Source organism: Pistacia vera, unplaced genomic scaffold (genome assembly GCF_008641045.1).
Source record: "Pistacia vera cultivar Batoury unplaced genomic scaffold, PisVer_v2 Contig638, whole genome shotgun sequence".
Taxonomy (NCBI): Eukaryota; Viridiplantae; Streptophyta; class Magnoliopsida; order Sapindales; family Anacardiaceae; genus Pistacia; species Pistacia vera.
The window spans coordinates 22,647-94,735 of NW_022196488.1; the positions used below are offsets into that span (position 1 = coordinate 22,647).

Here is a 72,089-nt window from a genome sequence, read left to right on the forward strand (position 1 = left end):
ATTTATCCAGAATAGTTAATACCAATGCGTTCAATGGAGTGACGAAATTCTTGTCGTGATTGCGACAAGGGACTTGGGCATAATATTTCTTGGGCTCAAACCGCTATTTCTTTCCCTTTCTTTGATCGTCATTAGCCCATTTGTGATAATGTCTTCTACTACTTACTCCTTGGTTTTCCTCCCTCCGATTGGGAGCCCTAGTTGAAGGATCGGGGTCGTGGTGATTCTAAGTAGCCATAGAATTTTCAATTTTGAGATATTTCTTAGTGAGGTTGTAAAAGCGAGTGACCGAAATATCGTCCTTAGGCTGTAGTTTCTTCCACAAGTCGATTTATGGGCAAACTCCTACAATAATAAAAGTTTGAACTGAATCTTCGGGTGTATTAGCCACCTTATTCAGCTCCATGTGGAACCTATCAATATAGGACTAGAGATTCCTCTCTTGCCGTATGTTGTTGAGATTGTTCAACAACATTAAGAACTTCCAATTAGCCTAGAAGTGTCTAAAAAATAACGGACTCATTTGCTGCTATGAGTTGATAGATCCTAGTGGAAGTGATCTAAACTAGCGCTTAGCATAGGTAGTCAGAGTCACAGCTAAACAGCGACATTTTGCCAAGTTGGAAACTTGGTGAAGCTCTATGAGGTCATTAAACTTATAGAGATGATCATGCGGATCAGAATTCCCATCGAATGCTCGCATATCTAGCATTCTAAATCTTAACAGGAGAGAAGCAACCAAAACAATTGGAGAAAAAGGAGACGCCTCAGCGACTTGCCCTCGCTCATTTTGCTGTGCTTTAAGCTGATCTAGAGCTTGCTGTAACTCCTTAATTTGAGGAAGCGAAGCCACCTGGGGATCACTTTCTACAATGTGGGTTTGCTCCCCACGATTGCGATTAAGGAAAGACCGTAGATTGGACTTTCCATGTCTCAGTCGGGGTCTTCAGCATACCTTGGCACATGTTGGCTGGAGCCATGTGAAGGCACTGAATGGCTTGGGGAGTTACCCTGACCTTTGCAGTGGTCAGAACCGACCTGCGAATGGTAGGTATTTCCTTCGCGGTGATGGTCAAAACCATCATTTCGTCGATAATGGGAATCTCCATGCTGAGCACTCTTGTAGGGGTGCCCTTGTGATGTGGCACGAGACAACTCATGATGTGACATACCGCCAAGTCATAAAGCTACCAATATTCTACCTGTTTCACGACCGTTATTCACTAGCCCCTTTGAGCCTTTTATTCCATTGTCAACCACCAGCTTTCCCTTATTTTTATGCGTTGTAGTGCGCATGGTATGAGCTTTCACCCGTTTCCACGCTTTAGCTTGACCTACAGGTTTTTTTTGGAGGTGGCACTGCCTTGTTAGAAATGGGCGGTATGACTTGATCCAAACGATCTAACCTTTGGTTAACCATTTGGAGAGTATTATTAAACCTCTCCTGGTAGTTCATTACAGCCGGATCAAGCTGAGAGGTTTAGGGGATGTTCGCCGCGGTACCTTGAGGAATTGGAGGTACTTCGGGAGATGTAACATCTTGTACCCCGGGGATCTCCTCATTGTTGGTGCTAGTACACTCGGTTTCCAGACCACAAGCCATTTGTTCGCAAGTAGAACTAGCTGATTAGCAATTTTGAATGAAGAGCGAATATAGAATCTGGTCGGAATTCTAGCACCAAACTGTTGATGCGTGATTTTGACACCAATGCCCTGCACGTGCAAAGTGCTAAGCTGTTCTTAGAAATTACACATGATATGATTGATTCAAGAGTTAATCAGTATAATCGAATACAAAGACTAAATAATAAATGAGAGAGATGATTTTTAAAATGGTTCGGATGCTTAAAGTGATTCCTACATCCATTATTTCTTTTATATATGAGAGTTTACAAGAGGTCGCGTCTAGCGAACAACAAGCAGAGGTACAATAACTAAGTATTCAGAGAGAATATCAAGTCAATCTCTTTCTTGTAGGTTATCTTTGCTCTGAAAATAAAAATTACAATTAGAATCAGAATCCCAAAATTGAGAGGGGGAGTCCTTTATCTATAGTAGCTGAATTCAAGGTAATGATTACAAATCTGCAAGTGGGTAGGTGTCGTGCAAGTCATTCCCTGCCTCCCATTGGCTGATAACTTAGGAAATATCCTCAAATTATCTGGGGCTTGGATAGGTGTACGGTCCTCAGTCACTTATAGACAAAACCTGAATCTGCTAAGTTGATGACAATCGTATTCTTTCTATCATGGGGTGATGTGGCAGCTCCTAGACGGCGCAAAACCTTTATGAACTCTAATTGATGTTTGTTGATGTAAGCTTACGTCAACCCTGATTTTTTATGCATAACAAAACATATTCAAGATTAAGAGTGTATATTAGTCTTTTTAGAATAGTATAAAATATTAGTTAACTATTGAAATGCTTTTATTTTTAAATTTCGAAGAAATATTAATAATGTGTGTGCTGCTCAAATAGTTTTAAGGGATTTTTTCTTTTAAAAACTGGCCATTTTCCGATTTAATCAAATATTAATACTACCGTGTTGTTGTATATTGTTATATAACATGCACTAAACCACACGATAACAAGCCTATGCTATACATAATGAAAGCAATCACTTTCAATAATATTTATAGGTACAATACACACATTGCGCTCATTGTGAAAGGAAGACAATATAATAAAATATAATAAATATATTATGACATGTTGTCATATCCCCATTTCCTTATAGAGTTGGTTTGAGAATTTTTTTTTTTAAATACTTTTAAAATAATGCTATACTTACAAAGACTTTATACAAAATATTTCATACAAATCGATAAATCAAAATATGATTGGATGAATTAATATAAAAATCCTGACAACAAACTTTTCACCAAAGTTCTAAACAAGGGTGATGTGTTCATCTTCTTCTTAGTATTGTTCCTCATTTGCCTCCGGTTCTGATCCTAGTCCTTTTCAAGACTTCTGTGTAGCCATTGACAACCCAAAGAACAGTGGTATGCATTCAGTGAATTTTCATTAATTCTTAAAACTATACTATCAAATTATTATTATAATTTGATTCTTTGTTGCAGTGTTTTTTAATTTATTCGTCTAATATGTATGTTGAGCATTCACCTACTAGCTTAAGCTTTTAAGTGAGATGACAACTTAACATGGTATCAGAACCAAAGGTCTCAAGTTCGAATCCCTACATACAAACTAGATAAAGAAAATGAAAAAAAAATCCAAGCTTGATGTGAAAGGGCCTATTGGTCTAATATATGTTGAACCCTCACCTATTAGCTTAAGCTTATAGGTGAGATAGCAACTTAGCATAATGATAAGTTTTAAAAGGACCCAAAACTTGCCAAAGCAGAAGATTTCTTCTTTTCAGTTAGAAAGTCTGCAAACACAAATAATCCAGTTGGTTCAAACGTCACTGTTGTAAGCGTACAACAAATTTCAAGACTCAATACTGTTGGCATATCAGCAGTCCGAATTGACTATGCCTCATATGGCCAAAACACACCCCATATTCACCCTCATGCCTCTGAGATTCTTGCCAATCCTGGGGTGTACTCTTCTTGTTGGTTTCGTCACATACAATCCTAATAACACACTTATTAGCAAAGTTCTTAAAAAGGGCGATGTGTTGTGTTCCCCATTGGTCTCATTCACTTTCAATTCAATATCGAAAAAACAAATGCATTTGCCATTGCCGCTTTGAGTAGCCAGAACCATGGTGTTATTACCATTGCAAATGCAGTGTTTGGATCAGAACCTGCAATAAATCCAAATTTTCTGGCTAAGGCCTTCCAGTTGGATGTAAATGTGGTGAAATCTCTTCAGGCAAAGTTCTGGATGGATGGCAATTAGAGGAATTTCGCTCCATGAATTGAAGTTGGTGCTTGTTTTATTTTATTTGTAGTGATATTTACATATTTCTTGAGAAATGATGTAATAAAAAGGTTGCATATAAATGTACCCTGTGCCATTTGTGTGTTTGATTTTAGTTAATGATGTATGTTGCAGTAAATGATATTATTTACTGGGTATAAATTATGTTATCATTTTCAAAGAAATTCATTACTCATTATTTGTTGTTGGATATAAATTAATTGTTTTCTCTTGGTTAATAATATTATTGGTAAAACGGTGGTTTAGTATTACTTAAATATGAGTTTACTTTTTTTTTTTAAATCTTATTTTATATAATAATGTAGAAATATCTCTTCCCTTGTAGCCCGGTAGCGAGCCCTTTAGCCACTAGGGTTAGCTATACCCAGAGATCTTGTGTTCGAGTCACAGAAGAGACACTTATTACATTTGTGCAATTACCTTGGTCTATTAGGCTTGTAGGATGTTTCATGCCCCTAAGATTAGGCGGTAATGTAATATCCTTATGCATGATAATAATCATTTCAGTTGTCTGTAGTTGTGGTTGGAATCTATTATGGATTTCTAACCACATTCTTCATAAGAACTTCTTTTCTTTTCCTTCTCTAAGCTTGTGTTATGAGAGAAGGAGAAGAAGGAAGGTATCAACAATAACTGGTTTTACTGCAGGATAGCTCAAGGGCTTGGTAATTTGATTTGCAATTCATATATTGACTCTTAATGTTTACTTATTCATTTATTTTTTGAAAATGAAAGGTGTAAGTGCAATTTTAAGAAAATAAATTTGTTGGAAAAAATTGAGAATTATATAGTTTCTTATGCAATTTGAAAATTTAACTTTTGATATTTAAGTAAACAATAAACTAATGTTCTTTTTTTTATTTTTAATTTCAATGAGCTGTGTAGACCTTACATAAAGTAAAATTACAGAAGTCCTCTGAAAAGATAAAACTGCATGATGAAGTAATATTAGAAAGAAACCCTTAAAATTTATCCCACTATCTCAAATAGAATTTCGAAAAGACCCTCAATACTTTGATGTTCAGGCTTTCAATTTTCAAACGCAGCCTTGGGCCTGACCTGGGCAAGCCTAGCCCATGCCCGAGTTATTTACATCCTACTGAAAAGCCGAAGTATAGAAAAGCGGCATTATGTACATTCTCAAGCACTAGTAAAGATGTTCGTAAGAGAAACAACTAATTAATTAACACTTTATGATACAAAAACGTCTGCCTTTACCAAGTCCAAGAACAAAGTCAATAAAATCTCATTGCGTGTTCTCATTAGCAAATTCTATCCACCAAGTAATAGCTACCTAATCCAACTCTTTTACATTTTCAAATCAAGCTTATACCCACATGCAATTGATCATTTCATCAAACGACTTATACCAATTTTCTGCACTTCTAGGAGTATCGACTCCTTAATCATACCAAGTCAAAATCTACAGTGAAATTCACATTTGAACATTTCTATTCATAGTCCAAAACTCCACATACATTGCTAATTCATTATCATTATGATTTGAAACAAACATGTATGTGAGCTTGTTAGAACTCAAACCCAAAGGAGAGTCTAACCCAAAGGAGAGTCCAACCCAAAAGACCGGTCTGATAGGTGGGAGAACCTCTAGGCTTAAGTACTACACTTGGTGGGTGGGAGAACCTCTAGGCTTAAGTACTACACTTGGTGGGTGTGAGATCCCGATGTGGAATCTTAACATTGCACTGCCCCTTCTAGAGCCGACGTCCATGGTGGCTTTCACTTTATAACTCGACGGTAGCCCTTTCCTCTTTTGGGCGGCTTCACTCACTTATCAGTTATTGATGCAGCACCCTCTCCCAAGGAGAGCACACTGCACCTTAATCTAGCCTATAGGTAGCCATTTCCGCAGCTCAACTCTTAACGAAAAGCACCAATGTTAAAACTCAAACCTAAGGGGGATCCCAACCCAAAAGACCGGTCTGACAAGTAGGAGAGTCCCTAGGCTTAAGTACCACACTTGGTCGGTGTGAGATCCCAATGTAGGATCCTAACAGAGCTTGTACAACTAATTAAAGAGTTAACTACATTTACCCCTCTTTAGGTTTAATATGCTATGATATATTCTCTAATTATAATAGACATTAAAGAAAAGAGGTAGAATGAGAGCTTTTAAAACTGAGATAATATCAAAATGAGAGATATTTTGGTTTTTAAACAAAAAAAATCATCCCAATTAACTGATTATGTAAACATTTTTTTAGTTCAAGGGAGATAAATCCTAGTATTTTAAAACGCAAAACCTAGAACATAGTTGACCAGAACATCAAGGTGGATAAAACATTTATATCCTAATTAAGATGTCATTCATGTAACCTTCAAGTGGTCAATTAATCAGAAAAATTATTTTTCATGTCTAACGTTTTCAAAACATGATTAACCAATGGATTCATACAAGATTTCATTATAATGAAGAAGATAATTAAAAAAGATGATTTGACTCGGAAAGGAAAAACAAAGTCGAGGCATAACGGAGTAGGTGTAATTTATTATATTTATGTGTGTGTTGTGCTAATTTTGACTATAACTTTTTTTTTTTTAAACAAATATTGTTAGTGTAGAATATTTTTGTCAAACTTATGTTGTGTATGTAAGTAATTGATGTACCATATGCAACGGAAAACAAAAATTCAATTGGTAAATCAATTACCTTTCTTTGCATAGATCCGAGTATATATAGATTATACTGTTTGCATGTTTATAAACAAAAATCTGTATAAAGTAAATCCATTCAAGGACTAGAATACTTACATCATTTGGAGGCTCTTTCAAATAACTCTGATCTCAGACAGGAACACTGTTCATGGTTACTGTTTGCAGTCTACTGTTCATCATCTACTGTTCACGTGATTTTTCGTCAATCGATCCAAAGTAGGATCGCACTCATGGAAGTCCACATGAAGATAATTTGCAAAACCCTTGATTATTTTGCTAGAACAATCAAGGGCTTCAAGAATCAAGAAAGAAGAATAAGAAAAGTTTTCTTCTTGAGAGAGAGAGGGAGATAGGGTGGCTAGGGCTTTAATTGAATGAATAATTCTCTAATGTTTTAATTTTAAGTTGCATTTATATAGTACAACAATTAAAACCCTATTCCACTTAGAAATAGCCATGGGCTCCAACCCTAGTTCACCCTTGCAACCAAACACAATCTTTATGGTATTTTAATTAATTAATTATTATTATAATTAAAATCAATTAATATATAATAATATATTAACATTTAATTAATAATAATAATTCATTTAAATATATACATAGATATATATTTAAATATAATCTCACTAATTTAATTTTAATATTAAAATTAAATACAGGCAACAACCTTAGCAAATTTAATTGCACTGTGAGATTACCAAAATACTCTTTCGTCCTAAAAGACGAAAATACATTTCTCACAAATTGATTATTAAATTATCTTCTAAGTGTGTGACCTGTAGGCTTCTTATCATATTAGCAGTGAGTAGTATCGTGATTAACACCAATTAATCGTCTCATTACACACATACCAAGATTGGCCCCTAGCAAGGCATCATAGCCACTCGATAGATTCGAATTCAGCAAAACCGTAGCCTGTCAACTGTATGGTTACCATGCAATCAAATCATTTCATCAACTGTTATCTCATCGAGACTGAGGTATAGAAATAGTGTCAACCTCAGATATCATTGACATGTTTGGATTTAGTTACTAGACCAATGATAGGAATATTAAATTGGATTGAGCATCAACTCAATCCCACTGTGGCCATAGATTTAGTGTCATTGCCATTTACTGAATTACCCTGTGAGATAACTTCTTTCGTATCCAGGAGTGATGAATCCTTTGCCGATCCACTATAGTCTCAATACACTTCTTAATGTAGCCAATCACTACCGTATTGATATAGCTTTGAATAAAACTATGTTGGGCTAGTGTCAAACTACACCAATTGGGGCACAAGGCGTTTCGGTGATCTCAAGTCTATGGATCACATGCACCACCATCCGTTGGAGGATTTATTCCATAGACACTGGGGTTACCATCCATATGGAATCCTCTAGCAGGTCTGTCCAATGAACTTGCCTCTAGCAAGCACCCATGCGTTGGACTAGGTTGTCGGCAAGCAACCTTCACAAGTGAGATCGGTCACTGCTTTTCGACAGGGTCGTTCAACACTATGATAGCCTTATCGTATTATCTGTGTCCTTGATCAGAATAATATTGGGGCTATGAACGTTTCTAGAATGGTCACCATATATGATCATAGGGTTCTCACTATCAAGATTTGAAATACTTGATACCATCGTTACGGTTCTACTATCCTAAGGACATATATCATTACATACACAATATAGAAGAATATGCCTTTTATTGATAAAATAAACATTTATTACAGAATCAATTTTACAATAATTGATTGACTCTAAGGCACCTACTCTAACAGTGTGTGTGTGTACAGGTTTGCCAAACTTACGTTTTTGGCTTGTTCGTCTTTATAAAGGCTATTTAGAGTGAAAATTTAGTAATCTAAAAATGCAGAGTAAGGATTGAAAAACTAAAAGAAAACAAAGCAGAAATGGCAATTGTTTCTCATTAATTTTTCCAAGTATAAGGGACGTTCTTTTATATTGCAAATGCTTGAACAAAAATGGAAGAGAATCTTAACCTTTGAACTGTTAAAAAAAAAATAGAGAGGTCTTGACTGCAGTTGATTTTGCTGGGAGGAGATCAACTTGTTCAGCAAGTTGACCAACTTGCTTAACAACTTCCAATAGCTTGATCAACTTGCCTAACTACCTGTACCACTTGGCTTGCACCTTGACTTTAGGCGGGAAGCATAACTGAATTTTGCAGTTTCAGTTCATTGGAGAGTAGCAGTTACTAGCAGTCCAGAATCCAATATTTGTTTTTTTTTTTTTTTTTTAGTGCAGCTTGCATTCTTAATATCGTCCCTCAGGCCAGCTCAAACAAAAAAATAATGGAGTTTTAGATTTTCACCATTACCTTGTTAATGGACTGCAGCCAACCTATATTTATGACATCGTTCCTTAACCATTTAAAAAATACAAGCAAACGTTGATGTGAGCTAAAAACACAAAGGTTGATCTAAACTGAAAACATTGAACTAAACTATATCGTTGCTTTGATCTGAGCAACACTGCAACACTAAAATGTATGGAATCAAGTTTCTTTGCTACTAACATCAACGTGCTGCGATTCAAGTTTTGGATGACTATCCCTATTGTACCTCAGATAAAACTTAGATTGAATAGTAGAGGAAATGGGGAGAACAGCGAGTTTCTCACGAAACAAATGAAATCTGGGACCCGAGAGTGGCTTGGTGAGAATATCATTTGTTTGAAATTCAGAGGAGACGTATTGAATAGCCAATTGTTTTGAGGTGACCATTTCACACACAAAGTGTACATTGATTTCGATGTTTTTGTGTGAGCATGAAACATCGGATTGGAAGCTAGGGTAATGGCACTATGTTGTCACATCAGAGGATTGGTGATGAAAATAAGGGAATGCACAGCTCCTGAAAAAGATTTTGCATCCATCCATTTCAGTGGAGGCTTGAGCAAGAGCACAATACTTAGCCTCAGTGGAAGACAAGATAACAACATGTTGCTTCTTGGAGCTCCATTGGACTAGATTTGGTCCACTGGTGGAGCGACGATCAGAGAGGTTACTTGCCCAGTCAGCATCAACATAGCCTTAAAGTTTCAAATTGCCATCAAAATGCAAGTGTAAACCATAGTTAGATAGAAAGAGCCTTGAGAAACTGACTGAGCTTATTTACAGCAAAAGATGGATCGGGTCTGGTCAAGGTAAGTTACTAAAGAGCACCAATTATGCTTTAATATATAGAAGGCTGATCAAACAGAGGGCTATCATCTATACTCAGCTTGGAGCCGACAACTAAGGGAGTAACACATGGATTGCAATTTTGCATATGGGTTTCTAACAACAAATCATGGACATACTTCTGCTAATTGAGTTGTAAGCCATGGTTTGTATGAATAATTTCAATGCCTAAGAAGAAGTGCAAATCACCAAGATCCTTTACGGCAAAAGTATGGTTTAAATTAGTGATCAGATGTTGAATCAAAAGATTGTCAGGTCTAATGATGACTATGTCATCAACATACACTAACATGTAAAGTGGTGTTGTCCCATGAGTATAATAAAAGAGGCTCGTGTCAAAGGTGGAATTCTTGAATCCCCAGCCTATAAAATCTCTTTTTAGTTTGTCAAACCAGTCCCTATGAGTCTTTTTCAGGCCATAGAGGGCCTTGTTGAGTTTGTAGACATGTTTAGGAAACTCATAATTGATTAATCCTTTAGGCTGAATCATGTAGACATTCTCGTTTAGATCTCTATTTAAATAAGCATTATTGACATCAATTTGTTTGATTTTCCAGCCATGAGTAACTGTTAAGGATAGAATAATGCGGATGGTAGAGGCTTTAATAACAAGAGAGAAATTCTCTAAATAATCCAACCCGGGTGTTTGATGAAATCCTTTAGCCACAAGTCTGGCTTTGTACCTTTGTAGACTCCCATCAGCATTATATTTTACTTGAAAGACCTAGTTATTTCTAACAATGTTCATATCATCTGAGTATGGAACTAGAGACCATGTGTTGTTGTTTAAGAGAGCCTTGTATTCGTCAATCATTGCTTGGTGCCAATTAGAATCTTGTAGGGCTACTGAAGCTAAGCATGTTCTGGAGTGGAGGAAGATGGAGAAGAAGCTGTTAACATAGCGGCTTTTGCCCGAGTAAACATAGGATGATGATTCTGAATTGGAGGTTTAGCAACTTTAGTAGGAATCTGCAAGTCTACATATAAGGGAATGCCGGGATAAGATGTGCTAGAGGAAATAGTTTGAGGGGACTGAATACTATCAAAGGATTGTTGGGACTGAGGCATGACATAGTAGGAAAGAGTGGTGATCTTGGAGTAATCATGACTGATGGTGCAGAGGAGTTGTCTGATGCACTGTTCTGAGCATCAGGAAGGGATGATGGAATGGTCCAAGAGGGGAGTTGTGCTGGTTGCTGGGATGAGAGGTGAGAGAAAAGCCATTTGCAAAAGGAAAGGTGTCTTCATCAAATTTGACTGTTTGGGCTATGTAAGCCTTGCTAGATTTTTTCAAACAAATATACCCTTTATGATAAGAGCTATAGCCAAGGAACACACATTGCTCACTATGAAATGAAAATTTGTGTTTTTGATAAGGCCTTATAAAGGGATAGCATAAACATCTGAAGGTGCGTAATGACTCATAGCTGGGCAATTTATGAAACAGTCTCTCAAAAGGTGACTGATGATTTATCACAGCTGATGGCAGTCTATTGATGAGATACACAGCCTTATGAAATGCAAACAGAAATGCAAACCACTAGAAGGAGAGTGGCATAGAGGCCCGGGCAAGAAGAGCCAAACCTATCTCGATGACATATCTATGTTTGTGCTCTACCTTGCCATTTTGTTGATGTACATGGGGACATGGATGTCTGAAGTGAATTCCATGAGAGGCAAAGTAAGAGAGCAATGGTCGAAATTCTCCACCCCAATCAGATTGAAAGCTTCTGATTTTGGTGTCAAATTGTTGCTCAACAAGCTGATGAAATTGTTGAACAGCTAAACTTACCTCTGATTTGTATTTTAATGGATAAATTCATGAATATCTAATGAAGTCATCCACTAGCAATAGATAATACTTGAATTCTATAGAGGAAACTATAGGTGCAGGCCCCCATACATCGGCAAAGATTACTTCAAAAGGCGCTAAAGAAGCAGTTGTGGAAGAGGGAAAAGATCTTTGAGTTAGTTTGCCAAAGATACAAACTTCACAAAGATCTCTTTTATTACTTTCAGAGATAGGTGCATGTAAGTAATTCATAACGGACTTCAACACAGCTACATTAGAATGGCCCAAATGCCAATGCCATAACAGCATAGTTTTATTTGATGCTGACTTATTATGAACATCTATAGAACTATTACAAGTAGACTGCTCATTATTCATTATTGATTCTTCAGATGACACTAGGAAGGACTTCACTGGAGAGCTTTGAGACTTTCTTCTGGGATTAGCGAGTATAGATGATGATGTGTGGATAGGAATGGCTAGCTTATAGAGACCATTTTGAAGAAATCCATGTAGAAGAATTTCTTGAGAAACCTGATCCCTTACAACACAAACATCATCTAAGAATTCTACCAAGACATTATTATCTCTAGTAATCTTAGAGATGCTAAGCAGATTCTTTGTCACATAAGGTACACAGAGAATATTTTTGAGATATAAAGATCTATTTCTTAATGTAGAAGGTAGAGTAATCAAACTTGTATGTGATATAGACAGATTTTGCCCATTGTCGACTTGTAGTTTTTCTGCTCTAGAGTAATTAGTCTTGAATGAGAGATTTTATGGATCAGTAGTGATATGATGTGTGACTCCAAAATCAATGTACCAGCTAGGATCTGTCACAGTGGCTGCAACTGAGATGATGATCCAGATGGATATTGTCCCACATTTTGGAAGGTTTCAGGTTGTTGAGAGGCAACATTCAAGCCTTGTGCTGATTATGGTAAGGTGATTAGGTGATTATTGCCATTGAACTGCTGGTGACTATTAGGATTCCAATTGTGAAACCTTGGTTGAACATATCCAAAATGCACTGATTTATCAACCTGTGTTGGATTTCCTGAAGCATTCATGTTTGAGGCAGTGAAGTAAGCTTGATGAGCTTACTAAATATTCTGCAGCAAAATTTTAGTTCTAGGAGGTGAAAATGTTCCATGATTCTGTCCTCCCTAGAATGAAGTGTCAAATCTGTGATAGAATTGTAACGCTATACGTTCAGATTTTCCACATACTTGGCAGATGACTCTTTGTTTGAAAATGTTTTTGCCACAACCTCTGCCTCTGCCAACATTCAGATTAAAGTTGTGATCATATGTGTTTCTGAATTTTGGATTGTAATTGCTTCGATTGAACTGAGTATTGTATGAATTTGGTGCAGGTACATTAGGCAGAAGTGGTATATAATTTTGAAAGGTTTGGTGAGTATTTGGTTGACTGTGAGTAACTGGGGAGGATTGGTTTGTCGGCGGGTGTTTAGCAGACAGAAAAGTTGATGCCTTATGGAATCCAATGTATGCAGATTGCTATCTTTCTAACCTTATTTGGTGTGTATGGAGCAGGAACTGAGCTTCTTAAAGAGAGATTTCACTGCTTCTTGAAGTGTGATTTGCAACAATTGCATCAAATTCAGGTCCTAGACCATCTAGAATGTAGAGTAGTAATTCCTCATCTCCGATCAGAACTTCACTTGCAGTTAGGGCTCCATCAAATTCTTTCATTTTCAATATGTATTCATTGATGCTCAAGTTATCCTTCTTGGTGGTTTGAAGCATGTTTCTCAAGTACAAAGTTCTAGCTTCTAAATCGGTAACAAAATGCATTTCCAATGTATGCCAAATATCAAAAGCAGTACTACAATGAGCTATGTGTCTAAACATTGTTTTAGAGATTGAGGATGTAAGCCAACTGACCAAAAATTGATCTAGTTACTTCCACATATTATACTCATTGTTAATTAGATTGCTTTCTTGTTCTTGTTCATTTGATTTCTTTAAATGATAGTATTGAGGACAAGATTTTTCACCAGTTACAAATCCATCCAATTCATAAGCAACAAGGGCAGGAAAACCTGTGATTTCCAATAGACATAGTTGTTCTTTCCTAGTTTGACGGTAATAGTTGGAAGTGACGCCATGACTAAAGAAGCTAAGCTCGAGAGCTGATTGCTGTTGTTGCTTTTGACGACTGGAGTTGACTGATCAAGATTTGCCATATTAGACGTTAGTCTTCTATAGCTCTGATACCATGTAAAGGCTGTTTAGAGTGAAAATTTAGTAATCTAAAAATGCAGAGTAAGGATTGAAGAACTAAAAGAAAACAAAGCAAAAATGGCAATTGTTTCTCTTTAATTTTTCCAAGTACAGGGGACGTTCTTTTATACTGCAAATGCTTGAATAAAAATGGAAAAGAATCTCAACCATTGAACTGTAACAAAAAAACAAAGAGGTCTTGATTGCTGTTGATTTTGTTGGGGAGGAGATCAACTTGTTCAACAAGTTGACCAACTTGCTTAACAACTTCCAGCAACTTGATCAACTTGCCTAACTACCTATACCACTTGACTTGCAACTTGACTTTGGGCGGGAAGCATAACTGAATTTTGCAGTTTCAGTTCGTTGGAGAGTAGTAGTCACTAGCAGTCCAAAATCCAGTATTTGTTTGTTGTTTGAGTGTAGCTTGCATTCTTAATAGTCTCGAGTGTGTGCACAACAATTCTGTGCTCACACACTCGCATCAGATATTCTCAACTTTGCATAAATTGCGTTTTTGTCTAAAGCAGCAAAGATATTTATTCCTATTTTTTGAGCTATCTTAAGGACTACATACAGATGTCACAATACCCACTTGTGGTCCAAGGGAAAAACCATTCTTTTTCCCGATTTGCTTTTGGTCCAAAATTAAAGTTGGAATCTTTTCCTCGTTTGGACAAACATGAGTCAACCCTTGTTTGTTGACTTGACACAAATTATTGAGCAAGAAAACTCTTCTTTATATTCTTCATTCTTGCGTATTTGTGAACTAACCCTTTAATATTTCATTTGCTTGTGCTCTGAAATTTTCAGAGAGTTTTATTCCTCGAAGGTTCACCTTATGTTATTGTGCCAAACCTTCATCATCTCATATCCTTGTTGAATGGCGGCTAGAACTTGGTTCCATTGTTGATGCTAGAGCGTGGCTTTGGCGTGTGAAGCTTGGGTGCAGCTCAAGTGTTCTTCGGGTGTGTTCCCGATGTGAAGAGGTCCTTGGAGCAACAAGACACTACTAGAGATTCAAAAGGTGGTGTTTAGTGTAACTAGAACATGGAGTTCTCTTTGCTATAACTAAAATCAACTTTTAAACTATATCTTGTAATGTTTTTTGTTTAGTGGATTTGCTTCGATCTGGACAAGGTCCCATGGATGTAGGCTAAAGAGTGGTTTTAGCCGAACCATGTATATGCTGGTGTGATTTACATTTGCTATTTATGGATGTTGATTTAAGCTTAACCTAATAATCATTAATCAACTTGGTAAAAACTTCCGTTGCACTTTAAAAAATAGGTACCTAAACGTTAACTAGAGTTCACCAACTCTAACAGTTAGTTTCTTCATGGTTATTGTTTTCGTTTACTCAATTTCTTATGGTTACTAGTTATATTCTTATGCGTATATAGGACAAACGCTAGAAACTTATATTGGATCAACTACCAACGATTCTCAAATATTATTGATGTTGTTTTCATCCATCAATTGTTAACCTCTGTTTGTTCTTTAAAAAGTAAGATTTATAGACTCTGAATTATAAGCAACTTGGAGCTAAAGCAATCTGAGCAAGAGAATAATACGTATCAGTCATTAGTTAAATGAACTGTATACAGGTCAAGAAATTATAAGTGATATCTTTTCTTGAAAACTCCATCATTCACATAGACTTTTTTGGTTTTAAAAAACTAGTTTTTTTAATTAATTATTTATGACAATTTTATTGAGGATTAATTTCTGAAACCAGCATACTGTTATATCTAACAAGAGCTTATTATAAATCCATCTCATTAAGAGACAAAATGAAGCGTCAGTTTTTAATGAAAGAAAATGGGTACCTTGAACAGCAAATGAAAATTTAAGATGAATATAATAGCTGCCAAAACATGAAAGAGGACCATTTCTATGTAAAAAATGTGTTGATGTAATCAACGAAGAAATTAAAAATTATACTTAACTAACATGTACAAACTAAGAAAAGAGAAAAAGAAAGTGATAGCCAATCAAGACTTGGGAAATGGAACCACTCTTTGTCATCTACTTCAAGCAGGGGAAAACCATCGAGACTGGTTCAACAAATTTCACCTATAAATACAGTAGCTAGCCTTGCCGTATTTCTCACCCCTCACCAAGCAATATTAATACTTAAAGAATAGAGCGAGCGCATAATCAAATGAAAAAGTTTCGTTCAAGCTTTTGTCCTACTGGCCTTGGCTTCCTCATTTGCCTCCGCTTTTGACCCCAGTCCTCTTCAGGACTTCTGTGTAGCCATCGACGAGCCCAAGAACGCTGGTATTTCTCACTTCTCTTTATGTATATTTCATATATCTAGCTAACTCTTCTCCTATGTGTAGCTAGGCATTAATATTATCCTTACTGATTTGATTGTTTGATGCAGTGTGTTGTGAATGGGAAGTTCTGCAAGGACCCCAAGCTCGCAAAGCAGAGGATTTCTCCTTTTCAGTTCTAAGGCCTGGAGACACAAACAATCCAGTTGGTTCAAAGTCACCACTGTGAATGTAGATCAAATTCCAGGACTTAAAACATCTTGGCATTTCAGCAGTCCGTATTGACTATGCACCTTTGGCCAAAACCCACCTCACACTCACCCTCGTGCCACTGAGATTCTTGTTGTCCTAGAGGGTACTCTACTTGTCGGTTTCGTCACTTCCAATCCTAAAAACACACTTATCAGCAAAGTTTCACAAGGGTGACATTTTTGTGTTTCCCATTGGTCTCATTCATTCCAATTCAATATCGGAAAGACAAATGCTGCCTTTGCTGGTTTGAGCAGCCAGAACCCTGGAGTCATTACAATTGCCAACGCAGGATTTGGATCAAATCCTCCGATTAATTCAGATTTTCTAGCCAGGGCATTCATGTGGACGTAAATGTGGTGAAAAATCTCCAGAAGAGTTCTAGATAGATAACAAATAGAGAGATTTTTTCAAATGCTTGGTAATATGCTTGCCTTTGAATTTGATGAGTTGTGACATGATGTAATAAAGGGGTTACATTTATTATTTATATGTACCTCCAGTTGCTTTCTATGTTTTTGTTACTGATATAATTAATTTGATTGCAGTTTGTTGTCTATTTTTTCACTTCTACTTCTCTCTCTATTAGTTACATTTTTTTTTTTTTTTTTTTTTTTTTTTTGCGGTAAATAAGTATTCATAAGAAAAGAAAAGAAAAGAATTTTCCAGGCCATAAGAAAGGGCCAACCTACCATAGGATAGCCCTAGATTAGGCTCAAAAAAATCAAGTGATCACTAAGACTATAACAAAAAACTAAAGTAGGCCCCTAAAGCCAAAGCAAAACCAACACCAACATAAACCCAACAATGAAAGCACACCTTAACCAAGGCTGTCCATCAACAGTCACTCCTCTGTTTTACAATCTCAGGATATGCCCTAGTTAGGAACAATGCTAGCAAAACAAAAGAAGACACAAGGAAACTCAAAAGAAGAACCCAACAAATTAATCTTCATCCTAGGCATCAATCGAGCAGAGCGGGAACAAACGAAGAGGACTTGAAGACAGCCCTAGGGAGGCCCCATGAGTCTGCCAAAGTCCTATTAGTAAGGAGGCCTTGAAGTTTTTAAAGTCAATAGCTCTTTCTGTCACAATGCATTTGATCGAATCAAATTGTTTCGGATGTTCACTTTGTACAAGTGTGATGAAGAAGAGCAGAAAATCTGCAGTTTGGAGAAGCTTATAAAAAGAGGAAAACGGAAGGCCATGTTCCGTTAAAAAGAATGCTAAGAGAGTTAACGGAGTTGCAAAGTCGCCAAGGTCCGTTCAAAACAGAGCACAAGAGCTACTGGTTGAGAACTTGAGAGTCTATGTAAACATTTGTACTATGCATTTGTTAACGCCAGAAAACTCAGTTTCAATATTTTAGCAATTAAGTGTTTAAAAGTTGACTTTGGACATCAATTAATGAGACTCCTTTAATTGAATTTCAATAAGTTAATAACTAATTAATTAAACAAACAACATTAAATGATAGAGTAAACGACCTTTTCCCACCCAAGGTTTGCCTTAAGAACATTTTCCCACCCAAAAAGTTTTGAAATACCAATTTTCCACCCAAAGTAATATTTGTTACTACCCAAAGCGATAACAGTAGCTAAAATTCCCTGTCACCACCATTTGAACCTTCGGTCTCGCTATACAAAACCCTCTCATCCAATCCTAATTTTCACTGATTGCCGGCCACCGCAAAGCTAAAGTTTATGTTCTTAACTTATTTCTAATTTATTCGATGACGAATATTCAATCGGTCATCATCATTCGATCAATCACCACTATTTAATCCACCAGCTTTTACTCTACAAAATTTCTTTACACTGACTCCTGGTAAACTCGTTGAATACTGGTTGAGAAAGTAAAGTGTATTTAGATATTAATGGAATATAAACTTTGGGTAGAAATTTGTATTTTAAAACTTTTTTGTGGGAAAATGTTATTGAGGGAAACTTGGGTGAGAAAAGGGGTTTACTCTTTAATGATAATTAATTTATGACTATATTGGTTTGGCCCATTGTCAACTTTTTGACCAAAGTGCGGCTAGCTATAAATTTTAGATATTGTTCTTAATTTAATGAAAGGCAAGGAGAATAAACGAAGGAATCGTTCCTTTCGTGGGTCAAACATTAGAAACACAAAGTGGTTCAACAACATTAACGAATATTTGATACTATTTTCACCAGTCAAATATTCTTAACATCTTATTCTTTTAACCAGCTCCTTTAAAATTAAATTTTAAAACCCTGATTTCTTGCTTAAAAAGCTGTAAGTTCTCAGAAAATCCACTCAAGCATTACTTTCTAATCTATTTGTTAAGAATTACTTTCAATAACATCTTGAAGTTTTCAATTAAAATCCATGAATGGCACATTGGCTTGATTAAAGTGAGTGGTTATTTTTCTTTTTTTTGCTTGTTACATAACGTTCGATATAAATATCAAAATATCATTAGACAAATCATGTGTATATCGAAACAAAGATTAGCAAAATCAAATATATCAAATTAGTAAAGCTAAGTTTGTGAAAAAGTCCATCCCTGTTCAGTCTCCAACCATACATAGAAAATTGGAAACAATTAGTCCGATAGTTATTTCTCTAACAATTTCAATACCAAATTTGCTTCGCAAAGCCGGCTTTGAAATTGAAACCTGTAGACCCTGCAATTTTTAGGAAGTGGGTAACAATTTCAATACCTGATTTCATATCATTTTTGCTCACTTTCAAACCTTGAAACAAAGATATCCATTGTTAGATTAGGAGGCTTTTCCTAATAGGATATTAACTTCTAATAGGATATAAATCCTTATTTCTTAAGATTCTTTCCATGAAGATTAGGATAAATATTATCATATTTACATTAGATTTATCTCTTTTATTTAGAATTCCTATTGGTGAGGACTTTGGGTTCCTAAAATCTTAGATTAAAGTACTATAAATAAGTGATGTATTGGGTCTTTTGTAACATTTCATTAAAAGATGTAAGTAGTTCCTAGATAGAGAGAGAGATTCATGTACTAGTGAAAGTAAATATTTTGTGTTACAACTCTGTTTTAGGCATATTGCCAAATCAAGTAAACTGTGTCTCTCTTTTGTTCTTTGTTTACTTCCTTGTGAGTGTTCGAATTAAATCTATTGGTTGTATGTTTGACCAATAATCACATGAATTCGACCTAGTAATTTTGCATTTATGAATTTTAATAACTCCTAGACTCAAAGTACTTACCTTTTCGTGACATTAAGCGCATAACTTCAAGGAATGGCTTTACCAAGTCAATAATTAAAAGCCTAATCCAAACTCTTTCAACATTTGAAAAAACTTTATAGTTAAATTAATACTAAAGGGTTATCTAACATTAGTAGAAAGTGATGGTCAACATTTATTGCAGAGACGATTTTAAGACTCAAATGTATATTTTCCTCCAATTATTTCTGCAGAAACACTGGTCCACATGTACATATGGCTTTATATATGCTAAATAATCGATTATAAAATTTTAGGTGCTAATAAAATTAATTATCATCTTTTCCTATATAGGAAAAATATAATAATTTATCAAAAAAAACTATCTTTTACATTATTTCTTCTCAATCATTAATTTAATTGATTTTATGACTATTTAATTGATTTTCTATCATTGATTTTATGATTCATAAATTAATCATTAATAATTTAACAAATACGATTGATTTAATTTTAAACATTATCTCCCTTAAAATTTGACACTTTCAGTAAGGGGATTAATTTCTGAATAAGAACTTGTTATATATGTCATAAAAAAATGATGGTTTCAGATTTATCTTTCGAAAACTGAGAATCATCTCGCTTGGTGTTCGAGTCTGACATGTGAAAACATTGTCTTATTCGAACGACCTCCTCAGATTTATCTGTTACATTTGATAGTTATCTTGGTCAATAAAATAAGCTTTATCTAACAGGCGTGTCTCTACGCAATAAGTGTCAGCCATGAGCATTAAATGCAAGCCATGCTGAAATGACATTCCCTTTTGAAGCATTAAATGTGAATAAGGGCGCATTTAATGTGGAGGAGATAATCACGCCGGCGATTGGCAATTTCAATAAAGAGAAGCGTCGGTTGATCTTCATGAGGCTGGAAGCATGATAAGAGCTTGAAAATACATATTTAGTTAGCGGTTTTTGGGGGATTAATTGTGGGAAATTAGGCTTAATTTGGTAAAGTTGCTTAATATTTTCATAATTGCCTTTTACGGGATCACGGGTGTTTTTGAGTGTTTTTCAGGTCACTAGTGCTTAAATGTTATGCTCGGATGAAGAATCATGTTTGCAACGGAATGAGTGATGAGTGGAAACAAACGGATCAAGAATCGGAGTTGAATTGAAGAAGTTATGGAAGTTGAAGTAAAAAGAAGATTCTAGATTACGTTCTAGTTTGCGCATGCCTTGGTATTTTGACAATATCTTGAGCTGTAGAACTCTAACTAAGACTATTCTTAGACCGTTCAAAGCTGATTCAAAAGGCTACATTTCATATGTTTACAACTTTTTCAAATTCTATCGTTATTGAGTTCAAAAATCAACATCTTTGAAGAACAGTTGAATGATGCGAGAAAAGGGCAGCAGCTACTGTGCCGCGGCACACTTTTTCTAGTAGCTACTGTGCTGCAGCACAGTGCCGTGGCACAGTCACGTAAGTCACTAATTTGTTGTCTATTTTTAGCCAGGAGAATAGGGTTAAGGGTTCCAAATCAAATAGAATTAAGGAAAAACAAACCCTAACCCTTGTGGGATATAAATAGAAGTCTTTTAGTATTATTTTAGGGATTCTTTGGTGAGAAGAAAGGGAGAAAAATCTGGAGAGAAGAGAAGTAACAGAAATTCTGGAGCTTTGATTCACAATATAGAGAAGTTTTCCTTATTCTTTTCTTGTAAACTCATGATGAATGTTTACAAGAAAGAGAATCGAAACCGTCTGGTTCTGGTTCCTAAAAGTCTCGAATCGGAACCTCAAACGTAGGTTTCAATTCCGGATACCCGAGAAAATTATGATTACCCTTACTATTCACAAAAATGGCAAATACATCCCAAAAAATTAAAAATACATTTCCAAAAGTTTACAAAAATTACAGTTCAATCCCAACTCCTACCCGAATACCTAGGTCTCGGTTCCGGTTCTGGTTCTTGTAGTGATGGAATCAGAACCAAAACTGCACAGTATCGATTCTAATTTTTTAGAACTGGAACCCCAAGTACCTACCGGTTCCAGTTCTACTCTATTTGTTTGCCCACCCCTACTTTCATCTATGATTAGCTTACGTAATTTATCCCAAGGGAACACAATCGGTTTACTTTTTATTTTATAATAAATTACCGCTTTTCGATTTGTAAATTAAAACAGGATAGAATGATAAATTTTTTGATATATTAGCACTATAGAAAAAATAAAAAGTCTTTTTACTACGTCTGACACCTGCAAAGCACAACTAATGGATACATAACCAAAGACTTCTGTCTGACTTAATTTCTAAGTAATTTATAACTGTATATGGGAATGGGCTACCGTCAACTTTCATTTTGAACCACCTTGTCGGCTATAACATATGGCTATTCTATTTATTTCATTGCGTGTCTCAGATTTTATTATTAATATAAGGAAAAGGAATAAAGGGTGTCTTACTTTTTGAAGCTTTATATTTAACGTGTGGGACAAGGACAAACAATACAAACTCAAAGCGGTTCAACTACATTGACGAAATTTTATGTTATTTATTTTCACTTGTCAATCTTTAACTACTCTCAACAATTTAATTAACTTTAAGATGACTTGCTTTTTATGATCCTAATAAGCAATTGATAGTAATAAATCGAAATAAAAAATAATCATAAAACTATATCTTCATTATACAACATAAATTGGTCTCCATCAAAATTTTTGGTATTCTTTAGTTTTTATTATATTGGTAAGAACGTTGAATTTTATATCGAAAGCGTTTATTCTTAGTTACAAATATGTGGTATTAATTTTACCGAATATTACCTGTCAAGATATAAGCTTAAGAGCAGTCTGAGTTAAAATGTAATTTTGGAGAGTAGTAGGACTACCTTGTAATTTGACTGGGTTAAAAATGTCAGAAGTCAAAGTTTGTAAGAAACGCAATGTTTTCTATCAAGGGCTTTATAAAGATCTGTGCGCACGTTGTTTCAGATTAGTGCTTACTCCAGTTTGCTAATGAAAAATTCAAAGAATTTCTTCTAATTGATTCTAGAAAATCTTCACTTTTCCAAATAAGCAACATGCTTTAGTGTCTATTGGTTTCATAAGGCACTTATTGTAATTTATATGAAGATTTTGGTTTCATAAGCAACATGTCCCATTCATTGATTAAGGCACTTCACCAACCTTAATCAATGAATGGGACATGGCTTGTGTTATGCCTCAAAAGTCACGTTTGTGTCAGCCTAATAAATGTGCTATCAAGCTCATATCTCCTCAAAGATATTCATAGTAACCATATCTCATTTCAAGATATAAATGGACGAGAGTCTTCCATGTGTCAAGATAACATGTAAAATACTCATTACATTGAGTGTTTAGGTGTATAAATTAGCACTCCTCTTCCCGAAGAGGGGGGCTGGGCATATGAGAGCTAACCATAGATAAGAGTTCAATTCTTTCTCTCTGTAAACACTGTATTTCTTCATCTTTGTATGCCTTACAGGCAAAATCATAGAAATAGTCAGAGATCAATAAAATAACAGTGGATGTAGGAGTCACTTGTTGAGCATCCGAACCACTATAAAAAACCTCTCTTGTCAGCCTATTATTTATGTTTTCTGCAACATATATAATCTCATGGATCCATTCACGTCTCTCCTAAGTCAGCTCAGCGTTTCTCACGTGCGAGTCGTTGACATCCAAAATTAAGCGTCAATAGCTTGAAATAAAGTAAATGGTTCTTTTTTTGTTTCCCCTGGTTCCATAACTAACGGTGTAATAAAATCAAACTCATTATTAGATAAAGCATATATATCTAACTTTATATCAACAACCAAAAGATTATCAAAATTAAAATACCATTAGAAAGTCCATCTATACATTATGCATAAAATATATAGGAAACAATTACAAACAATAAGGTTCGTTTCAGTCCCATGAAAATAGTTAAACAATTTTTTCTTTCCGTAACAATTTCTATACCTAACTCCGTTTAATTTTTGCCCGCTTGCAAACCTTGAAACAAAAGATTTGTTATATGAATCACATATGATTGCTTTTTTTTTTTTTTTTTTTTTGATAACTAAGGTGTCTAGGTCAGTTTGTGCGCACCTCAACTAGTTTCTGTAGTCTATTGAATACCTTACAAGCCCGAATGACTAGATAAACCATTATGTTATTGTGATAATTGACCCCAAGGTTTGAACCTAGGAACTCAAAGAAGAGAGTAAACCTTATTGACCATCAGATCAACCTTGGGGTTCACATATGAATTTTAATAACAACAAGACCTTAGGGAGGGAGAAAAAAAAGGGGTTTCTCTTCTCTTCTAAGCCATGGCTTTATAAAGTAAATGGAACCAGGTCAATAAAGTTTAATTGTTTGTCTTCATCACCAAATTATAATTCGCAAGAAAAAACCTAATCCAACACTATCAACATTTGAAAAAGTCTATGTAGTTAACGGAAAGCGATGGTCAACATTTAGAGTCATAGTGGATACCTAAAGAGACGATTTTAAGACCCAAATATATATATTTTTTCTCCAATTATTTCTCTATAATACTTGGTCCACATGTATCATGGCGTTTAATTGTCAAATGATTGATTAATTAATCCCCAAACTTATAACGTCATCATGTATCTAAGCTCTAACCTAAATTTTGTGCCTCTAATACTAATACTGTTCTTTTAACTAGAATGAGACTAAATCTCACGGACAGAGTCAACTAATAAATGTCTAATACGATTTTTTTCTTTGTCAGTAGATCGATAGATATTATTTCTGCTATCGAATGAAGTCCTTAGCAGCATCATTCATCAATGCTTTCTAGGGATGGATTTACAAATTCAAATTGGATTGCCAACAGTACTTAAGTTCATGTAAAGTCTAGGCTGAATAAAAAGGATTAAAAACAAAACAATTATAATATAAGACATTTTAACAATAAATACTATTCTGTTTAAAAATTGAGGAGTAAAAAATAAAATAAAGAACAACACATATGCAACGAACAATATTTTACATGGTTCAACATAACTTGCCTATATACACAGATGAGAAAGATTTAGTATAATTTTAAGAATACGATACTCATGATACCCTTACATCAAAAACCTTGTGTCTTTACATTCTCTCTTCTTTTTATTCTCTCTCTCATAACTTTAAATTAGTTTTATCCCCTCTATTTATACATAGAATAAGACATTTTTTTCTATTAGGATTCATATTTCAAATTAGAACTCTTCTAATTTAATTTATTCTCATATTTTAACCTTAAATAAAATCTTAAACCAATTCTTCTTTTCCAATACAACTCAAAGTAAGAAAAATAAATATTCTCAATTACAAATTTCTAAAATAAAAATTTACCTAAAACTTAAATTCCTCTTGCTTGCCTTTTATTCATTAATTACCAAAAAAATGTTCATACTCCAACATATCCAAACAATAGATAAACTTCCTTAGACAGTACCATTTTTCATTATTTACATTTCAAAGCATAATAAATCAATTTTTTGTGCAACCAAATCCAAAATAGTAATATTGAAGTACATAACAGATTATAAGACTTAGCTGAAGGAACAAAAGTCGTCAGTCTTAATTAATTTATGTGGTCCAGGTCCAGACTTGGGAGTGGTTGTGACTTATTAGAGTAGGTTTTAATTTATATTAGTCGATTGTCAACTTTCATTGTGGAAATCACTACGCACTTCTAGATATATTTTATCATCCATTATTTCTTGGTTAGATTTTATATAACGAGCAAAGAGAAGAAAAATAATTATTCTTGTGAGCTGTTAAGCTCTGGAACAGAGAAAAACAGAGAGAAAACGTAAAAGAGGAAGAAAGAGTTCTTTACTGATTTTTCTTAAAACAAAAAGGTACAGTAAATATCACTTTTATAGTGCTGATATAACAGTAACTAACTGTTAAAACAAATTGATATTAAACAGAAAGTAAACGGCAGATTGGCTAACTCATTTCACCGTACATCTTTACTAACAATTCTTAACTTGATGCTCTGTATTCGTTTCATAAGAATAAGGTATAATATTTAAACATCCAGTGGATCAACAACTGCCTACGATTAATAATCAGATTCGGTGTTGTTTTCACCTATGAATCTTTAACAACTGTGTCATTCTTTCGATGCAAGTAATACTTTAACAGACTAATTTTCCACTAAACTATATTTTACTTAAAGGTATTATGTTTATATTAACGTCAATTTTTGAGACATGCATATCTCTCCATGGACAAACGTTCCAATTTATGAATATTTCCAAGATTTTTCTGCTTGACGGCTATTATTTTTTATAAGTTTTGTTCTAAGCATGATTAATATTAGTATATTATTGTATATTGTTGTTCTTAGTCTTGTTTAGGTTTTTTTGAATCCTATTGAGGACATATCCTATGGTAAGATGTCTTTGTCTTTGCGTTCCTTTACTTGCTCTGCTCCTTTTGTCTCACATTCTTCACATGTTTAAGAGAGACAAACAAGAAAAGATTAGGTTCCCAGTCTATCGGACTTGTGTTTGTATTTCTTTCCCAAGCTTGTCCTAAGGTAGGATGGTCGATTTTTTTTATGATTTCTTTGTATATCCTTTCTCTCTTTTAACGATATTACTTACTTACCAAATATATATATATTAAGGGTGCGTTCGTTACCACCAACTACAATTCACTCTCAAGTGTGAATGCTCACCTCAATTAGATCGCTTGAATCACAATCCAACAGACTACAAACTGAGAAAGAGAAGAAATTTTTTTCGAGGTAATTTATTAGTAGATACAAAGATTTTAAAAATGGGTTAGGTATGTATGGAAATTAAAGGGCAGGCAGGCGCATAGAATAAGCGCTGAAAGCCACCAATATCAGAGTTTTATGAGATTTGAAAAATCATGATTTTGAATCGATCCTTTGATTATGTGAAGCTAACGCCTAACAGTATCGTGTTCAAGGTACTAAATCTATCTTACTAGAGATAATTAACAAATATTAAACATAATTACTTGTACATTATGCACATTAGGGATTAAGCATGACCTCAGCAGCATGCTTTTCATCGGTTTTCATGTCATATGCTTGTATGTTAAGGATGATAAAAAACTCAGGTTAGGTTAGGAGAGCATCCTGATCCATGAAAGTAAGGAAAAGTTGTGTGCTGAAAGAAAAGTGAAAGTTTTGAGATAGGGGGAAGGTATGTGACAAATAACATGGAGCCTAACAACCGGAAATTTGCCACTAGTTGGCCCAAGATCGATTGAATACTTGTTTCCATATATAATTTTAGAGAAAAAAATAATTGTCAGCCAAGTGAGATATGAATTTTCAAAGAGGACCAATTCCAAACATTAAAAAATGTTTTTGATGTATGCAAAATGAAGAAAAAGTTATTACTTTAGTTAACCCACTAATTTAATAATTGTATTAGGTTGTAAAGAATGACTCAATGAAGTAGACATTAAAATCACTAACCAATAAGTACTTGCAAGTCTTCACAAGTCTTAATCATCTGCTTCGAGTAGTCGAAGACCTGTTCAACCGGATTTCATCTATAAATAGAGCAGCTTCTCATGCAGCATTTCTCATCCCTCACCAATCAATAATATTTGAAGAATATAGAGAGAGAGAGCCTACTTATCAAAATGAAAGGTTTCCTTCAAGCTTTTGTTCTCTTAGCTTTGGCTTCCTCATTTGCCTCTGCTTTTGACCCCAGTCCTCTTCAGGACTTCTGTGTTGCCATCGATGATCCCTTGAAGGGTGGTATGTCCCTCAATGCTCTTTCTATACATTATTATTTAAGATTCTTTCAACAATTTTACTTTTGTTTTCATGAATGCTCATTGGTATAACTTACAACCAACATTAATTAATTTGATTGTTTGATGCAGTGTTTGTTATGGGAAGTTTGCAAGACCCCAACTCGCCAAAGCAGAGGATTTCTCCTTTTCAGTTTTAAAGCCTGGAGACACAAACAACCCAGTTGGTTCAAATGTCACCACTGTGAACGTAGATCAAATTCCAGGACTAACACTCTTGGCTTTCAGCATCCGTATTGACTATGCACCTTATGGCCAAAACGCCCCTCACACTCACCCTCGTGCCACTGAGATTCTTGTTGTCCTAGAGGGTACTCTACTTGTTGGTTTCGTCACTTCCAATCCAAATAACACACTTATCAGCAAAGTTCTTAACAAGGGTGACATTTTTGTGTTTCCCATTGGTCTCATTCATTTCCATCAATATCGGAAAAACAAATGCTCTTGCTTTTCTGGTTTGCAGCCCAGAACCCTGGTGTCATTACTATTGCCAACGCGTATTTGGATCAAATCCCCCATTGAACCAAATTTTCTGGCTAGGGCCTTCAGTTAGACGTAAACGTGGTGAAAGATCTTCAGAAAGTTCTAGGTTGCCAATTTGAAAGAGTTTTACCAATGCAGTGAAACAATTGAGTTAATTTGAATAATTAGTATTTGCCTATCCGATTTTCATATATGTCTGTCTGAAATGCTTCATGTAATAAATTGAGGTTGCATATTTTCATGTATGTACCTCCAGCACCATGTCTGTTTCTACTTATGGATATAATATGCAGTTTGTTTTCTATTTTCTCTTCTTTCCACGGACACCTATAAAACAAAAATATTTTTCATTTCTAAATTTTCAACGTTGAAAATTTTCTAACATATAGTAAATATGTTGATTAATAATTACCTCAGAATCTGCTTATTTTTGTGTAAAACTTTTCTGAAACTGTATCGATCCAGATATTGTATGCTGTTATTTATCATCAACATGAGTACAATATGATACAAATTTTATACAATCTCTTACATAACCAATATATTAAACTGTTTTTTATCACGTGCTCTTTATTTATTAAGTTGATTATATTTTAGTTTCACTCTTTAATTTGTTAATTTTTTTGGACATATAAATTTATAGAGTAAACGACTTCTTCCACCCAAGGTTTGCCTAATGACACTTTTCCGCCAAAATTTTCAAAATACCACTTTTCCTCCCAACATTTATATCTGTTAATATTTAAAATATACTTTACTTTCTCAGCTAGTGTTTGACAAGTTACCAAGAGCCAGGAAGGGTTTTTGTAGATGGATGCCAATGGATCAAATGGTGGTAACCGATTGAATATTTTTTCTTGAAATCAGCCAAAAATCAGTTAAGAAAGGAAACTCTAACTTGGCAGTGGCTAAAAATCAGTGAGAAATTATGTCATAGTGAAAAGGGTTTTGTAGAGAGGAGACCAGAGGTTCTGGTGGTTGGACAAAGAGAATTTTCGGCTTCGAAATCGGCTAGAATCGACTTTGGATAGTAATAGAATATTAACTTTGGGTGAGAAAGTCGTATTTTGAAAGTTTTTGGTGGGAAAATGTCATTAAGGCAAACTTGGGTGGGTAAAAGGTGTTTACTCAAATTTAGTATAAAACTTTATAAATATTTCCTAATATTATCAATAATGTTATATACATGTCTGAATGTGTCGCTATCATTGTTTTCTTCTTATTATTTATTAATTGCATATTACAGTAGTTAGTTTTATGGTTTATTAATTAATTTCACCTAAAATGAGGGCAAAGGTTATATGTTTGATATATATGTTAGACATTAACATTAGATATACTTAGAGTGGATCAACCACATTAATATTGATTTAAGGACTTCTTCAACAAACCATTGTTCTCATTTGAAAGGATTTTTGTTAAAATATTTAAGGACTTCTTGATTACTTTTAAAGTTTCAGTTTTCGCCTGAGTGCATTAGTTTCGAAAACATATTTGATAAGGCAAGATTAAGTAGAATTGTCTCGAAAGGCGTTTTAAGTGAATCTAAACCCACGTTGCTTTTCTTTTTTTTTTTTTTTTTTTTTTTTGTTGGTAATGTAATTAACTTGATCAATGATTTTTTTTTCTTTTTTATATTAGGCAAAATTTCTCAACAAAATCTAATATATGGCGATATTATGTTAAAACTCTGCTAGTCCTTAATTTTCATTTTATTGCATATTTAGGAGAGAGAAGAAGAAACACTTTAAAAAGCAACAAAAATTAGGTAAAAATTAGATATCTTAATTTATTTATTGAATGAAATTAACTATATAGGATGACCAGAAATGACCGTCGACTAAAGTTTAATCTTGATTAAACATACTAACCCCTTTTCTTAAATATATATCCAAAGAAATCTCAGTTGACGAAGACTCGGAATTTTATGTTAAATTTGTGAACAATGACATCAATTCATTCGTTAAGTTTTAACTAAATTAAATGATGATAACCATGTTTCAACAAAACTGCTATATGTCTCTCTCAATTAACAAATATTCAGGAATTGTATTTGCATTTACACATTGTGGGTTAGTTCACTCTAAGATTAATAAATTAAAGTTGATCACTTCAGTTGCTAAAAATAGACCCCATAGAAATAAAATAAATAAAAAAGGAAAAGCAAAATAAAACAAAATAATCTGTCAGTTGTAGATTTGTGTAAAATGACATCAAATCAAACATATATCCCAAGGTGGAAGCTTCTGCTAATATAATTTAGAAGGCGTGGGACATTCATGGCTTGAAAATGGAAGTTTTTATTTATATTTTTTTTGGTAACCGAGGTGTTTTTGCTAGTTTGTGTGTATCTTAATTTATCTTCGAAGTCCATTTAACATCTTACAAACTTAGATGACTAGGTAATCCACAATGTTATTTTGATAGATGACTCCAATTTTTTAACCCATAAATTCAAAGAAGGGTGTAAACCTTTTTGATTGTCTGACTAATTCCTTAGGGTTTGAAAATAGAAGTTTCTGTTAATATTTTTTTTGGTATAGTATGTCAACATTATTCATGGATGTTGGTTGACTATATATAGTGCGTAGAAATATATGCGTGACAAGTGGATTGTGTTGATAGTTTGATATACTATATTTTAATTAATCAATTATGTCTTGATTTAATTTAAAATTTGATTAGTTATGTAACGAGGAGAAGAAAAAAAGGAACCTTATCCGAATCAAGCCAAGTAAAATATATTAATATTGTTAAACAATCCAAAGAAATAATAAAAAGAGGAGGCTAGGGTTTCATTGATACTGCACAATGCAATTGAATACAAAAAGTATGATTTAACATAAATACAAAGATATATATTGGCTAAACAAAGGAAATAATGAAAAGACAGACCTACCCTTAATAAACAATAAAACAAAATAACCCATATTTCTTAACATCTCCCCTCAAACTCACGATGCTGCTTCTACAAGCATTTATAGTTTGCCAACTAGAAAACGAAAACGGGAAATAGAATGCGACTTGGTAAAGAAATCTGCAATCTGCAAAGAAGAAGAAACAAAAGGCAAGGTAATGGTGCCATGCTTGAGGTGATGACGAGTAAGGTGGCAATCGATCTCAATGTGCTTAGTTTGTTCATGAAAAACCGAGTTGTGAGCAATCTGAATAGAAATCTGGTTGTCACAATACATAGGAGTGGGATGAGAAAGAGAAACTCCCATATCTGCAAGTAACCAACTTAACCAAACAATCTCTTTGGTAGTAGATGCCACAGCATGATATTCTGCTTAATTTGGTTGAAGATTGAGAAACAATGGATTATTTCTTGCTCTTCCAAGAAATAAGAGAATCACCCAAAAAGATACAGAAACCAGTAACAGACTTGCGATTCGTGGGATCATTGCCATGATCAGCATCAGAGTATGCACGCAGCTCCAAGGAAGAGGTGGATGGAAGTAAAAGACTTTGAAAGACTGTACCCTGAAGATACCACAAAATACAAAGAACAGCTGCCCAATGATCTGTAGTAGGAGAAGCAACAAACTGACTAACAACATGAACAACATATGCAATATCTGGACGAGTAATAGTGAGATATACCAAACTCCCAACAATAGTATGGTATAAAGTAGGATCTGACAAAGGTAAACCATTAGAAGAAGAATACTTTGCGTTTACCTCAATCGGAGTATCTACAGTCTTATTATCAGTAAGTCTAGCCCGCTCAAGAATATCTGCAACATATTTCGACTGAGAAAGAAGATAACCTCTAGGTGAGTAGGCTACCTCAATACCTAAGAAATATCGTAGAGAACCCAAATCCTTCATTTCAAGCTGTTGAGCTAACTCTGTCTTCAAAATTGAAATACCATCAATATCATCACCAGTAATAATCATGTCATCAACATATAAAGACAGAATGATACGACCTGCATCAGTGCACTTAACAAAAAGAGTAGAATCATGACTACTAGAAGCAAATCCAAGGGAAGAGATCACAATAGAAAATTTCTCAAACCAAGCACGAGGTGCTTGTTTAAGACCATATAACGCTTTCTTCAGCTTGCAAACATACCCAGAATCATGTGAAACACCAGGAGGGGGCGCCATATAAACTTCTTCTTGAAGATCTCTATTCAAGAAGGCATTTTTAACATCAAGTTGAGAGATATGCCACTGACGAACCGAAGCTACTGCAATAAGAGTACGAATAGTAGTCATTTTTGCAACAGGAGCAAATGTCTCCTCATAATCCATACCATACTGTTGAGAGTACCCTTTTGCAACCAACCTAGCTTTGTATCGCTCAATAGATCCATCAGAATTAGTCTTGATCTTATACACCCAACGACAACCAACAACAGTCTTACTAGGAGGTAGAGGAACCAAATCCCAAGTACCTGTCTTATGCAAAGCAGAAAGTTCCTCATCCATAGCTTGCTGCCAAAGAGGATCAAGAATTGCCTCTTTATAGGAAGAGGGCTCAGAGAGACAATGAATAGAAGCTAAAAAAGAAGCAAAAGATGAAGAATAACAAGAATAAGCAAAATCTGGTAACTTTGTGGACTTACGAATGCGTATGGATTGACGTAGAGGTGGATCCATAATCTCAGACGGAGCTTGAGGGACCATAGGAGAAAAGGGAGCTTCAGGTATGCTGGAGAGTAAAATGTCAGTACATGCAGAATGATCAGTACTAGGAACCTGAGATGATAAACTATCAGAATCCTCAGAAAAAGGATCTATACGAATTAGATCAGATCTAGTCAAGGTATAAGTAGTGGATGGAATAGAAAAGAAAGGTATATGCTCAAGAAAAACAACATGACGAGATACATAAAGTTTCTGAGTTATTGGATCAAAATAACGATACCCCTTTTTACCTTCACCATAACCAAGAAAGACACAAATAGTAGATCTAGAGGATAACTTGCTGCGTTCTACATGAGGACGAAGAACAAAACAAGTACAACCAAAAACTTTAAAGGAAGAATAATCAAGGGCATACCCATACAACTTTTCGAAAGGAGAAAAACCTGAAATATGAGAAGATGGAATTGTATTAATCAAACCTACAGCAATAAGAACAACTTCACCCCAACACACACTAGGAACAGAAGCAGACAATAAGAGAGAACGAGCAGTTTCAACAATGTGCTTGTGTTTTCTTTCAGCAACACCATTTTACTCAGTAGTATTTGTACACGAGGTTTGGTGAACAGTTCCATCTAATACAAGCAACTCACAAAATTTATTAGAAGTGTATTCCCTACCCAAATCACACCTAAAACATTTGATAACAACAGAATGTTGAGTTTTTACAAGAGCTCGAAAGGCTGTATATATCTCAAAGAATTCAGAACGATGTTTCATTAAATAAACCCAACAATAACGAGTATGATCATCAATAAAAGAAACATAATATCGAGACCCTCCTTTTGTGGCAACAGGAGAAGGTCCCCATACATCAAAATGAATCAAATCAAATGGAGAAGAAGAAACAGAAATACTTCGATTAAAAGGTAAAGCCGAAAATTTTTCTAGTTTACATCCACTACAATCAGAAATATCACAAGTTTGCAAATTTCCTAAAGCCCTTGTGGATGCCAAAACTCTTAAACGAGAAGACGAAACATAACCTAAACGAGAATGCCATAAATAAAAACTAGAAGAAGAAGTACTCAAACGAAAAGAAGACAAATCAACACCAGTAGCGGCAGCATTAGCACTAGTAGTGGCAGCATCAGCACTAGTAGTAGCAGCAACTGACACTTTTAACTCATCCAAAATATATAGTCCCCCCTTCCTATGGCCTGTCCCAATCAGCTTCCGAGACTGTAGATCCTGCACATAATAAAAAGAAGAGGAAAAGGTGACTAAATTACCAGAATCACATAACTGACCAACAGAAGCAAGATTTAATGTAAGTTTTGGAATATGATAAACATTAGAAAGAGACAAGTGAGGTGTGACAACAGAACCAACACCTGCTAAAGGCATAGGAGTGCCATCAGCAGTCATGACAGGAATAGAAGACGAATGAGACACAGAAGCAAAAGATTAAGAATCTGGAGACATATGATATGAAGCACTAGAATCCAAAACCCATATAGAATGTGACATACCTAAAGAACTATGACGAAACTGACCTTCGGAAGAAGAAGCAGACATAGCTTGTGGTTGTAAGGAGAGAAACTTCTGAAATTGCTTAGCCAGAGTAGTAGGATCAGTGAAAGGACCTGATGAAACTACTGCTACAGTATTAGACTGTGGTGGTTTGTAACCCTGAGGTGGTCTATGAGCATTAGATTGTGACTGGTTGCCAGGCTTCCAAGCTTGAGATTGTTGCTGCGATTGATTCTACTACCTCAACTTAGGACACTGAGCCTTCCAATGACCTTTTTGCTTATAGAAACTGCATTCATTGAAGGAAACCCTTGTGTAAGGCTTATTTTGATTATTAAAGACTGGCTTTGAAGGTACTGCTAACACAGAAGGATTAGAAGTAGAAATAATTCCCTTTTCAGAATGAGACTTAAGACGTATTTCTTCAGCCAATAACTCACTAACAACTGAGTCAACAGAGGGAAGTGGAGAACGATGCAAAATTGAACCTCTAAGTCCTTCAAAATCACTACGAAGTGCCGTTAAAAACTGTACCAACCGTTGTTGCTCCCTACCAGCAATATAGGCACCACATGCCTTTAATTTTGCAGATTCTGTAAGAGCCAATTGATCTCAAAGATTTGTCGTAGCAGAATAAAACTCATGAACACTCATATTCTTCTACTGAAGAGCTCGTATGTCATTCTCTAATTGATACTACTTTGCAAAATTTGACTGAGTAAATAACCTTTGCAAATGATCCCAAACCTCCTTTGCTGTCTCATACTTCGCTAACTGTGTACCTATGGAATGCCCAACAGAATTGTTAATCCAAGTAATAATTTTTGCATTGTTTGCTTCCCAGGCATCTATCAAAGCATTATATCCCTCTTTAGTATTCTTAGGTTTCATAGAAGTTCCACTAACATATCCCCACATCTTTTTACCCTTAAGAAAATTTCTCATGACATAACTCCAATACGAATAATTCTTGTCATCTAACCTCACACTCACAAACTGAAGTGAATCGTCTCTTTCAGTAGCCATATTCAAAAAACAAAGAAGACCAGAATGCAAAAGAAAGGAAAACGAAATACCAGATTGCAGAAACTGAACGAATACCAACGAAATACCAGATTGCAGAAACTGAACGAACACCCTCTCCAAAACTTTGCTCTGATACCATGTTAAACAATCCAAATAAATAATAAAAAGAGGAGGCTAGGGTTTCATTGATACTACACAATGCAATTGAATACAAAAAGTATGATTTAACCTAAATACAAAGATATATATAGGCTAAACAAAGGAAATAATGAAAAGATAGATCTACCCTTAATAAACAATAAAACAAAATAACAAATATTTCTTAACAAATATAACTGTTGTACGGGAAATCTGGATCTGGTTGGTGCAAGTTTATGTATTAAGATTTTGGTGCTAAAAGGAGGGCTTGAACATTTTGAGCTCTCTCTATTTTCTAGCAGTTTCTTTTCCATCTTCCAACAGCAAAAAAATCAGCCATGGCTACAATCCATGTCACAAAATCAAACTCTGAAATCGAAGCCACTAACAGATAAGGAGTATTGAGCATTATAAAGTATGAGTTTGGCAAAGTGGTAAACATAAGAGTTGTAGATCTTCGAGTAAGCTTTCCAACGGTTCAAGAATCATCTAAATCCGAGTTTGCAGCTCAAGTTATTGTCAAGATATTGAAGCCTATTTTAGATCGTGCGGCTAGATCTCTTAGATCGAGCACCCAAATCTTCAGCTTCAGATTGCGCACCTAACTCTCCATGCTTTCTAATTGAGCTATTCTCTCAAATCAAGCTTTCCATGCTTTCTAATTGAGCTATGCTCTCAGATCAAGCTCTCCATGTTTTCTGATCAAGCTATGCTCTCACATGAAGGTCTCCATGCTTTCTAATTGAACTCTGCTCTTAGATCAAGCTCTTCATGCTTTTTGATCAAGCTATGCTCTCATATCAAGCTTTCCATGCTTTTTGACTAAGCTACACTCTCATATCAAGGTCTCCATGCTTTCTAATCGAGCTACGCTCTCAAATCAAGCTCTCCATGCTTTCTGATCTAGTTATGCTCTCAGATCAAGCTCTCCATGCTTTCTGACCGAGCTATGCTCTCAGATGAAGCTTTTCATGCTTTCTGATCTAGCTATGCTCTCAGATCAAGCTCTCCATGCTTTCTAATCGAGCTATGCTCTCAGATCAAGCTCTCCCTGCTTTTTGATCGAGCTATGCTCTCAAATCAAGCTCTCCATGCTTTATAATCGAGCTATGCTCTCATATCAAGCTCTCCATGCTTTATGATAAAGTTATGCTCTCAGATAAAGCTATGCTCTCAGATGAAGCTCTCCAAGCTTTATGATCGAGCCATTCTCTCAAATGAAGCTCTTCATGCTTTCTGATCCAGCTATGCTCTCAAATCAAGCTTTCCATGCTTTCTGATCGAGCTATGCTCTCAGATCAAGCTTTCCATGCTTTCTGATTGAGCTATGCTCTCATATCAAGCTCTCCATGCTTTTTGATCAAGCTATGATCTCAAATGAAGCTCTCCATGCTTTTTGATCGAGCCATGCTCTCATATCAAGCTCTCCATGCTTTCTGATCGAGCTATTCTCTTAGATCAATCTCTCCATGCTTTCTGGTCGAGCTATGCTCTCAGTTCAAGCTCTTCATGCTTTCTGATCGAGCTATACTCTCAAGTCAAACTCTTCATGCTTTTTGGCTATGTTGTCAAATCAAGCTCTCCATGCTCTTTGATCGAGTTGTGCTCTCAGATCAAGCTCTCTGCACTTTCTAATCGAACTCCTCACGCTCTTAGATCAAACTCTTTATGCTCTCTGATTGAACTCTTTATGTTCTCAGATCAAGCACTTTATGCTCTCTAATTGAGCTCAAAAGCTCGCTCATTCGCTTGAGATTACGTGTTCATGATCTCTCAGATTGCGCCAAGCATAATTCAAGCTCTTCAGTTTGAGACTACAACCTATAGTGTGACAGCCATCTAGATCAAAGACATGAGTTTTTGAAGCGCGATTACGCACTCCAAAAATTGGGGGGCTATTATTGTGTGGGAAATCCATAGAGGATAATTCCTTATTAGGAGAGAATATATTTAGATTGGCTCAATTTGGAGGAAAGATATTCATATTGACTTAGATTCCAACTAAGGTAGCCGAAGATTGTGCAACTTCCTAATCCTATGTATTTGAATCTTTCCTCAACTCTAACGTGTAAATAGGTGCTATATAAACCCATCATAACTTGTTTTCAAGGGAGCTGGGCAATTGTTCTAATTAAATTTTTCTATGAATTATATTGTTCTTTGTAAGCTCTCAAAAGTAATAAAATAGCAGTGGACATAGGCTCAAGTTCTAACTTGTTGAATCACTTTAAAAATTGTCTTGTTTTTTTATTTATGACTCTTTCTTTTTTATTCATTGCTGATTTTCATTAAATCACGTGCACATCCATTCCGGTTCCAGCAGGGTCAATCAGAATTCTCTGGTTGGTGCAGATTTCTATATCAATAATAACTTTGGATTGTACTGACGCCTTGCTTGACTCTAGCTACTTAGGGTTTCTTCCAAGCAATTGAGTTTACCAAGTTCAGGAACCAAGTCAATAAAATATCTCTAACAAGTAAGAACCTATTCCAACTCTTTCACATCTAAAAAGCCTTCGTAATTTAAAAGCTCCGATGACTTTATCTGAGATAGAAACTGATCAATGGTCATTTTTATTTATAGTTATAATTAAAGCACTGCTTTAAGATCAACCCAATTTTTTTGTTTCTTTGAATGGAAACATAGACTCATTATTTGACATTAACAACTAATGGGACCCCACAAGATATGGTAAACTCTTCATGTCACCCAGTTATTTCCTACATTGTGCTATCCTACAAACTCAATAAAATAAACGGAGTTGTTACAATAGGAGTAGCTATGCTCCGTTTGGTACACTTTTGGAATAATATTCTATTATGAATATGATATGATATGAGTTAATCAACTAGGATAGGATTCTGAGAATGTGTTTGGCACATTTTTAACCCCCTACATTTGTTAATTTAGCTAAACACCCCCACAATATAAGTTTATAAATTAACAAAAACACCCCCACCCACCCAACTGATTGTCAGGAGCTGACCACCACCATTGCAGGAAGTTGTCGGAATGGCAAATGACCAGTTGGATCTGGTTGGTCGTGCATTGATCTAGCCGTTTGTGGCCAAATCTACGACCAAACGACGACCAAAATATGGTTGTCGTTGACTGCTAGATTTGAAGCCAAAATATGGCCGGTCATCAACAACCATATCTTTTGCTGTAGATCTAGCCGAAAACAGATAGATTGGTACACGATCGACTAGATCCGGCTAATCGTGTGTTGTTCTAGCGCCAGTGACCAGCGGTTGACAATGGTTGTTGGCGATCGGCGACAGTTACTTAGGTGGGTGGAGGTGTTTTTGTTAATTTATACTTTTATTGAGAAAGGTAATTGTTAAATGTTTTGAGTTGAATAGAATATGATTTGATTTTAAGCAATATTAAAACAAACACGTTTTTTTCATTTTTTAGGATAGGATAGTAGAATAGAATATGGTTGAAAAGTTAAACAAAGGCGGGTTAGGTGATTATTATATTCTGAATCAATAAATAAAGTGAAAGTTTTATCACTTTACAAGTTGATTAAACTTAAGCGGAATGAGTTAACTTGTTCATTTTGTGCTTATGTGTTGGCTTGATCATCATCAACATAAACAAATCAACAATGGCAAAAAGTAAAGCACACAACACATTTCCACATGGTTCGGGAACTTGCCTACATCCATGGGACCAAGTCCAAATGAAGCTAATCCACTATGATAAACTTTTAGTGTTCAAATACAAAGCTAAAGATAAGCACAAGTTGCAAAACACTCCCTGTTTATGACAACACTTCAATCTTCACTCTTTGGTTGAACCTCAAGCCACCACAGCTAGGTTCACACATGAGACCACCTGGTCAGCCTTGAGCTCCTCTCAAGGTTCAACACTGAAGATGCACTTCGGCTCCAAAAGCTTGAAACTCCATCAAGCATCAACATGGAACGACATTCCAGCCATGAACAAAACAAGCATTAACAAAGGTATTAGTAAGCCTACACGAGCATATGAAACCCGAATGAAAACAAAGGAAACCTCAAGGAATATGCAGATTATCAAAGGAATATTTAGGCTTAAAATGAAATGCACTGGTAAAGAGAATATATAGAAAACTTGCGCACCAATGCAAGGGGACAATCAACCAACATGCTGCTTTTGTGTTTTGCCATTTTAGGAAAGTTTTCACGAAACTTTCTTGGGGCCACACACAAAGCAAAACAAATTTTCCAGTACACCAAATGGGCTAAAGTCAAGTGTACACAGACCACTTACACATATCTTAGATAAAGATAATATCCTAGAAACTAATGGGGACGCAACATGTGTACATAAATATCTAGCTGGGCTTGTGTCATCACATGGACAATGAATGTGGTGACACTAGAAAAACATAAAACGATTGTGCATTAACAAAGAGATGTCGCAGCATAAAAAATCAGTGTTGCCACACTGAATTTATAATTTGACAAAAATACTTACATAAATATATTAATGAAAAAATTTATAATTAAATTTTTATCTTTTATTGTTAATTATAAAGTAAACAAATTTTTCTCACCCAAGGTTTGCCTTAATGACACTTTCACACCCAAAAAGTTTCAAAATACAACTTTCCCATCCAACGTTTATTCTGTTAATGCCCAAAATACACTTCACTTTCTCAGCCGACGTGCTTTTGTAGAATGGAGGCTAGTGGATCGAATGGTGGTAACTGATTGAATATTTGCTAGCAGAATCAGACGGAAATTAGATAAGAACAAGAAGCCCTATTTTTGTGATGGCCGACAATTGACGAAAATCAGGTGTCTGAGTAAGATGAATTTCATAGAGAGGAGACCAATGGCTCAAATGGTGATGATGAAGAGAATTTTTGTTGTTAGAATCGGCTTTAGGTAGTAATGGAATATTAACTTTGGGTAAGAAAGTGATATTTTGAAACATTTTGGGTAGAAAGTATAATTAAGGCAAATCTTGCATCGGAAAAAGTGTTTACTCTTAATTATACTAGGGTAACAAATGGTTTACTAGTTACTACAGTAAAAAACGAGGCTGTATTTTTAATTTTTAATTGGGACATCCACACGTGAAATTGATTATATATAAATATATATATGCTTAACAAGAAAATTTCAAATATTTTTCCAACAAATCTAGCTTCAAAAAGAATTTATCTTATTCTTAACCATTTAGCCTCCTTAATCAATTATAAAAACGAACAAACCATTAACTTAATTTAGGACATACATTAATTAATACATACAACATTGATGCAAAAGTCTAGAAGTTCCTGGGTTGAAATAACAATTTATTTATAATTTAGCTTGGCCATAGTGTAAGTGATCAACAACATATATGCAGCAGTTTTGCCCTTTTTTTTCAGTGGCTTCCAAATTTTTACTTACCCAAAAAAAAAAAAAAAAAAAAAAAAACATATATGCAGCAGAAATATTTGTATGTTTAGTCAATTTTAGTGGTCAACATGGAGTAATCTCTGGAACTCTCTTTGTATAAATACTGAAACACAATTGCATGTGTGCCTTTGAGCTACATTTTCCAAAATCCTCTTCTTATTGTCTTATATTAATGTTTATATATGTTTATATATTTTATATAGAGCTTTTTTGAAAGGTTTAAGGCTTACTGATATTTTGTACGTTCAATACGATTAAAATTAAGTTTGACTTTGGATCCAACAGAAAATCTTGAGCCTTCGGGTGTCTGACAGAGAAATTAAGGAAAAGAGCCACATGAAATTAACAGCCACTTTATATAATTAACCAAAAACATTCATAGACGGATTGAGGTATACATATCATGTATGCTACCTTTTTATTTCATAATTTTAGTGCGTATTATAAATGTCATCAAAAGACAGGACACATTATTCAAATAAGTTGCTTCACTTCATTGGACGATTTCCCTAATTGCCATCCATCCCGAACTTTGCCTGGAGATCTTTCACCATATCAACGTCCAACTGGAAGGCTCTTGCTAGGAAATTTGGTTCAATGGGAGGATCTGATCCAAATACTGCATTGGCTATAGTAATAACACCAGGATTCTGACTGCTTAAACCAGCAAAGGCGATCGCATTTGTTTTTCCGACATTGAATTGGAAGTGAATGAGACTAATGGGGAAAACGAACACATCGCCCTTGTTTAGAACTTTTGTGATAAGTGTGTTGTTGGGATTGGAAGTGACGAAACCAACAAGAAGAGTACCCTCCAGGACAACAAGAATCTCAGTGGCTCGAGGGTGAGTGTGAGGTGGATTTTGGCCATAAGGTGCAAAGTCAATACGGGCAGCTGATATGCCAAGAGTGTTAAGTCCTCGAATTTCATCTACATTCACAGCTGTGACATATGAACCAACTGGGTTGTTTGTGTCTCCAGGCAATTTAACTGAAGAGGAGAAATCGTCTGCTTCGGCGAGATTGGGGTCCTTGCAGAACTTCCCATTCACAAATACTACATCATACAACCAATTTAATGTCTACGGATGTAATTTGTAATTAAAACATGCTACATAAAAATAAGAATTAATTCCTAAATACAGAAAGGGGAATTGAGTAGTGAGTACATACCACCATTCAAGGGTTCATCAACCGCAACACAGAAGTCCTGAAGAGGACTGGGGTTAAAAGCGGAGGCAAAAGAGGAAGTCAAAGCCAAGAGGACAAAAGCCAAAAGGAAACCTTTCATTATGATTATTAGACTCTAATCTGTATTCTTCAATTAGTATCTTCTTGCTGAGGCACGAGAAAGGTTGTAAGACAGGCTAACCTATTTATACGTGCAATCCATTGAACTAGTCTTGAGAGTTTTCCCAACTCAAAAATGATAACGGACACTTGGCAAGTCTTCAGTGGCTATCTTTTTTAAAATTTGCACTATATGAGTCATTCTTTAACTACCAAATGTGATTGCCAATTAAGTGAAATTTTTTCTTCATTGCTTACATAAAAACATTTTAATGTATGGTGGTGGTCTCCTCTTTAATATCCACTATATCAGCCAGCTAATGTATTATTAACCATTTTCTTGTTTTAAATATCATTTGACTAAAGCATCATGACCTAGAGTAGTGAGTTAAGTTCACAGTGCTGACCTTTGTTGATAATAGAAAACCTCTACACTTCATACTCTCTCTTTATTGGATATATAACATGTTCATAGATTAATCTTTGCATAGAGTTGTTATTATTTGAAGAAATTTAAGAGTTTTTCTTGTGATTTTTTATTTTTATTTAGGTGAATATTTGCTTGAATGGTATTTGGCTACATGGCACCCTATTGAATAATATATTTACTTTCTATTTTTAAACCAAGGACAAAGGTAGAGCGTTGTCATGCTAGTTGTTTGCTTGATCGACCATTCAGAAAAAAAATATTATATGCATAAAAATTTTTTTCTAACCCAATTCGTCTTTTTAATAACCAATAAAAGATTCAGAATTTATATGTTGCATGTGGTTGTGGTGTAGATCATAAACAAAATGACACAATAACCAGTAACATAGCGACGTGTTTCTTGACAATTCGCCCAATCAAAATCACAAGATCCATTTAGTTGAACCTTGTTGTTTTAGGAAAATAAAATGCTTTGACCAGGTGATTGTTTGATATATCTATGAGTAGGAGATGAGGTTGTCTTTGAAAGGAAAACAAAATAGGGTGCAAAAACAGAGAGTATCAAAGAGGAAGAAGAGAATGTGTTTACTGTATTAATCCTTAATCAGTAAAGTAGAGATTACAGCTTTTATATTAAGCTGTTGTACTAACTGATTTAACAGTAATTAGTTATACAAGAAGCGGCAGCGTATTAGGCAATATAAGATTTTGACTTCTACTTTATAGTCAACATACTCCCTCAAACGTGACTGGATAAAATTTCAACACTGCATAAAACTTCAACAGCTTTTCTTCAACAACTTTTCTTCCACACTTCAGCAGCTTTTCTTCCATCCTTCTTGTACTTCAATATGCTCCCTCAAACATAACTGCAGAAAACCTTCAACTGCACTGCATAAAGCTTCAACAACACAACTGCCGAAAACCTTCAACTGCACTGTATAAAGCTTCAACAACACAACTGCAGAAAACCTTCAACAGCACTGCATAAAGCTACAACAGCACAGCACTGCATAAGATTTACAATAGCACAACACTGCATAACACTTCAACATCACAACACTGCATAAGATTTACATCAACACAACACTGCATAAGATTTACATCAACACAAAACTGCATAAAACTTCAACAGCACAACACTGCATAAACTTTTCTTCCATCCTTCTTGTACTTCAATATGCTCCCTCAATCGTAACTGCATAAAAAAAAAAAAAAAAAAAAAAAAAGGTTCTTCCCAGCTGCAGTCTTTACCAAGTATAGTGACATTCAACTTTCCCCTTAGATCAGTGAATTGACCAATTGATAAAGCCTTTGTAAGAACATCAGCTATTTGTAACATAGAAGGAACATATTGAATGACCACCTTTTTGGCTAAAACTTGCTCCCTAATGTAATGAGCATCAATTTCAATGTGTTTAGTCCTGACATAAAACATAGGATTAGATGCAAGAGCTCTAACACTAACAATTGACCAACTGATTAAGCCTTTGTGAGAACATCAGCTATTTGTAACTTAGAAGGAACATATTGAATGGCCACCTTTTTGGCTAAAACTTGCTTCGTAATGTAATGAGCATCAATTTCAATGTGTTTAGTCCTGGCATGAAACACAAGATTAGATGCAAGAGCTCCAGCACTAACATTATCGCACCAAATGACTGGAGTAGTGTGAAAAACCAAGCCTAATTTAGTAAACAAACTCTCCAACCAAGCTACCTCTGTTGCCATATCAGTGGAGGAAAGAGCAACAACTTTCTGTTTTCTAGAACTCCATTGAATCAAATTTGGTCCTAGATAAACACAATAACCACTGGTTGATCTCCGATATTCATGATTTCCACCCCAATCAGCATCAGCATAGCATTCAATATGTAATGCCTTTGCTGGTTTGAAAAATAAGCCACAGTGGATAGTAGCTTTAATATACCGTATCACCCTCTTGCAAGCTTGCCAGTGGAGTTCAGTGGGGGCTTGTAAAAATTTGACTCAGCTTATTCATAGCGAAAATTAGATCAGGTCTTGCAAGGGTCAAATATTGTAATGCACCAATCGCACTCCTGTATAAACTAGGAATCTGAAATAGTTCACTATCGGTTGAACTCAATTTTATCCGAACATTCATGGGAATAGAGCAAGCATGTGCTTCCATCATCTTGGTTTTAATAAGAAGATCAGCAGCATATTTGGACTGCTTCAGATGAAGACCAGTAGATGTCTTAGTGCTTCCAAACCAAGAAAGTATTTGAGTGACCCAAGGGTCTTTGAAGCAAAGTCATTGTTGAGATCTTTCATCAACTGAGTGATAAAGATTGCATCTAAACCAATGATTAGTATGTCGTCAACATACACAAGTACATAGGTAGAACCTGAAGTTTGCTGAAGAGTGAAGGGACTTGAGTCTGAAACAGAGTTTTGGAACCTTTTTTGCTGAAGAGCAGTTTTCAACTTTTCAAACCATGCTATAGGAGCCTGCTTAAGAGCATATAAGGCCTTATTTAACTTACAAATAGCCTTTGGAAAGGATTGATCTTCAAAGCCTGGAGACTGCTGCATAAAGACATTTTTTGTTAGTACCCCATTTAAAAATGCATTATTGACATCAATCTGTTGAATATCCTAGCCATTTGTAACTGCAATGGTTAGAATAATTTGTATAGTTGACGGTTTGATCACTGGATTAAATGTCTCAAAGTAATTAAGGCTAGGGGTTTGTTGGAAACCCTTGGCAACCTTTGTATTTCTAAAGAGAACCATCAGCATTGAATTTTGTGCGAAACACCTATTTATTTCCCACAACATTCATATGGGTACAAGAGTCCAAGTATTGTTGTGAATAAGAGCATCAAACTCGCTTTGCATAGCAACCTTCCAATTACTACTACTAAGTGCATCTAAAACTAACTTGGGTTCTGGTTTAGGAGCTTCAGACCCATTAACTAAGTAAGCTAGATGAATATCATCTAGATTGGAGTTAGCAACTGTAACCGACTGCTAAGCGTATCAGAAACTGACTTGAATTTTGGTTCAGGAGCTTCAAACCCATCAAGTGTATCAGAAACTGACTTAAGTTTTTGTTCAGGAGCTGTAGACCCATCAACTAAGTAAGCAAGACAAATATCATCTTGATTAGAAGTTACCAACTGTAATTGAGTAGCTGATTTAGCTCTTGTAACCATGGGATGCATGTTTGTAGATGTTGGAGCAGCATGAGAAACAACAAAAGATGCATAGGATTTGTCAAGAGTTGAATTACCCAAAACATTTGTACTGACTGGGAACTGATCATGTGAACTGTTGTAATTCAAAACACCTACTATATTAGAGAACTGAGAAGCAGTAAGATCAACCACAAGCTGACAAGGTGACAGAGATAAGGTCTTAGTGTTTATAGGTTGATTTGGACATGGTGAGATGGATGTGTGGTTAGGTGAAAAATATTTGTGTTTAGTGTCAGTATTTGGAGTGGTAATGGGAGAAAGGATACTGGTTTGATTATCTAAGGATTGAACATGAGTTTTGGTACAAGAAGAGGTAGCTGTTGTGTTAGGAAATTGAGAAGATGTGAGTCAACTATAAGTTGACAAGGTTGTAAAGATGAGTCTGTAGTGTTTGTTGTAGTATTTGGGTTAGTGGTATGGGGAAAATTTTGTTGAATGGTATCAGTGGATACCATATGATTATGAGAAGAATTCTTACCATTTGTTGCATGAGCTGCACAGGACTTGTCCATGGAGCAAGGGATAGTAAGTGAAGTTGTGCTAGCTGATGGTTGAAGAGAATTGGAAGTAACCACAGGAGGAAAAAATGAAACTGTCGTGGTTTGAGTGTCTAGAGTGCATGACTGAGTTTGAGGTGAAGAGCTTGGAGTAGTGAGGGCAAAGGGAAACTCAAACTCGTTAAATCAAACATTAGGAGTAATGACAATCTGTCCATCTGATTTTAAACACTTATACCCTTTGTGGATTAGGTTGTAGCCTACAAAAGTACACTTGACCATATGGAAATCAAACTTGTGCTTGTTAAAGCTCCTAAGGTAAGGAAAACAAGAACATCCAAAAACTCTTATCCTATCATAAACAGGAAGTTGATGAAATAATGTTTGAAAGGGTGAAATGTTATGAAGTGTGGCAGTAGGCATTCTGTTTATGAGATAAACAACTGTCTCAAAAGTAAGCCACCAAAATGTCAAGGGTATAGATGCATGAACGGAGAGTGTAAAACCTGACTCTACAATATGTCTATGCTTTCTTTCACTCCTACCATTTTGTTGATGAACATATGCACATGAGTATCTAACTTGAATACCTTATTCAGTCAAGTATGGAAGAAGAGCCTTATATTCACCTAATTGGTCAGATTGCAAGCTTTTGATTTTACAATCAAATTGTCTTTCAGCAAGATGATGAAATTTGATAAAAACTGACCTTACTTCAGCTTTGGTTTTGAGAGGGAATAGCCATGTAAACCTACTGTTGTCATCTAGGAACTAAATATAGTATTAAACCTTCAATTGAAGTGTAAGGGGTTGGACCCCAAGCATCACTATGTATTAATTTTGAAGGGGTAGTGGCATGAGACTGTGAAATGGGAAAACTGTTTTGGTGCAATTTTCCTAATTGGCAAGCATCACAGAAGGTAAGATTAGAACTAGATAAGGTGTTTAAGTTGGAAGGAAATTTGATATGCAGGTTTGATAAAATTTGTTGTTGGATTTTAGAATTTCGATGTCCTAACCGTTTGTGCCATAGACCATAATCAGAGTGATGGGTGTTGGCAATTAAACAAGACATGTCATTTGTATGTGAATGAGCAGTATGTGAATAAGCAGATGTAGTAAAAACATTCTCATTCATAGAAACATCAAAATTTAAACAGGAGGAAATAACATTAGCAGAAGCTTATGAACAATCAGATGAAGGAAATGCAGTAATACTATTAAAAATCATAAAGCTATCATCCTTAGATTTATTATCAGTAGAAGAGATACATTGAGAACCATTGGTGACACAGGACTCACTCTATATAGGTTGATAATAACTTTCATTATTCAACACAACAGATGAAACATTAGATGGACCTTTAAGGCAACTATTTGACTCTAAGGAACTAGTTGTCTTATTACAGCACATGGAATGATTTTGAGAATCAGAGCAGACTATTTTGATGTTGGTAATAGAGTTAACAAAGGCTAGTTGAGAAGAAATTTGATTTTTGGTCACAAAAGGGCTGGAGGAGGTCTAAATGGGGAGAGAATTCAGCTAGTACAAGCCACCTTTAAGGCCCCCTTGTAGCAACATTGCTCCTGTGGACTTGTCCTTTACATGCAATACAACAATTAGCATCAAATTCAACTATCACATTGTTATCTTTGGTAAACTTGGAGATGCTTAATAGGTTTTTTGTGATTTTAAGAACACAAAGAATATTTTTAAGATGCAAGCATTTAGAGTGCAGGTTACTAGGAATAAGGGTATAACCTGTATGAGAAATGTTGAGATACTTACCACTCCCAACCTGAAGTTGATTTCCTCCATTGTAGTTCTTATTGATATGCAGGTGGTTCAAATTTGCAATGACATGATCAGTAGCCCCATAGTCCATATACTACACCAAATCAGTTGGGGTTAGTGATGTTGCAAGAGTGTACTACTGATTCTGCTATGTGGGGAGTGTTGTTGTTGTATTGTTATGATGTAAAGATGGTATGCCAACAGGATGTGAATAAGTTGAAGATCCAACAGATGCAAAATGAGCTTGACTTGAACCAGTAGGTTGCTAGCTAGGAACTCCAAATGCAAAAGTGTTGACAACACTAGGAGAAAGATGAACACCAATTTGAGCCCCATATTGTGTATTGTGTGCTTGCTAAGCACCAGTTGATTGATTGTAAACACCACCACCACCATTGAAATAAGCAGGACCATTTCCATTAAAAGGGACTGAACCATTATAGGACATTTGAACTCCACCAGAACCATTGAAGTTAGCAAGACTAGACATTTGAGCTCCACTAGAACCATTGAAGTTAGCAGGACCAATATAAGAAAATTGAGCTCCCCCATTACTATTGAAAGGAACATTACCATTATAAGAGTCTTCATAGTAAGATGGTACATTACCAAAAGAAGGTTGTATTGCTCTAGTATAAGCAGAATTATATCGGTGATAACACTGTCCTGCTAAGTGTCCTCCCTATTGACAAATCAACTTTCCTCTTCCAGTATTCCTACCCCTTCCTCGGCCATAGGACATTCCAAATACATCAGGTATGTTGTGAGGAATAGGTTGGCTATATGTTTGAGGAGAAGGTATGATAGTAGGTTGAGGATAGTGCGGGTTACCTAAGGATATCAGAGAGGGTACAATATTGTAAGGATGACCAAAGGTTTTGGTAGATTGCTATTGACTCACTGATTCAGCTTGGAGAGGTACATTTGTGCTATTATTCGAATTACTAGTAGAAGCTATATTAGCAAAACAATTGTAGAGATTAACCGAGTTGAACTTTCGAAGCAAAAATTGTGCTTCTTGTAGTGTAACAGAGTCAAATTTTGACTTAATTCTGGAGGTCAAGTTCACTACAACAGGATCAAACTCTGGTCCAAGACCATCAACCACATACTGTAGTAAGTTTTCATCAGCTATAACGAGTCCACTTGCGGACAAGCTTTCAGTAATCTCTCGCATTTTCTTAACATAGTCACCTGTACTTAGATTGCCTTTTTGTGTTGTTTGGAGCAAATTCTTAAGGTGCAAGGCTCTTGCTTTGGAGTTAGTGATGAATTCATTTTCTAGGGCTAACTAAATTTCAGTAGAATTTCTGCATTTTGAAACATTGCCAAACATGCTTTCTGAAACTGTCACCAAAAGCCAACTAATCAAGAATTTGTTAGTTCTATTCCACATTATATAGGTAGGATTTAATTTCTTATCAATGGAAACATTATTGGCTTTAAAGATATTCCATATTTGACCTAAGTAATGTTCAATTGGGGAAAAAAAATTTAACAGAGGAGAAGGGCAAGAAACTCTATCGAGAAGATGGCCTTCAAGCTCGTGTTAGCCAACGGTAAATAGGACTTGAGAACTCCAAAAGCAATAGTTGTTCTGCGCAAGCTTTGGATTGATTACCTGCAAGCTTAGTGCTGGAACTGAGGTAGTTTGATTAGGTGACTGCTTCAACATCTCGTTAGAGTTGTTGAGTGAATTAGAAGTGTTTGCCATTGACGCAAGTCAGTAGCTCTAATATCATGAAAGGAAAACAAAATAGGGTAGAAAAACAGAGAGTATCGAAGAGGAAGAAGAGAATGTGTTTACTGTATCAATCCTTAATTAGTAAAGTAGAGATTACGGCTTTTATATTAAGCTACTGTACTAACTGATTTAACAGTAATCAGTTATACAAGAAACGACAGCGTATTAGGCAATATAAGATTTTGACTTTTACTTTATAGTCAACAGTCTTGACTTATCAATAATGTTTGTCACGCTTTTAGTTCGAAGATAACAAACTAATTTGCCAAAAAGCATGTTTGCTAATGACTGGTGCTTAAGTGTGGACTTAGATTGCAAGGAAGTTCCCAATGCATTCAAATAAATATTAAAGAAGGAAATTATGGATTGGGTGAACAAAATTTGAAGAATTTATAAAAGCTAACTCTATGCATATTTCCTTGCAATTAATTTTGTTGGGGATTGGTTAAACTACTTTGGTTTTGGATTACCCATTTTAAAGTGTAGCAGAATATTTACCAAGTAGATTAAGACATTTCCAGGTTTTAGCCACATTAAACACAAATGCAGAAAGTAAAGAACACAGTCATATACATGGTTAGGCTAAATCCACTTTTAGCCTATATCCATGGGACCTTGTCTAGATCGAAGCAATCCACTAAGTTAAAAATACATTGCAAGATATAGTTCAAAGCTTATCTAAGTTACAATAAAAAGAACTCCTTGTACAACTTTACACTTAGTACCACAGTCTGAATCCTAAACATGTAGCAACTCTTTGGAGCTTCTTCTCATTGGGAACACACCCAAGAACAGCTTGTAAACCACCAAGCTTCAAGCATCGACACCACGCACCAGCATCAGTAGAGGAACCACGTTCCAACAATCATCAAATCTATGTTTGATATGGTGAGGTTTTTAGCACAATAATGGAAAAGGAATCTTGAAACTTAAGATAAAGAATACTCTAAGAATTTAAGAGTACAATGAAATAAAAGATCAAAATGTTAGATTCATTTACGCAAGAAAGAGTATTATATAATGAAGGATTTCTTGCTCAACAATATAGTGCCATAAAAGCCAAAATGGGTTGACCCATGTTTGTCCAACTAAGGAAAGTATTCCTTCTTTTGGTTTGGACTACAAAACAAATTGGGAAAGATAACTTTATTCCCTAGGACCATTTAAGGATATTATGACCCATGTAAAGGTCTTAGATATCAGAGACAAAGATAAACAACATCTTTTTCACTTTATCAGATATGCAACTTGTGTTGGGTTGCAAAATATTTGAAGAGAGAGTGTAAGCACAAACCGTTGTGCACACACACTCAAAACAAAACAAGCCAAGACACATGTCTTGTAAACAGTGTGCACTAAGAACTAATGTGCACACACACAAGAGATGAAACAAGCCAAATAAAAGGATTGGCAACCAGTGTGCACACATAACTGTTGTGCACACACAAAACTCATAAGTTTGACAAAAATGATTATTCTACAAATTTGAGTATAAGAGTATGAGCCTTGGTTATAAAAGTATTTTACATGCGAAAGCTTTCAAGAATTTGTTTTTAGGTTTTTTCATATTTGGGCTAAAATGTCACTTTTCAAACATAGGGAATTAAAAATATTAACCAAAGTTTCATATTCTGTAGTTTAACCCATCCAGTCAACCGGGTTGTTCTTGCAAATTCTAGATTTTAGCTTTTGGCTAAAATGTAATATGTTAAAGTTTGGGGGATTTTTTGAATTTTTGTTTGGGCCAAAATGTCATATTTTAAAGTTTGGGGGGCTAAAAATCTGTCCAATTGACCATATGATCGTCCAGTTCAATGATTGAATTGGTCATCCAATTCAGCCATTTTTGTGGGCTCTCAATTCGAATTGACCAAATTGAATCCGAAGACCGGTTTAGTAGTTTAAATTTCCTAACGGCTACAGCCACATAGGTGCCATGTCAAATCCGATCGACTGGATTCAAGGCAGTCAACCAAATTCTATGATTTTCAAGTGTGATTTTTAGGCACCACAACTATATTTTCAAACTCCTCCATATAAACTCAACCAAACCCAAACCTAAACAAATTTTTACATTCTGAAACTCGCATATACAAAAATCAAAAGTGTTTAAATCATTTTTAGAGAGCTTTCATTTGCAAATCTCATTTTCTAACACATACTCTTGCTACACATTTCATTTTTAATCTTGTCGATTAGGTTATATTGGGTTATACACTTGTTCATCTATTATTTGAGAGAGTTTTTCACCGTTTTATCAATAAAATTTTGAGTTGTAAAAGAGTAAGGTTCAGTCTTGGGTTTCTAGGCAATTTAGTGAGGGAAAGTAAGTCCTAGTAAGGTGAGTAAGAGGTTTTAATTGCACTTTGTGAAGAAATGTGTGTAAAGGTTTAATAGCACCTAGAGGAAAGCTATTTGTATTGGATTTGCTTGGTTGGTTGATCAACCAAGGGAGATAGTGGAATACTCCAAGGGGGAAAGTTTGGAGGAATGGAAATAAGTCGTCTTGGGGCTGAACCACTAAATATCGCTTGTGTTAGAATCTCTCTTCCCTTCTCTTGTTATTTTGTGCAATCTATTATTGGGGTTTTTCCCTAAGAGTATGGTGTTTATCTGAAATGATGTAAACATTTGCTAAATAAATAAAAGTGTTTTATTTATATTTACCATCAGTTATCTCCATTGTAATACATGTGTATGTGTATATATATCAATGATCAAAGGTTCCAAAGCTACAGGATAAGATAAAAGCCTCGTTTATATGAAGTAGTCATAAATGAGAGATATGAGATTTTGTCATAGCTCAAAATGAAGTTCACGATCATGAAACAAGAGCTAGGAACTCTGTTTTGATAAGGTTGTTGTGTTGTCTGCCTCTATACCAATGATGAATCTCGAATCACTAAAATGGGAATTTTAGGGCCAAGACACTTGTGCATTAGATATACATTGAACTGCACCAAATGAAGTTTATAATTTTCGTGTAACTGTTGTAACAAAAAACATAAACTTCACACCTTAGCACTTAGGCATGTACCTTAATCTTGAGTGGGCAGTGTACCTTTGAATTGTAGACCACAGTCTTTCATTAGAGTAGAAGGTGAGACTCTATTGTTTAACGGGTCAATACCTTGGTTGATTGGGATTGTGGTTCTCTGGGTTCGAGAACACTATTTCATAGATCTATGGAATTTATAACTTTGAAAGGTTTAAGGAATATCGTATTGTGGTTTTATGAGGTCATTAATGATGAGACTTGGCCAAGCATTTAATGAAGTGTTCATTAAACATTTATCATTTAGAGGGAGTAAAACTAGTTGCAAGGGAAAGATGTAACTGGAAAAGAACATTGGTATAGCGACCTAGCTCCAGTTATCGGTATTCTATGAGGGTATATATGTAGTTGTCACTAAATGGAAAGGCTTTAAGGAAATAATTTAGTCGGATTAAATTATTAAAGTTATGATAATCAAAGTGTTTGATTCAAGACTGTAGTGTTGTCCCTTTAGTAGAGTCAAACAACATTAACATATTCAGTACCTTACAATTATGAGATAAAGGGGTATGGAACTGAGTACATTGAAGCTGGTTATTGAACATTTGCATATGGATTCCCCAGGTAGCCAATAAAAGTATCTTAGACAACATGTGTGTAAAGTTATTCTGATTTAATTTGAACTATTTAAAATAGTTTGGGAAATTAAATTAGACAAGCTATAGAAGGCATTCAGAAACATGCATCAAATGTGTTAAATGATTTAATACATTTGTAGAGAAAGACTTACATGATGGTCATATAAAGAATGAGGTGATAGTGGACTAAATTTTAGCAAATGCAATCTCAACTCTGAGATCACTCATAGGGAGCTCGAACATGAGCTGATATAATTAGTAGAAGAATACTTGCATGAATGTCATATAAAGTTATGGACTTAAATATTACTGTCCATTGGTGGAATTAGGCAAAAGCGACCTCAAGCTCGAGCTGCCCCATGCTTCAGAATCGATCACGAGCTCGAGTAAGAGACTCAAGCGCGATACTATAGCAACTAAGCCAAACTTGAGTAAGTAGTTACTCAACACTACCGCACCCATAGGATTCTTAGAGCCCTGACTATATAAAGAGACCAAACTCACTATTACACGTAATCCAATCTAGAAGATCAAGTTGTTGATCCCAAAAAATCTCTTAAAGGCGACCGAAAATTCTTCCTTCTACTTTGAGTGTTTAGAAAGTCTTTTTAAACATAAATCAAATAAGGATTCACACATACAAGCCCCAGAAGGTGTTTTGAAACTTTTCTGTGCCCACTCGTTACATCCAAGAAGCTTCGATCATACCTTAGGGAGGCTAATAGGTGCTGAAACTTCACTAGAAGGTAACAAACATTCTCACCACGAGGTTAGAGTTCGCTAGAGTTCACATGTTGAAAGTTTCTCGGCAACTCCTTGTTCATGACCTCGTCATTTACTTGTTCATACTTGCTTGCTCATAATTGTTCACACTCACATATTGCACTAGAAGAGACCCTAAGTCACAAATTGTTTGAATTTGGTCATATAGCTAAAAAGTGACCTTAGGTGCTCTAAAGGCTTAATTGACCTCCCTCTTTTTGTTAAGACCATTTCAATCCTTCACATAATTTAGATGAGCACTTGAACAAAGTATGCAATATTCAGTTGACTAATGGTGAGATAAATGAGACGTCCAATTAGTCGTCAATAATGGATGGGTTTGGTACAAAATCACCATCAACAGAACGTAGTCTCAAATTTTGATCCAAAGGTGTAAGGGCAAGTCGAGATCCAAGAAATCTAGTGTCTTCCAATAGATCAAGAACATATTTTCTTTGAGAAAGATAAATCCCATGCTTTGGTCAAGCCACTTCCAAACCTATGAAATACTAAAAGGTACCAAGATCTTTCAAGGAGAAATGGCAATGAAAATAGCTTGTAAGAGCTTAAATGGAAAAAGGAATCATCATTGCATACAACGGTGTCATCTACATAAAAAAGAATGGCAACAAATGAAGCATTAGTAGCTTTTATAATGTGTGAATAATCCGCCATTGATTAGACAAATCCTACACCAAGTAAAGAAACTAATAGTTTAGAAAACCATTGGTGAGATGCCTATTTGAGTCCATATGAAGACATATGTAGCTTGCGAACCTAGTGAAAGTTTCTTGTACACATACTCATCCAAGTCACCATGCAAAAAAGCATTAATAACATCCAAATGGTAAATATGCAATCATGAATACATGTAAGAGTCGAAAGAACTCAGACAATGGCTAATTTGGCAACTAGGGCAAAAGTCTCAATCGTAACCTTTGGTGACTAGGCATGCATTATAACACTCAAGGGTTTCATCAAACTTATATTTTATTTTATAAACCCATTTACATCCTATTATAGGCTTCCAAGTGGGAGATTGATAAGTATCTAAGTTTTTTTCGCTTCAAGAGCATACATTTCAAAAGCCATAGAATCACACCATTTTAGGTCTTGAATAGCCTACTTAAAAGATTTGGATTCTGACAGAGAAAAAATTGGAACACTAAAAGCAGGTGCGAAGAAGAAAATTTGTCATATGATAAGTAATGAGATAAAGGATAAGGCTTACTTACGACATGACTATTATCTAAGTTAGATGATGGATTGGTAGGAGATAAAATGGCTAAATAATAGTGGAAATCATGAAAATAGGAAGGTCGTTGACGATGATGTTGTTAGAGTAAGTGCCCTAGAGCCAATCAAATTATTGTAATTGACTATGATGTATTAGGATTATCTATTAATAAAGGCATTATACATATATTGTGTAAATCGTATTCTTTTTATATCTAGTAACATGATGAGGGAATCAAGTGTTTTAAATCTTGATTGTGAGATCCCTATGAGCACATAAGGTGCTAAAAACATCTATAGCCTATGTATTATTTTGACTTAGGGCACAAATAATATGGTACAGCTATCATAACGTTAAATGACCCTACTTAAAGGTAGTGATAGGTCTCCCATGTCAAGTTTGTTTAGTGACAACTTGGTGCAACACGTGTGTGCTTGTTGATTGCAAGTTCACTAGACTGACCCACTAGAGGATTCCATATAGATGTAAGCCCAATATCTATGGGGAAAATTCTCTTACGGATGGTGGTGCATGTGATCCTAAGACTTGAGATCACTGGAATGTCGTATGAACGTAGTGGTATAGTTTAACACTAGCCCAACGTAATCCTTTTTAGGGTTATCAATATGGTGGTGGTTGGCTACATCGTGAAGTATATCATGGCTATGGTGAATCGATAAAGGATTCATTAGGAAATGGTTAATCGATAAAGGATTCATCATTCCTGGTTGCGAGAGTAATTATCTCACCGTGCAATTTGGTTATATGACAATGACCATAAATTTGTGGTCATAGTGGAATTGAGTTGCTGCTCAAATCTGATTTAATCTCGATCATTAGTTTGATAACCGAACACCAAATATATCAAGGGTGTGGTCTAAGGATGACACTATTTATGGACCTTAACCTTGATGAGATAACATTTGATGAAATGATTGGATTGGACAATAACCATACCGTTGACAGGTATCAGTTCTTCGCTAATCTCTACTTGTTAGGTGGCTAGATGCATTGTTAGAGGCCAATCTTGGTTTGTCTGTAGTGAGATGATTAATTGATAGTTAATCACGATACTAATCACTGGTAACATGATAGGGAGCCTATAGGTCACACATATAAAGGGAAATAAATTTGGAAAGTGTATTTGGTCAAAGAAGGGTTAAAGGGTATTTTGGTCTTTTCACAAAGATAGGGTAATTTGGTAATTTTATATAGGTTGTTGTCTATGTCTATTTCTTAATGAAATAGAATAAATAAAATTACCTAATTAACATTAAATATATTTATTATATTAATATTAATTGAAAGAATTAAAATGACCCTAATTAATATTGAATATATTTATTATATATTAATATTAATTGAAATAAAATACCTAATTAATATATAATATATTTGGTATATTAATATTTGTCAGAAACCTATTTAATTCCATCCGAAATTGGTTTAGCCTAAGACCAACTAGGAATAGAATTGTATCCTATTCCAAGATGGAATAGGATTTTAAGTGTCACTATATAAGTGAACTTAAAGATTAGGTTTCATAGAGTTAATCCAATTCACTCTTAAAGTGGTGTTAGAATTTTGAGAGAGGAAGAGAACCCTAGCCACCTGCACCAATCTAGCAGTTAGGAAGCTTTTCTTTTATTTTTCTTGTTGATTTCTTGTGTGGATACCGAAGTGCAATTTCTTTGAATTGGTTTGCAAAGATTTAAAGAGAAGGAGCCTCCAAGCGTTGGTAAGACTACTCAATCCTTGTATGGTTAATCGAATGTAAACAAAAAAAATCAATACCCAAGTTATTGGGTTTGAAGATTTAATAAATTTTTATTTATTCATTTCACTACACTCTATTGATTTTAACCTTACAGATGCAGGGTCATCTCAATAACATTTGTGACTCTAGGCAAAAGTTACTTTAGGAGCTTCTAATAGTATAAGCATATATTAAAAAAATTATTTCAAATTTATTTTTCTTAACTTTGAGATGCCAAATCACTAATTAAATTTTTGTATTCAAGTTTAGAAACTAAATCTTTTTCAATTGATAATATAGCCTAATTACCTAATCTTTCTTGTGACATGGTTGAACGTAAATAAGATTTAATTAACTTTAATTTTGAAAAACTTCCTTCTGTTGAAGCTATAGTAACATGAATAGTTAATAGTATTATCCATGCATTTGGAAAAGAATTCACCTTTTTTTATAAAATCTAGTATTCAAGTGGTGTTTTGATTTCAATGTTTATAATTTCTTTTAAAACTTTTAATTTTGAATACAAATCTAAACCACCAATATCAGAGAGCATGTCATGTTTTAAAAAGTTTTCAAGATTTAAACAATTTTTCTTCAAATTATCATCATCAAACAATTTTAACTTTTCTATATTATAAAGGAAACCAAAATTAACACTATATATTTCAAATTGTTCAAACCTACTTTGAAGTGAGGAAATGGCATGATCAACTACATATGCAAAATAATTTATTCCAAAAGATTCTTCAACAAACAATTTTATCTCTTCATTTTCATTCTCATCAAATTGTTTTTTTCTCTTTATTGTACGTTTTTCACGAAAGTTTGGTTCTCTATTCATTTGCTCTACAATCTCTTTAGCATAAATCATAGAAGATGTAAACCCATTTTAGCCTTTGTTAATTTAGGGGTGTGAATTGGAAAATATGAAACTAGAGGTATAAATTACTATTTCGCCAAACCTTGGTGGGAACATGGTATTTTTATAAATATATTTAAAAAGTTTATGACAAATTTGAGCCTTTTGAGCTTTTTTTTGGGCCTCTTGAGCCGGCCTGGATAAGAAATTATATCCAATGGTATTTTTGTAAATATAGTTAAAAAAAAAACTTAAAATAAATTTGGGTCCTTTTAGGCCCTATTTTTTGGGGGGCCCTAGGCAAGTGCCTCACCTGCCTACTTCTTGGGTCGGCCCTGTACAAATGCTCAAAGCAATGAAGATTTTGAGGTGCTTATGATGTGAGGAGTGTTGGAGTTGAAGTTGAAGGAGGTAGATCATATTCGTTTGACCATATTAGAATTTGAACTCCGAGTTACTTGACTAAACAAGAATATTTCTTCACAGAGAGACAAAAATATCTTTAGTTTCAAGATCATAAACCTTATATGCCTTTTGACCATATGGATAACTAATGAAAACACATCGCTTGGCACGTGGCTCAAATATAATCTGCTTTAATGCATGTGTTGAATTATAACAAAGACATCCAAATAACTTTAAATGTGTATAAGAAGGTTTGAGACCAAAAAGTCTTTCATGTGGGATTTGCCCATAAAATAAAGTGAATGGGGTGTGATTAATTAAATACACAATTGTAAGAATGAAATCACCCCATAATTTAATAGGTAAATAGGCTTGAGAACGTAAAGCACACGCCACATTAAAAATGTGTTTTCTGTGTTTACGCTCCACAACCCTATTTTGTTGAGAGATGTTCACACAACTAGTTTGATTAACTAAGAGGAGCTTTTAACTTTTAAGGGGAGAAGAGGAGCTTTTAGCTCAAGACTAACTAAGAGAATTGAGAGGAGAAGAATGAGTGAAGAGAGGATTACTATTACTTCTCAAATTTGTCTTGTACAAAATGGGTAGGGGTCACCCTCTTTTATAGTGTTCAAAGGAGTCCTCTACACTTCAACTCCCAACTACCACCTGCCATAATAAATATCATCTATCACCTTCCATGATTAATAGCTACTTAACAACTCCCTAATAAATGAGATATTTTTACAAGATCTTTCTAGTTACAAAGCCTACCATCTGGGCTAAATATATAAGCCAAATATGAGCTTTACATTGGGCTTAGGAAGAAATATTAAAGTAGCAATCTATATGGGTTTAAGTGATAAACCCAAATAGTTTTAGGCCCAAATCAAGTTTAATATTCAACATTGTTTACAGTCATATATAGAGAGATAGTAGAGTGAATAATAAGGTGGTTAATTTGGGTCCAATACTTGTTTTGGATCTTTTATTGGTAGTGGGTATTAAGTGATTCCAACTCAAGTAGCGAAAGTTGTTGCCATGCATACTGTTTTCTAATTAAATAAGTTATTTTGCATTGACTTACAAATTTAGTACTCACAACTAAAATTCTATGTTCATTAATTGAATTGAACTCATCAATTTTAGTATTTAAAGGACTAGTGGACTACCAAATGTTAATTCATGAACATGAGCTGCATTGCACTTAAAAAATATCTATCATAAAACCATATGAAAGTTTTATCACTTTACAAGTATTAAACTTTAGTGGAATGGGTTAACTTTTAAATTTTGTGCTTATGTGTTGGCTTGTCAATCATCAACATAAACAAATCATCCATGGCAAAAAGTAAAGCACACAACACATTTTTACATGGTTTGACAACTTGCCTATATCCATAGGACCAAGTCCAAACGAAGCTAATCCACTATGATAAACTTTTAGTGTTCAAATACAAAGCTAAAGATAAGCATAAGTTGCAAAACACTCTCTGTTTAAGACAACACTTCACTCTTTGGTTTAACCTCAAGCCACCACAACTAGCTTCACTCACAAAGCCACCAGGTCGGCCTTGAGCTTCTCTCACTATTCATCATGGAAGACGCACTTCAGCTCCAACTGCTTGAAACTCCTCCAAGCAAGCACAAATGGAACCACGTTCCAAAGCAAAACTCAAAGAATCAAGAGTTAAACAAGGTATTTCAAGCCTACCAAAGCATAATGAAACCCGAATGAAAACAAATGAAACCTCAAGGAATATGCAGAGAATAATCATAGGTATATTCAGGCTTAAAATGCAAGGGGACAACCAATCAACATGTTACTTAATTTTGTGTTTCGCCATTTTCAAAAAGTTTTTCACCAAACTTTCTTGGGATCACAGACAAGGCAAAACAAATTTTCCAGCCCATCATATGGGCTAATGACAATTGTACATGGACCACTTACACATATCTCAGATAAGGATAATATCCTAGCACCTAATGGCGCGCAATATGTGTAAATAAATTTGGTTGGGCACATGTTACACACGAATAATGAGTGTGGTGACACAAAAAAAAAAAAAAAAAAAAAAAAACATTAAACGAGTGCATTAACAAAGAGATGTCACGATATCAAAACAGTGTTACCACACTAATTCATAATTTGACAAAAATTCACCATATAATTAAATTAATATGTTTGCACTAAATTTCAATCTTATGAATATTTCAAAATTAATTTCTTTATCAATACTATATGAGTGATTGATTAATAGATTTTGAAGTGTTGGAATGACTTGTTTACTTTTGAATAGACAATCTAACAGATGGATTCCTAGAGAGGGTCAAGTCAGAAGCCCAAATGCAGGCACACCAACTAAAACAGACATAACTTTTGATCTAGGAAGAGTTATGGACCTCATAAGATATCAAAGAAAAGCTTGTTGAACCCAACAACATGGCAACTAGTGTCCTCAACTAAGGGTTATTTTCAAGACCAAAATCCATGTTTGGTATGTTTTGGGGCCGTTTAATTTTTCTGCGCATTTTTCCTATTTTATTTAGAGTCATTTCTTATTTTATAATTAGTCAATAGTCGATTTCTTCTTTAATTAATTTGCGTGTTAATTAGGATTTATTTCTGTTTGATGGGAATTTGTTAGGGTTGGTTGCCAACCTATATAAACATATTATTCATTTTTGGAAATTATTTAGATTTAATCATATTTCACTTCAAACTTTAAGACCTAAGTTTTTGTTATTGAGACTTGTTTATCAATTTTAAAGGTATAGTCGAGTGTGTGTCTGTTGTCACGCTAACTCACTGCATCAACTTTGGTGAGAGATTTTGAAGGATCATTTTTTGTGTAATTTGGTCGGGACAGGTTGAATCGCTCTAGAAACGAGGATTTGGATGTATTTAGTGTGTGGATTTGCATCATTTTTCCTTGTTTGTATTTTTGTTTGGCAGCCCTGACATGGGAATTGTTCCTTTCTTGTTTCCACCACAAGTTTCTGAATTAAAGTTTATTACATCAATAAGTAGTGGTATAGAGAAAACAAACTGCTATATTATATACATAAGTAGAAACAAACATGGTGCTGGAGGTACATACATGTAAATATGCAACCTCAATTATTACATGAAGCGTTTCAGAAAGTTAAGTATGAAAATCACATGGTGAATTAATTATTCAAATTATCTGTTTCACTGCATTTGGAAAATTCTCTCTAGTTGTCAACCTAGAACTTTTTCTGAAGATCTTTCACCACGTTAGTCAACATGAAGGCCTTGGCCAGAAAATCGGATTAATGGGAGGATCTGATCCAAATACAGCGTTGGCAATGTAATGACTCCAGGGTTCTGGCTACTAAACCAGCAAAGGCAAGAGCATTTGTTTTTCCGATGTTGAATGGAAGTGAATGAGGCCAATGGGAAACACAAACACATCACCTTGTTAAGAACTTTGCTGATAAGAGTGTGTTGGATTGGAAGTGACGAAACCAACAAGAAGAGCACCCCCAGGACGACAAGAATCTCAGTGGCACGAGGATGAGTGTGAGGTGCATTTTGGCCATAAGGTGCAAAATCAATACGGACAGCGATAGCCAAGAGTGTTCAGCCCTGGAATTGATCACATTCACAGGTGTGACACTTGAACCAACTGGATTGTTTGTGTCTCCAGGCATTTTGACTGAATAGGAGAAATCCTCCGCTTTGGCGAGCTTGGGGTCCTTGCAGAACTTCCATTCACAAACACTGCATCAAACAATCAGATAAATTAATGTGCATTAATGAAAACGAAATTTAAATTTTGAAAGAATCTTAAAGGAATGTATAGAAAGAGCTAGCATTGAGTGCATACCACCGTTCAAGGGGTCATCGATGGCTACACAGAAGTCCGAAGAGGACTGGGATCAAAAGCGGAGGCAAATGAGGAAGCCAAAGCTAAGAGAACAAAAGCATGGAGAATTAAACCTTTCATTTTGATTTAGGCTGTCTTTCTCTATATTCTTGAAATATTATTGCTTTGTTTGGGATGAGAAATGCTGCAAGGGAAGCTACTCTATTATAGTGGAAATCCGGTTGAATAAGTCTTCGTTGTTTCCCTACTCGAAGCAAATGATAAGACTTGTGAAGACTGCCAAGTATTATTGGTTAGTGATTTTAATGCCCACTCATGAGTCATTCTTAACTACCAAAACAATTATTAAATGAAAGTAAAACTTTTTCTTCATTTTACATATCAAACATTTTTAATGTTTGGAAGTGGTCCTCTTTGAAAATTCATATCTCACTTGGCTGCTATTCCTTTTCTATTTCTAAAAATATCGTTGACTGAATTGCACCAAATACATGATCTATAGTGAGTGAAGTTTACAATGCTTTTTTTAAAAAAAAAAAAATTGTTGACACCAATTCTAGACACTTCATTGTGTCTGTTAGTTGGTTATAACAATATACGGAAGCTGAAACATATATTTATCATTTATTGTGATTGGATTCCCAAAATGCAAAATGGTAAGAGCTCTTCGAGATTGGTATTCAAAAACGCATATATAACCTTATTGAACGAGATATTTTTAACATGAAAAATTATGAGATAGAAGACGTTTAAATTCTTAACAAATGGATAGCCACATGTAAGGATGATTCTTTATTCTCTTCGCTCCTTGTTATATAAAATGACCAAGAAACAATGCATGATGAAATATATCTAGAGGAACGTAGCTTCGTCCACTACGAAAGTTGACAATCGACTAATATATATAGTAGTAAATTAAACAAAAGTGAATAGCATTTTCTCACCCTAATTGATAACATTACCTTGGCCGCCCCTGTTATGAAAAACTAAAATATCCCACCCATGTTTAATTTTCAATGTCAAAGCAGTTAACTATAAGAGGTATTTCGTCTTTTTAATAGCATATATAATTCTGTAATTTGTGTTTGATTGTGCATGACAACAAAAGGAATTTATTGGAGAAAAGGTAGATTTTATCATTTTGTGAGGAATAATGAAAAGGAGTTCAAATAAATTTTGTTGAATTATCTTTGGGTTTGTTACTGAAATTATATTTGTTTCCGATATATTAATTTTTTATTTCTAATTTCTTTAAGTTTTTTTTTTATTAATTTTAATATTAAAGAAAACGATTAGTTCATGCGTTGAGGGCAATTTGGTCGTTGTGCCACCTGTAGTAATGTTGGGTGGCAGAATCTATTAACGGAGGGTGGAGTATTGTTAGTGTCCCATACCAGGGGTGGCAAAGTTACACTTGATTAAGTTAGGGTGGGACAAATATCATTCACTCTTAAGACTATAACTCAAACAAGTCACAGAGCCACCGCTCCCAACCTCTACTAACCAAAGAAAAATTCGTATTAGATATTTTATTTTCTTGACTGTGTCCTAGTGACTGTGTCCTAGTGATTTAGTCTTATCCTAATTAATCAATCATCATTTGACAATTAAACGCCGTGAACCGTGATACATGTGGTGTGTACAAGCTATTCTAGACAAATAATTGGAGGAAAATACATATTAGGGTCTTAAAATCGTCTCTGCAGGTATCCGTTATGACTCTAATGTTGACCAGCACTCTCTGTTAATTTTAGATAAAGCCACTGTATTTAACTATATATAGGTGTTTTTTTTTTTCAAACGTTGAAAGAGTTTGGATTAGGTGTTTACTTGTAAAATGTAATTTGGTTATGAAGAAGACAAACAATTAAACTTTATTGACTTGGTAAAGCCATTGCTTAGAAGATAAGAACCACTATTTCACACCACTAAGATCTAGTTGTGATTGAAACAAAAAACAAATAAACTATTGGGCTATTTCCATGAGACTGAAACCAACCAGAGTGTTTGTAATGGTCTCATATATTTTATATGTATGGAACTATGGATGGACTTTCACAAGTTTAAACATAGCTTTTCTAATGATACTTTAATTTTGATAATCTTTCAGTTTTTAATATATAGTTAGATCGATATACTGTTAGAAAATTTCCTAATTGTGGGCTCACGATAATTATGATTTGGTTTGATAAAATCAGGTAAATGCATAGTCCAATGAGATATCATAATGGGCGTATATGATCATTCTAAAATTTGTCCAATACACTTCATTTTATATATTATAGGTTGATGACAAGTATGGGCTTGGGCCTATAATGGTTTTTAGAGTTTATTGGACCTCTTATGGGAGGGCTCAATAAATTGATATAAATTGGATAGGTCCCATCTCCAAAATGCGATTGTACACTAAAGCCTATTTGGAAGTCATCATTCTGGAGCATTTCTGGAAAGGAAAATTGGCCACTACTTGCAGGAAATTCAAGAAATTCAAAAGCTATGGCAGAATTAGGTTTTTTTTAATCCTTAATCTTTAAGTATGCTATAATCAATATGCAGATCTTAGGATTAATTGTTATAATTGAGTGGAATTCATGTAGAAATTCTAACATGAATTCGACTCAATATTAGAAAATTAAAACATAATTAATGGTAGCCCACATCTTAAAACAATGACCACTTTAAAATCAAATGTTTATTCACTTGGGCATTAAAAATTATTTTCTTTTCTTAAATTAAAATAAAAATAATTAATGTTGTCCAAGTGGGAGAATGTCGGAAATTTCCCAAATGTGGGCTAACATTAATTATGTTTTAATTTTAATAAAACCATGTAAATATATGTATAGTCCAATGACATTTTGTAATAAGCTAGTGATTATTGTTTTGAAAAGCCTTAGGGGGTGTTTGTCTGAGCTTATGAAAATTAGTTTATAAGCAACAAGTACTTATAAGCTAATTTAAGCTTATAAGCATTTGAAATTTTAAGCAATTACGTGTTTGGTTAAAGTACTTATAAGTGACTGATAAGAAGTTGACGTGTTTAGTAAGATGTGGCTTATAAGTACATTTTATTATAAAATGACTAAAAAATGTACTACATTAAACAAGGGTATACTATGGAATTTTAAAAGTAAACAAGGATAATATGGTAATACACTTTGTCAAACTAACTTATAAGCAGAGTGCTTATAAGCAAAAAAAAAAAAAAAAGTACCTCCCCCCAACTTTTTTTTTTTTTTTTTTTTGCTTATAAGCTCAACTTATAAGTTCAAAAAAATTATAAACAAACAGGTTAGCTTAATTTTAGAGCTTATAAGCAAGTTTCACCAACTTATAAGTTTGGATAAACACTCCCTTATACACTTCAATTTTGATTGATTTGGGTTTTGACAATATAAGTGTAGGCTACATAATTTATTGAGCTCATAATAGAAGTGCCCAATAAATTATTATTAAAAGGCTAGGTCCCTTTCCAAACCCATGATCGATTATTCCTAGTAAAATATCTAGAGTAATGTTACATGTGTAAAAAAATCTTACAAAGATTTATGTACAAAGTGATGTGGTAAAAAATAAATGGAAGAATGAATACAAAAAGTCAAACTCATCATATTTATTCTTTCATTCATTTCTTGCCACATCATTTTGTACAGAAATCTTTGTAAGATTTCTTTGTGCATCTAGCATTATTGAAATATCTATCATATTTGTGCATATCTGACAGGAAGACAAGCCTATTGATTGACAATCAATCTATTCAATTTGGAAGATCTTGTGCATTCAACAATGGGTCAAACGGGTTTGTTTAATCCCTAATTCTATTTATTTAGTATCTTATAAACTAATATGTATGTCCTGGGTTATCATTGAATTGAGACTAGATATACTGTTTTTTGTGATTAAATGATTGAAATTGCATGAATAAATTCATGTTTAAATTTATGCTATTAATCTTACATATACATGATTTATTTAACTATGTGTTTGATTTTATAACCTGGTTAGTTATGGAACACGGAAAAAAGAGTCCATTCACTTTCAACATAATTATAAGTGGTATATGCCACTAAACTATTTTTGCTTTCGATTAAAATTCAACATTCTTACCAAAACAATAAAACTAAAGAATACCAATATATTTGATGGCGACCAATTATGTTTTATGTACAAATTCATTTGTATAATGAAGATATAATTTAATGATTATTTTAATTTTAATTTATTATCATCAATTGCATGTTAGGATCAATTTTTCTCTTAAAAAGCAAGTGATCTCCTAAAGTTAAATTGTTGAAGGAGCTCGTCAAAAGAATAAAGAGAGTTGTTAAAAAAAAGGATTGACATCAAATTTCGTTAATGTAGTTGAACCGCTTTGAGTTTCTGTTGTTTTTCTCATAAAGCTTTCAAAATTATGATTCCTTCATTACTTTGGCTTAATTATATTAAAACAATATATATCTAGCCATAAAAAGGCCAATGTCTGTGACACACATGGGCGTTTGGATCATATAATATTTTATTATAAGGGTATATTATATTAAGGGAAAAAAAATCATCTTGAAGTTTATTGGGAATGTTTAGAAAATATGTTTGGTTGATTCGAATAAATTGGTGAATAATATGTTTAGTTGGAAAGATAAATGGGTGGGTATGCTATATAGATTATTAATTACCCTCCTTTTTAAATATTAATATAATAGTATTTATTATTATTATTTTTTGAATCAATTCTTTTAATCCCCTACATTTGAAATTTTCCTAAAACACCCCAGCCATATAAAACTTTAATTTATAACAAAATCACCCCCACCTACCCTAAGCCACTGCCAGCAGCCAGCCACCACCGTTGGCAGCCACCGGTAGTCGATGGAATGGTGCATGACTGGCCGTATATGGCCGGTCATGTGTCAGCAAAGCTGGAAATGGCCATGGATCACAAATCCATAGCCGGAAAACAACCATATCTATGGCCATGAAACGGCCATAGAAACGCTAGATATGGCAATTTCAGATCCATAGCCAGAAAAAGCTTTACTGGTGCACAATCGGCCAGATCCCGCCAGTCATGCATCAATACGGCGACTGAGGTTGACGGCCGGCGATGGTCTTGGGTGGCTAAGGGTATTTTGTTAACTTTTAAACTTTTTTGTAGTTATGGTGTTTTAGCTAATTTCTCAAATGTAGGGGGATTGGATTTGAGGGCAATTGTGTCCAAAATGATTTTTAATTAAGGGCAAAAAGGGTAGAAAAATCATATTACTCTGGTAATGTTTTAATAACACCCCCTAACAAGGTAATAAAACCAGCCCCCACATTACCAACAGTAAACACTATTTGCAATAAAAGATTATAGTAATATTTTATTACTTGCAAACCAAACACAGGAATCTTGCAAAATAAATGAAAATTACCCCCGTTATCTTATTTACCCCCAATCCAAATGGCCACATAATGTAATGAACAGATGTAGACATTGTAAAAAAAAAATAAACTTACTTTTTTTTTTTTTTTTTCCTATAGAACCAATACATGATTTTTATCATTCAATTTTGTTTTTTCCAAACTGAAAAGCTAATTTATTCTTGAAAAAAAAAAAAACGGTTGTGTTCCCTTGGAGTAAGTTACGTAAGCTAATTAATCATAGATGAAAGACAGTGGCACTATTCCAAATAGAAAACAACCAAAATTTAACATGCATGAGCTCAACATGAGAAGGCAAACAAACCAGGCTGAAAAACACCATTAAAGCTATGGAGAATTGCTCCACAAACCTCTCCCCTTATGGATGGATGGCAAACCTTTTAGTCATTGGGTTAACTATACCTAAGGGTCTTGTGTTTGAGTCATGGGAAAGGCAAGTACCAGGTTTACCCAAAAAAAACTGCTCCACAACTACAAGGGGATGAGCCTGGAGTCATGGGCTTCCTTTACCAAGGTCTCTAGTATTAAGATTCAATTTAAGCAACATTGCAAGTTTTATAACTTTACCAAGTTGATTAAACTTATGTGGAATGGGTTAACATGTTCATTTGTGCTTATAGGTTGGCTCATTTATCATCAACATAAACTAAACATTCATGGCATAATGTAAAGCACACAAATCAATTTTACATAGTTCAGCAACCTGCCTACATTCATAGGACCAAGTCCAAACAAAGCTAATCCACTATGATAAATATTTATAGTTCAACTACAAAGCCAAAGTTAAGAATCAGTTGTAAGAACACTCCCTGTTGTCACAACACTTCAAACTTCACCATTTGATTAAACTTCTAACTACCACAGCAAGCTTCCCACCAGGATACAACTTGGATAGCCTTGAACTCCACTAAGACTTCAACACCAAAGACGCACTTCAGCTCCAACAGCTCAAAACTCCTTCAAGCACTCAACAGTGGAACCACATTCCAAACATACCCAAACAAACAAAGGTTAAACAAGGTATGTTTAAGCTTACCAAATCATATAAAACCTGATTAAAAATAAAGAAAACCTCAAAGGATATTTAGAGAATTATCAGAGGTATATTCAGGCTCAAAATACAATGTAGGATTGAAGACGAATATAAAGAAAACTTGTTCAACAATGCAAAAGACACCCAGCCGACAAGCTCTTACATGTTTAACTATTTTGAGAAAGTTTTCACCTGCTTTCTTGGGACCACTCTGAAAAACTAAACAATTTCTAGTACACCATCTGAGTTACTGACATATGTACATGGACCACTCACACATATCTCAGGTCAAGAGAAAATCCTAACATCTAATAGAGACACGACATGTGTAATAAAAAAATTGATTAGGTGATTGTCTTCACACTAACACTAAGTGTCATGACATCAAAAGACTATAAAATGATTGTGCCTAAACAGTGTGATGTTGTGACATCAAAACTTAGTGTAGCCACACAGAATTTATAAGTTGACAAAAGTATTTACAAACATGCTTAATTATTAATCACTTGCAAAATTTGTCTAACCGTTCAACATTCAAGTAATTAAGTATGTGGGGAAATGTTAGCCTATATAGCTTGTTGATTGCACAGTTATTCTTTAATTTTTCTATTGAATTTCACATTCTAATCTCTCTTTAAGGATTTTCATAGAGCCTAGAGAGCCCTTCCTTTTTATGATATCTTTAGAACATGTTGATGCGTGATTTTGACACCAACGAAAAGCACGTGTGAAATGCTGTGCGAACCCAGAAGATACACGTGAATGTAACAGATAAAGAGATAGTAAATGCAATGGAGACAGTTATTAAAGTGGTTCGGATGCTAAGGTAGCAAGTCCTACGTCCACTGATACTTATATAGATGATAAAGGTCAGGTCGCCTTTAGCTGACTGACTTTACAATAATGTTACAAGGTATCAAATGCTGAGAATTCTAGGGAAAGAGAGAGTAATTAATCAAGCGTAAAATATGCCAATCCCCTTTAATGAGAGAGAAGCTCCCATTTTATAGTGGGATGCCTTGAGGTAATGATCACTAAATCTATAAGTTGGTGGGATTATCCGTGTAAATCCTTCTTTATGTCACATTGCCCACCTTCCAGAGTGATTTGCACGATTTAGAGCAGGGATTGGACACGTGGGAGCACCACAGCTCTTGACTAGCCTGATGCGCACCCACTATCCTGACGGACGCAGGCTGTGGTTGTTCCAATGATCTGACTTTTGTGGGCTGAATGGACCTGACGTCAGCCCTTGTATTTTTTAGGCATAACAGAACAACTTATAACAATGAGAAACTTTGAATGAATATACTAGTGCACATAAAATTCATCCTAAGTACATACAACATGTTACTAGTTTCTTACAAAAGAAAATATATATTTTCAAAGCAATCGAGTTTATTGACTAAGCTATAGGAAATCCTAGTATTTATGGAATCCATTTATCAATCATATTTTGTTTTCACATCATAAAAATGTATCTATATTATGAATTATATAGATATTTGCGATAGAGAAGAGAGAAATAAAAGGAACGATGTTATATCACTAACTGAAACAAACAAATTGGGTCGAGGCACATATAAATGTGTAACCACTTTATTACAACATTGTAACAATAAAATAGGCAAGCGTTATTCAAATTATAGAAGGTAATTCACTGCATTTGACACATTTCTCTAATCATCTGTCTAGAATTTCGCCTGGAGATCTTTCACCACTTTTACGTCCAACTGGAAAGCCTTGGCAAGAAAATCTGGATTAATTGGAGGATTTGACCCAAACACAGCGTCCGCAATAGTAATGACACCGGGGTTCTGGCTGCTCAAACCAGCAAAGGCAAGAGCATTTGTTTTTCCGATATTGAATTGAAAGTGAATGAGACCAATGGGGAAGACGAACACGTCACCTTTGTTAAGAACTTTGCTAATAAGTGTGTTGTTAGGATTGGAAGTGACGAAACCAACAAGAAGAGTACCCTCCAGAACTACAAGAATCTCAGTGGCACGAGGGTGAGTGTGAGGTGGGTTTTGGCCATAAGGAGCAAAGTCAATACGGGCAGCTGAAATGCCAAGAGTGTTAAAGTCCTGGAATTTGATCGACATTCACAGCGCTAACATTTGAACCAACTGGATTGTTTGTGTCTCCAGGCATTTTAACTGAAAAGTAGAAGTCCCCAGCTTTGGCGAGCTTGGGGTCCTTGCAGAACTTCCCATTCACAAACACTGCATCAAACAATCAAATCAGCAAGAATTAGCCTAGTTACATATTGGAAAAGAGTTAAGACTGTTTGTATTAATATACAGAAAGAGAATTGAGTAAACATATACCAGCGCTCTTTGGTTCATCTATGGCTACACAGAAGTCCTGAAGAGGACTGGGATCAAATGCGGAAGCCAGTGAGGAAGCCAAGGCCAAGAGGACGAAAGGCAAAAGGAAACTTTTCATTGTGATTAGGCTAGTTAGCTACGAACTCAATTCTTCAAGGATAGACATTGCTTGGTGAGTGGTGAGAAATGCTGCAAGGCCAGCTAATGTATTTATATACGAAATCCATTGAACTGGTCTTTATTGTTTCCCCTACTCCAAAGCAGATGAGGAAGACTTCCAAATTAGAGTCATTCTCTATTAACACAAAACACAATTTCAAATCTTGATTGAGTAAAATTTTTCTTCACTGCTTGAATCAATCCGAGTTTGATGCACGGACATGGTCCTCTATCGTTCATATCTTAACTGGGGCAGCTAATATATAGTGCAGTAATGTCTTTCTTTTTCTTTTCTTTTTTGAAATCTTCATTGGCTGAAGCACCAACATAATCTAGAAGAATGAACGAAGTTCCCACTGATATTTATCGATGAAAATTCTGACACAGCACTATACAAAAAACAGTTGCATCATAAATTAATGTCTCCTATTTATTGCATAATATTCATATAATTAATTTAATTACTTAGCGGTTTTTATCATTTGAGTGAATGCTTTCTAGATTTACGATATTTGGCCTCACATATTCGTTATTGAATATCATGCTTTCTATTGGAAGGTTATTTAGCTGCCATGTGCTTCACGTTATCGGATAAAGGTCCAATTTTCAGTCGGACCGGTCGATCCGGTCCAGGTCTTAAAACAATAGAAGAAACTAAAATTTGGTGACACGTTATATAATTATACTAATATAATATATAACAGTTCTAGATATAGCCATACAGGAAGAATTGCCAACAGGTCACACGTAATCTGGTCTACATTGACTCTAAGGTTTTCCTTTATGAGACACAAGAGTCTTTTTATGTATTTCATTGTTCAATTACAATTTGAAATGTCAAACATGAAAATTTTATTTTTCTGATTAATTCAATAATTGGAGAGACTTTGTTTTAAACATTTTTACTTTGACTTAGAGATATAATCTCACAATGTTTGAACATATTGAAATTCATAAGGTCGGTTAGTCCCCATATAATGTAAACTCAGTCATCCAAGATAGATGTTGAACAGGTATAATTGGAAAACAATATAGAGAAATCATTTTGGTCTATGCAAGCAGTTGGAAACAGGAAAATTATCATTAGTTGCAAATGTGAAAGAGTTGGATAAGGTTCTTGCTTGTAC

The 72,089-nt window shown here is 34.8% G+C and overlaps 1 protein-coding gene and 4 pseudogenes across 1 annotated transcript; 3 read left to right on the forward strand and 2 right to left on the reverse strand.

Annotated features, from left to right (window-relative positions):
* The first annotated feature begins 1,832 nt into the window (after positions 1–1,832).
* LOC116111438 lies at positions 1,833–3,867 on the forward strand (annotated as a pseudogene).
* An 11,907-nt stretch (positions 3,868–15,774) lies between these two features.
* On the forward strand, positions 15,775–16,703 carry LOC116111439 (annotated as a pseudogene).
* Positions 16,704–27,130: 10,427 nt separating this feature from the next.
* On the forward strand, positions 27,131–27,888 carry LOC116111440 (annotated as a pseudogene).
* Positions 27,889–40,893: 13,005 nt separating this feature from the next.
* Positions 40,894–41,872, reverse strand: LOC116111447 (germin-like protein subfamily 1 member 17). Its single transcript, XM_031397622.1, has 2 exons — positions 41,713–41,872; positions 40,894–41,596 (listed from the first exon to the last, which is right to left on the reverse strand). Exons 1-2 carry the CDS (start codon positions 41,828–41,830, stop codon positions 41,049–41,051), a joined length of 666 nt encoding a protein of 221 aa, XP_031253482.1. The 5' UTR covers positions 41,831–41,872; the 3' UTR covers positions 40,894–41,048.
* Positions 41,873–70,011: 28,139 nt separating this feature from the next.
* Positions 70,012–70,924, reverse strand: LOC116111446 (annotated as a pseudogene).
* Between the last annotated feature and the right edge of the window lie 1,165 nt (positions 70,925–72,089).

Bases quoted from the DNA above. Each gene is read 5' to 3' on its own strand.
- LOC116111447 (XM_031397622.1), bottom strand. From the start codon at position 41,830: ATGAAAGGTTTCCTTTTGGCTTTTGTCCTCTTGGCTTTGACTTCCTCT. The intron at 41,597-41,712 runs GTATGTACTCAC...TGTATGATGTAG, and splicing joins TGATGAACCCTTGAATGGTG to TATTTGTGAATGGGAAGTTC.